The sequence below is a fragment of the Populus trichocarpa genome, chromosome 7, assembly GCF_000002775.5.
Source record: "Populus trichocarpa isolate Nisqually-1 chromosome 7, P.trichocarpa_v4.1, whole genome shotgun sequence".
Taxonomy (NCBI): domain Eukaryota; kingdom Viridiplantae; phylum Streptophyta; class Magnoliopsida; order Malpighiales; family Salicaceae; genus Populus; species Populus trichocarpa.
The window spans coordinates 10,049,896-10,121,984 of NC_037291.2; the positions used below are offsets into that span (position 1 = coordinate 10,049,896).

General features: G+C 31.4%; 5 protein-coding genes and 1 long non-coding RNA gene across 10 annotated transcripts in view; 5 read left to right on the plus strand and 1 right to left on the minus strand.

The window, feature by feature from the left end:
- Window positions 1–455, plus strand: part of LOC112328162 (uncharacterized) — a 2,958-nt gene extending 2,503 nt beyond the window's left edge. For 2 of the 3 annotated variants that reach the window (XR_002982806.2, XR_002982805.2), the window contains 2 exons: window positions 70–165; window positions 286–432. This is a non-coding gene — a long non-coding RNA (uncharacterized LOC112328162). Of the gene's footprint in view, window positions 1–69; window positions 166–285 lie in introns of all 3 variants that reach the window. The other variant, XR_002982804.2, reaches the window with a different exon arrangement.
- A 20,987-nt stretch (window positions 456–21,442) lies between these two features.
- On the plus strand, window positions 21,443–28,758 carry LOC7457156 (cellulose synthase A catalytic subunit 2 [UDP-forming]). 2 transcript variants are annotated; one of them, XM_002310592.3, is made up of 14 exons: window positions 21,443–21,807; window positions 22,650–22,845; window positions 22,935–23,170; window positions 23,267–23,363; window positions 23,454–23,643; window positions 24,298–24,564; window positions 24,720–25,065; window positions 25,232–25,369; window positions 25,853–25,978; window positions 26,119–26,331; window positions 26,419–26,689; window positions 26,784–26,980; window positions 27,078–27,428; window positions 27,865–28,758. In XM_002310592.3, exons 1-14 carry the CDS (start codon window positions 21,727–21,729, stop codon window positions 28,444–28,446), a joined length of 3,291 nt encoding a protein of 1,096 aa, XP_002310628.1. In that variant the 5' UTR covers window positions 21,443–21,726; the 3' UTR covers window positions 28,447–28,758. The 2 variants fall into 2 exon arrangements, with proteins under 2 accessions (XP_002310628.1, XP_002310629.1); XM_002310593.4 differs by having other exon boundaries at window positions 23,457–23,643.
- A 13,734-nt stretch (window positions 28,759–42,492) lies between these two features.
- On the plus strand, window positions 42,493–43,897 carry LOC7457155 (uncharacterized). Its single transcript, XM_006380421.3, has one exon. The coding sequence runs from the start codon at window positions 42,622–42,624 to the stop codon at window positions 43,039–43,041; it is 420 nt and encodes a 139-aa protein (XP_006380483.1). The 5' UTR covers window positions 42,493–42,621; the 3' UTR covers window positions 43,042–43,897.
- Window positions 43,898–50,175: 6,278 nt separating this feature from the next.
- On the plus strand, window positions 50,176–56,157 carry LOC7457154 (ribonucleoside-diphosphate reductase large subunit). 2 transcript variants are annotated; one of them, XM_002310590.4, is made up of 17 exons: window positions 50,178–50,665; window positions 51,302–51,363; window positions 51,455–51,542; window positions 51,988–52,251; window positions 52,376–52,616; window positions 52,704–52,780; window positions 52,911–53,081; window positions 53,181–53,273; window positions 53,363–53,512; window positions 53,603–53,689; window positions 53,820–53,984; window positions 54,072–54,191; window positions 54,586–54,788; window positions 54,867–55,016; window positions 55,105–55,252; window positions 55,600–55,683; window positions 55,769–56,122. In XM_002310590.4, the coding sequence occupies exons 1-17, from the start codon at window positions 50,438–50,440 to the stop codon at window positions 55,874–55,876; spliced, it is 2,439 nt and encodes an 812-aa protein (XP_002310626.1). In that variant the 5' UTR covers window positions 50,178–50,437; the 3' UTR covers window positions 55,877–56,122. The 2 variants fall into 2 exon arrangements, with proteins under 2 accessions (XP_052310740.1, XP_002310626.1); XM_052454780.1 differs by having other exon boundaries at window positions 50,176–50,665; window positions 54,586–55,016; window positions 55,769–56,157.
- A 9,801-nt stretch (window positions 56,158–65,958) lies between these two features.
- On the plus strand, window positions 65,959–67,527 carry LOC7456286 (ethylene-responsive transcription factor ABR1). Its single transcript, XM_002310589.4, has 2 exons — window positions 65,959–66,476; window positions 66,623–67,527. Exons 1-2 carry the CDS (start codon window positions 66,218–66,220, stop codon window positions 67,330–67,332), a joined length of 969 nt encoding a protein of 322 aa, XP_002310625.2. The 5' UTR covers window positions 65,959–66,217; the 3' UTR covers window positions 67,333–67,527.
- Window positions 67,528–68,779: 1,252 nt separating this feature from the next.
- LOC7457153 (26S proteasome non-ATPase regulatory subunit 12 homolog A) overlaps window positions 68,780–72,089 on the minus strand; it is a 5,842-nt gene continuing 2,532 nt past the window's right edge. The window contains exons 7-12 of the mRNA XM_002310015.4: window positions 71,369–71,468; window positions 71,176–71,288; window positions 70,926–71,079; window positions 70,742–70,819; window positions 69,191–69,437; window positions 68,780–69,071 (exon numbers count right to left, since the gene is read on the minus strand). Of these exons, the coding sequence (XP_002310051.3) occupies window positions 69,219–69,437; window positions 70,742–70,819; window positions 70,926–71,079; window positions 71,176–71,288; window positions 71,369–71,468 (664 nt within the window). The 3' untranslated portion in view covers window positions 68,780–69,071; window positions 69,191–69,218. The remainder of the gene's footprint in view (window positions 69,072–69,190; window positions 69,438–70,741; window positions 70,820–70,925; window positions 71,080–71,175; window positions 71,289–71,368; window positions 71,469–72,089) is intronic.

Consider the following 72,089-nt stretch of genomic DNA (forward strand, 5'->3'; position numbering starts at 1 on the left):
GCCTCCTCCTTTAGGAAAATTTCAATATTTCTAATTAATTTAACTTCATTGTTCTTTGTTTTTATGCAGGAATTCAACTTTTCAGATTAAACTTGATTTCAGCAGCTCATTTTCTCTTGCTATTTTCATTGCTCAGTCATGAATTTGAGCAGCATACAAGAACAGGTAAGTTGAATCTCAAATCGCTCTCTATCCATCTGTCTCCTCTGCTCACTTTTCCCTCTGTCCATACTTTACTTATTTTCTCCCTCGATAATTTACTTTTGTTGTTCTTGTTTTCATCAGACGTACAAGGCTGGCAATTACAAACAAACATTAGAGCATAACAATGTTGTTTATCTATGTGAGAAGTCTGCACCGCGCCTACTGATCGTATTTTTCTTCTTTTGGGATTCTGTTTACTATCATGTTTGTCTTGTTATTGTTTGGTTCTTCATAAATTATAAATTGCATAATATAAAGCCTTTATATATATATATATATATATATATATATATATATATATATATATATATATATATATATATATATATATTATGAACATTGCAGAAATGAGGAAGCTAGCTCTTAGACTTAAGCAATGTTTTGATGAACCTAAATCGATTTCAGAATTGATTCTGATTCTTTCCTTTTAATATACGAAACCGAAGGCTGTGAATAGAACTTAAAAGAAGCACACTTCTGAAATCCAACTTGTTCTTGAGAATATTGGGTTTCGAAACGACAAATTTAATAATTTTTATTTTTGAGAGTTTTAAGATCCGTTGGATAAATTTAGAATTATTTAGAATTTATATAAAAATTACTTGAAAATCATATGTTTTTTTTCAGTTTTAAATACTTGAAGGATAGTTCTTTGCAAACCATAAATCATCTAAGTTTTCGGTTTCTAACAATAATCCACACAAACCACCAATAAAAAATCTCTTAAACTCTTTTAGGAGAAAGAAATTGTTATACCTTTGAATGCTAGCTCTTTTCTTTTGTTTTTCAAGTATTCTATAACTTAAATAGCTTTTTTTCTTTTTTCAAAAATATAAAAAATAAGAGACATAACATTCTATTGAAAAAAAAAAACTTGAAAACTATATAAATAACAAAATACCAATTTTCCCCCTAAATAATATCACATATATTATTTCAGGATAATTTTATAAATTTATTCAATCAAATCTCTACTTAATTTTTCTAAGTCTAGAATTGTAATTCACTGTACAAATTACACTATAGTCCTCAATTTCTAAAACTTGTTTACAATCAAGCCACACTTGATTAATCATTCCATTTAAATTTCTGACCAATTGTTTTTATATGTGTGACCCATTAGGTTCTCTAATAAATTGGCCAAATATAAATAATAATCTTAAATAAAATAGAATTAAATAAATCAAACAAATTAATTTATTATCAATTCAGCAATTGATTGATTTATATTTGAAGATCAAGTACAATGTCTAACAACTTATCATGATCCCTCAAATATTAAAATATAAAGTCATAAGTGGTTTGACTTAATCTTTTAAGTGATCAATTTATTAATGTAATTATTATTCCTTATCAACAATGTCCCAATTTAGTTATTATAGCATGAAGAGTGTCTAACATATTAAATCATGTTTGTTCTCAATACCATAATCATTAATTCTTTGAATAAAATTTGAAACTCTTTTCAAATTTCATTCCATTTTACGCAAGGATTTACAATCAATAATATTTGAGAATAGATAAAATATTTTTTAAAATTTACCTAGGATAATGACTTATAACGACCCCAACTTTCTATACAATTTACAAATAATTACCTTCTTTGATAATGTTAGAAACGTGGTAATTTTTTTTATGGTAATAATGGTCGACCAGATCAATTTTTTAATCAACTGGTTTATTCCTACAATCTAACATTTCCCTTTACGGTTTATAATAATGGTCGACCAGTTTAATTTTATCCATAATTTTATCAACCAATTCACTCCATAATTTTAATATTTCCCTTACTGATTGATCAATCGGTTGACTGATTCCATTGACCAATTAAAATAGTAGCGAATTTAATTGTTCAATTCATCAAATGGTCGACCGTTTAAGCAAATTCAAACATTTTTGTCATTCTTCTTTTGAACTTTTACCAAGTTATCAATAACTCTCATCATGCTATATTTTTGCATCGTATAGTCTAATCATTCTGAACTCATCTCATACCATCATAACTTATTATTCAACTTCACAATTAATATACAAATGCAAGATATTACACAAATTCATAAGAAAACATCATAAGTATGAATTATATATTTAAAATCCAAATGCAAAAAATAAGGAACATAAGATGTACTAAGAAAATCTTATCTAAAGTGATAAAATACTAAAATCTTGATATTAATTATATATCAAATTTTACATTGCAAAAGAATTAGTTACACAAAATTACAACATCATTAATTACAAAAATAAACACTCTATTCATCTATTCATTCTATATGAGGATACGAAGTACCTGAAATTAAATTAATATTAAGTATGAGTCAAACTAAGTAATTAAAATATAAACAATTCAGTAATCTCATGGTAAGTTATAAACTTAATTTATTTGTTTAATCATTTATATGATCTTATTATATCATCTTTCTAAGTCACACTCTTCAAATCATTCTTGCATCATTACAACCAACCAATTCCGAGCATAATTTCACAATGACCAGTTAACTAATTTCACTGTTCTTTTTACCGGGCATTCATTTCCATCATTTGGCAATCGATTTTACAACCCATAATCGACACTAGTTTTATCACAGAACAACTATTTCCACAACCCATTACTGGACACACTAGTTCTATCATGGGTTAGCTAGTTCCATCGTCCATAACCGGCACTAGTTCCATCACAGACTAACTAGTTTCCCATCCTATTACCGGGAAATAAATCCATTATAGGATGGCTAGTTTCTCAACCCATTACCGAGCACTAGCTCCATTACAAGATGGCTAGTTCCTCACATATCAAACATTAAAAAAAAAACTTAACACATTTAATAAAAATGTAATGACTTGATTCGTCATAAGGATATCAAGGTGTCAGGCTCTTATCTGGGGTTTGGGCGTGTGGTGTTATTCTCTGTTGTTGTCTTAAACTGCCAGCCTCTCCTGTTTCAATAGGAAACATTATCATCGTAAATACATCAACCATAAATTAAATCCCTTTTCATAATACTCATTCGTTTGCATGACTTTTTAAATAATATGTATGTTTCTATTTTATCATTCAATATAAACATATTATTCCATATCTTAAGTTTAATTATTTCACAATAAATCTTACATCATAACCAAATTAACATGAATAATTCCATATATAAAGCTTAATCCATATTACACCAAAAGTACCATCACAATAACTATGGCATCATTTCATGCACAACATCATCTAAATAATAATCCATATTAATTCTACATAATTATAAGACATTAAATAGATCCAAACACTTCTTTAATTGTCTACCAATTGGTCGACCCCTTTTTATCTCATTCCACCATTATTACTTGTTCCCTTTATCATGATTTATCATCAAATAAAACCTTATCTACCTCAATTTCTTTAATTTGATCAATTTTGACATTCCTTATAAATCTTTACTAAGAACCCTAATTGATTTTTCTTGGATTTTAATCATAATCAATTAACTTTTGTTCAAATTGATATGAATGGGTTTTAAACACCTTACCTGGTAATAATTTGAACTTTAAAAGCTAACCAATTGAAGTTTGTCGTTCCTCTCTTCTTTCCTCCCTTTTATCGTAAGTTTCTCTCTCTCTCTTTTAATTCTAGTTTCAAGATTGTTTAGTTTCTCAACCCCTTCATTATCTTGTCTAATTCTTTAGTTTTTCTCAAAGAATTTCCCTAAATTATCTTTTTCTTTTTCTTTTTCCTCTCCATTCTCAGTTCTAACTAGTTGTTTATAAAGGAAGAACTTAAATTTTTGGTTTTTCCCTTATTTATTCATGATCAATTGGTCGACTAGTTCCTTACTTAGTCTCTAGTAAATTTTAATTTAAATTTTTGGTTTTTCCCTTATTTATTCATGATCAATTGGTCGACTGGTTCCTTACTTAGTCTCCAGTAACTTTTAATTTAATTTTTCATCTTTATTCAAATCTGCCCTTATTTATAAAAAATTTCAAGGTCTTCTACTTTAATTATCTTAGTTGGGGTTTATATAAATCCTCTTTTGATTACTTAAATACATTCATATAGTTCATGTTATACTTAATACTTGCCTATTTGTTACCCTTGATTAGAACAACGTATAGTAGGATCAAAACATAACACTCCTTATATAAGATAACTTGTGATCTAAATTTTAAGGATCACTTACACAAATGTCACGTAAGTCTTTCCATAGACATAAGTAATCTCTTTATATGAGATTCTCATTCGTGTCAGTTCGGTGTACATTTCATCTAACAAGTACCTATATATTAGTTCTAGGTATCTCTCATACCTCAACTTATAAGAACAATTGTTTTATTTTATATAGAAAAGAACATAATATGTATCAATCTCAACAACTCTAATTAATATCCAGTGTTAATAGAGCATTAACTATGAACATTTTAGGAACAATGCTTTGATGTACTAAGAATCTCATAATTATAATAACTTTATAATCTCTTTTGCAAAGCATTTTTGTCCAAATGACTTTAATTTTACTCTATATATATTAATCAAATATTAAATTCATTAATCAAGTATTTGATGAATATTAAAGATAAAAAAGTCTTTATTAATAAATTAAATATATTTAAATGAATAAAGTTAATGTCATACGTAACCAACTGATTTGTTATAGGGCATATACACAAACATTTTTTCATTTGCACTAAAGTCAATCACTGATGTATTAAATATCATATCGCTCTACTTGACAATAATATTTTTACTAGGATAATGACTTAATAAGAGGATCTACAAGATGCTCTTCAGTAGAGACTCAGTTTATCTTTACATCTTCTTTTTATATGATTCTCTAATCAAATGGAATTGTTTAAGTATATTTTTGGATCATTAATGAGACCTTGGTTCCTTTTTTATGCAATGACTCCATTGTTATCACAGTACAAGGCTATTGGATCAATAATGCTAGGAACCATACCTAGTTTAATGATGAATTTCTTAATCCAACCAACCTCTTTTGTCTTCTCAGATATAGAGGTGTGCTTAACTTTAGTTGTAAAATCTATTTTGGTCTCTTATTTGGAACTCTTCCAACTCATAGGACTATTATTTAGAGTAAAATATAACTAGATTGGGTTTTTTTATTTTCAATATCTAATTAAGAACTAGCATCCAAATAACCATGAACTTTTATTTCATCTCCTCCATAGACCAAAAAAGTATTCTTAGTTCTTCTCAAGTACTTAAGAATATTTTTATCTTTAGTAACCATCATCGGATTAGATTGGTATCTATTTATTATGCTCAAAGCATAAGATATATATGATCTTGTACATAATATCGTATATATTATGAATCCTATATTCAAAGTATATGGAATCATTTTCATCTTATCTCTATTAATTTTTGTTTTAGGGCACATATAAATGGAGAGACATATCATATGCAAAATAAGTAAGTATCCTATTTTGGATTCTTCCATGCTAAATATTCTTAGCATCTTGTCTATGTACATAGATTAGGACAATCCAAGTAAGCTTTTAGATCTATCTTTATAGATCTTTATTCCTAATATATAGGTTGTTTATGTCATATCTTTCACGATGAAATTATTGGACAACTAGATATTTACTAACTATAGTAAATTTCATTTTCTATTAATAATATATTGTATATATAAAATATTAAAAAAAATAACTTCACTCCCATTAACCTTTTTATCAATACAAGTCTCATTTATATTTTTGATAAATTCAAAAATTTTATTGTCTCATCAAAATAGATATTTCATCTCCTTGAATCTTACTTATGTTCATAAATAGATTTTTATAGCTTGCATATTTATTGACAATTTTTTTTAGATTCAAAACTTTCAAGTTGTGTCATATACACATCTTCTTAAAGATTCTCATTCAGGAATATATTTTTAACATTCATTTACTAAATCTCATAATCATGGTATATAATTATAACAAGTAAAATCATTATGGATTTTAACATAGTTACTGACAATAAGTTTTATCAAAGTCAACCTATTTATCTTTGTTTACAACCTTTGACAACTAGTTAGTCTTGTATGTTTGTGCAATGCCTTCCAGGTTAGCCTTTCTCTTAAAGACCCATTTATATCCAAAATGTTTTATCCATATAGGTGGATCAACTAAGGTACATACCTGGTTGATGTATATGGAATCCATTTAGGTTTTATGGCCTTAAGTTATTTCTTAGAATCAATGTCAGATATTGGTTCCATGTAATTGGTAGGCTCATCAAGTATGAGCAACTCCTCATTTTCAGTTTCCAGAAGTTCATATCTTATTGGTGGATAGTGTGTCCTATCAGATCTACAGAGTTCTTATGTTTCTTGAGTTTCAGGCTAAATATTCAATATTATAGCCTCAAGCTCAGGTTCAATTTGGATGTAAGTTTGTGATTCTTGAACTTCTTCAAGTTCTGTTTTCCTCTCACTTCTCCTTTTAAGAACATAATCTTTTTTTATAAAGGTAGTATGTTTTGAGACAAATATTTTTGCTCAATAGGTTGATATAAATAATATCCAATTTTTTTTTTTTTTTTGGATATCCCACAAAATTATATTTATCTAACTTAACTTTTTAGATACAATATGTTTCATATAAACATCACATCTCAAATCTTTAAGTATGATAAGATTGGTCTCCTACCATTCCATATCTCTTACCATTCTCTTTTAGATAATCTTGAAAATCTTGGTTGAAATATTTACTATCCCGATCCGATCGAAGTATATTAATACTCTTTTCAATTTATTTTTTAATTTTATTTTTGAATTCTTTAAACTTTTTAAATGATTCAGACTTTTATCAAATACATATGAACATATCCAATATGATCATCAATGATGAAACATGTATATCTAACTATGACATTAATTGTTATTGGTCCATATACATCTGCATGTATTATATGGTCATCAATGATGAAACATGTATATCCATCTATGACATATATTGTTATTGGTACAAATACATCTACATGTATTAGACATAACAATTTATTAGATCTTTCACTTTTTTAGTAAATAGTGTTTTAGTCATCTTACCCAATATACAAGCTTTACAAATTTCATATGGTTCATAATCAAAATGATCAAATATTCTTCTTTATGCAATTTAGTGATTCTTATTTTATTGATATGACCTAGTCTATAATGCCATAAATAATATGAGAATTTGTTCTTTTAGAAATTTATATTAAACCTGAGCCTTTTAAGATCAAGTATATACAAACCATTTGTATAAGTATAAGATCCATAATAAACATCATTATTGTTGCCTGCATATAGGTTTATTTTGCTTTTATTCAATAAATTTAACACAATTAAAATAAAAGCTTCAATAAGCTTCTTAGCTTTCATGGTTGTAAGATAATATTTACAATTCCTCTTATAGTGGCCTTCCTTTCCACAATGATGACAAGTTCCTTTGTTATTTTTTATTCCCTAAGTAAGATTCTATACTTGAATTGCAAGACCAAGTTAGCATTTAATGGTCATGACAAAGCCCAATTGACCAAATTTCTTAAAATAGTCGATCATCCTCAACACAAAGGTGTTGAACGAAGAACCATATGTCATCTTACAACGAAATAATTTATTCGAGGTCTCATACCTCTTAGTCCTACTAGCCGCATCAAACAACTCTTTGAGATGCATAATTATTATATGGGCATCCATATTATTTTGAAGTTCAAGTGACATGCAGGGTAACATCACACATTTAGCTTGCTCATTGTCATTAATATGATATTGATATTCAGTTCTTTTTTTTGTTATCAGTGTCCTCATTAATGATAGGAGGAATCAGATTTTTAAGAACATATAACTTTTTTTATTTGAAAACAATTCACACATTTCGATATCGGTTCAAAAAGTTTGGTTCAGTCAATTGATTAGTATCAAATATATTAAGCAGGGATATATATATTTTTACTCATGGTAATCTATTAACCTATTCATGTAAAGATAGGGAGTATTGGTTTCATGCATAAATATTTATAATTGAATTCAGATAAGGTCTTTAATCATAATTTGGTCTACCATTATCTTCCTGCAAACTAATAGCTCTCACTATTAATTCAAGAAATCTCGCTTAAATCTCCTAATGGGCTAGGATCCTATTTAATTTATATGACCTAGCTGAAGTAACTCAATAAATCAAAATATATTAAATTAGATAGATAAAATAACTTATCAATCATATTTTTATGTGATTCCTAGATCAATTAAGTGATAACTCTTTGTATAAATATATCATATATGTTTCACCTAACTATTACCTTTAATCTTATTTGATCATAAGTATCTCCTCCAAATCTTATAAATTAGTTAAGTAAGACCCAATTTTATAACATTAAACATATTCGATTAACAGTAACCTTGAGCAGCTCAATAAGTTATCCATAAATAGAACTTTGGTTTTATACATATAAAATTGAAAGGCAATATATCATGTTCTCATCATGTACTTAATGTATTAATAAGGTATTTATTATTTTAATTAAGTCTCATTCTATGAAATTAGTGGTAACAATTATATATAAGCATACACTCCTAGCATGTCATTCTATTTTGATGATGATGGACATATCTAAACTAACTCCCTTGAGCCATTAAAAGAAATTAGGTGGTCAAAACCTAGGTAGCCGCTGTAAATATTCATGAGTCTTTTACGAGCATCATGGTTGTAGCCTTTTCCGTCGTTCTTTCTTCATCATGGATTAGAAAATAGATTATCCTATCTAAATTCCTACCTTTCTAAATTACATAAAATTTATATAATTGCATAAGAAACCTCGTGTTATATTCAAGGGGAATTGGATGAGAAAAAATTTTACAACCAAGAAGAAAAATAGAAAAAAGGCAGGACACGCAAACCCTATTTAATATTACAATCATTCAACCATTAAAAACACAATCACATTAGTCTTTAAATGTTCATAATCATCCATCATGCATAATAACAAATTAATATGCATAAATAAATATATTGCATGCTTCATTTCTAATATTGGCTTTATATGAAATTTTAAAATAATATGCTTACACTTAAAAATGTTAAATCAAATCCAATTTGATAATTTCCCAAACATAATAAATTTTATTTAATAAAAATTTCTTGAAAAACTATTTTTCAAATTTTAATAAGAAAAATAATCATATTAAAATTCTTACTAAATTCCTAAATTATTTGAGGAAAAATTAAATAAAAATTTTTTTCTTAGAAAACTCTCTTTATTTGAGAAAAACCATTTTTCTAAGCATTATATAATTAAATATTTTAATTAAATCATAATCCTATTAGGATATCACAAAAGTTAAATTCATGAATTAAACACTTTAATTCAATCCTAATCCAAATAGAAAAATAATTATACAATAAATTTAATTTGGATTTCAACTTTAAAATATAAAATCAATATTTGATATATGAAGAGGCAAAATTGTAATTCTTCCTAAATATATTGTAATAAATATAAGTTACAGGTAAATTACACCTCAGAAACCCTACTGTAATTAGGCCAAAGATGTAAAGATAAATTCGAAATTTAACACACTAACACTCTAATGTAACTAGGTATAAAGTGTAATGGTAGAATTGAAGTTATACCCACGAACCATAAAGAAGGCTCTAAGGGTAGAATCGTAATCCTCTCCCCTATCTCTTCTTTCTCCTTTGAGATGTTCTTGGTAGTGAGAACATTGCTCATTGCCAAAGCAAGCCCAGCAGTGACAACAATGGTTGCCGCTATACTGCCCAACAATGCTCATGGGTTCTACACGCGGGAGTGCCCATTACAATTCTTTTTTTTCAATGAGTATTCTGGCCAAATCTTGAAAAATCCAGCCAGATCTAACCAAAACAATAACCAAAGAACTTTTTTTTTTTTTGCTGAAGAGATTCATGAGAGAAAATATTTTTTAGGAAAATTACTTTGAACATAAATTAATTCACAACTAATGCCAATAACAATTAAAACATGCAATCAACAACCATAATTGTTTAACAATGGCTCCATTACCATGGTTGGATTTCTTAAAACACATACATGCAGCAGAAACAATAAATTTAATAATTGTTTAGGAGTCCCAAGATTCTGTTTGATAGATTTAGGGTTGTTTAGGGTTTATACGAACATTACCTGAAGATAAGATTTGTTTTACGGCTTTAAGTAATTGCTTCAAGGATGGGTTGTTATAAGTTACAAGTCATCTAAGTGTCCAACTTCTAATGGTAATCCACACAAACCACCAATGAGAAATCTTTTGAACTCTCTTAGGAGAGGGGGATTACTATGCCTTTGAGTTATAACTCTTTTTTTTTGTGTGTTTTATGTGTTCTATAACTTACATAGTTTTTCTTTTTGTTCAAGAGTATAAAAAATAAAAGACATAACATTCTATTTATAAGAAAACTCGAAAACCCTATAAATAACAAAATATCAATCTGCCCCCAGAATAATTTTACATATATTATTTTAGAATAATTTTAAAAATTTATTCAATCAAGTCCATATTTGATTTTTCTAGGTCTAGAATTGTAATTCCTTATAAAAATTGCATTCTAATCCTTCATTTCTAAAACTTATTTACAATCAAATCACACTTCATTAATCATTCTATTTTAATTTCTAACCAATGCTTTTTATTTGTGTGATCCATTAGGTTCCCTAATAAGTTGGCTCAAATATAAATCACAATCTTAAATAAAATAGGATTAAATAAATTAATTTATTATTAATCAAACAATGTTTAGCAACATGCCATAATACCTCAAATATTATGAAAGTTATAAGTGGTTTGATTTAATTTTTTTCACTCCCAATTTAATTCTTTCATATTAAGTTGAATTGAGATTGAGTTTGATGTTTTATTTCGGTTGACTTTATATGGGGCTCTCGTAATTTTTATCTATGTTTCCCGACTCAATATTTGGTTGGAATCAATAAATTTATTATCATTTATTAGCACATGTAATTAAAAATAAATTTTGTAAATAAGAAATAAAAAAATTATCAAGTAAAAAAAGGAATTTAAATTAAAAAAAAGCTCATACAAATGGTCATGTTAATAAACCATAACCACAATAATAATAATAATAATAATAATAATAATAATAATAATAATTACTCCATATGAATATAATAAAGCAACAAATGCCAATTAATTGGCTACGAAGCAAATGCATAAAGTTTTCTCTACTTCTCCTTTTATGTTCCAAATTTTATCTCTTAGATCTATTCCTGATATTTCAACTACAATAGCCAATATGAATATCCCATCCTAATCCTAAGATATAAGGTAAAATGGTGGAACTCCTTCGCAATAGAAGATAAAAGTTCCAAACTTGTTGTCATAGGATGGTTACAACAACACCAAAATATTCCGATCAGAGACTTAAATCCTCAATCCAAATTCCTAGCAAGAAGATCTCATGCTTATGCTCTTTTTTGCTCAACTTAATCAGAGAAAGAGCATTTTCAAATCATGAAGCAACCCTTACAAAGCATTAAAGACAATGATTCCTCTTTATCTTCATAATCCTCAGTTTCTACAATCGGCCTAACAGATGATAATGAAAATGATTGTTATGGTATCGTCCCTCCTATACAAAAATATTAGGCAGTCAATACCTCTATAAAATAAAATAAAAGGTATTTTCAAAGGCCCAAAATATTTTGGCCCATTTTATTTCTTAGTCAAGATCCTCTAAACCACTAAGCCCAAACTATCAGGCTCATCTCTTCTTGTCGACACAAATGATTAAAATGGCTAGCTACCACTTTAACTTTTCAAAAATTGATCCCCTACTTGTATAAATGACAAACAACTTTTAGTGGTAATTGACAGATATATTTTTTAACTTTTCAAAAATCAAATTATTTACTTTACAAAATTTTCAAAGAAGACAGTCTTGTTATGTTTTATATAAAAGGACTCCTCTTAGGCTTTGAAGGCAAAACTACACAGAAGACTTCCTCCATAGAAGGCATCAAATACTTATCCCCTTGTAACATATTCAAATTTCCTCGTAACATTTTGTATTACTATCTCATATCCTGTAACAAGATCTATACTTCTTGGATCCGAACCTCTACAACCAATATCTTATGTATTAGTTTCAATATAAATTTAAGTTAGGTTCCTTTAAATATATCTCCTATTTAAATTTTTAAACATTTATCTTTTGCAAACTTAAGTATGCTCTATATTTGTCAGAAGATCTTGTCATTATTAGACTTGACTCTTCATTCACATTAGAAATTTATATGTTCTGTTTTAAAATCAAGTATATCAACTGGAAACTTGTGATCAGATCTTAAGATCATTTTCACGTGTAATAACACTATGTATTTGTTTCCAAAATCTTTTGTTTCCATTGGTTATTGTTTATATATATATATATATATATTAAATCACGATCTATTTGATAAATCGAATATGAAAGATTATACATACATACATACATATACATACATATGTATGTATATGTATGTATGTATGTATATGTATGTATGTATGTATAATCTTTCATATTCGATTTATCAAATAGATCGTGATTTAATAAATTTTGGTATTTATTGATGATTTTTTCAAATCCTGGTGAGATGATACTGAACTCATTCATTTTTTTACTTGTTATGATTCATGCACTTGTGATTTTGACTAATAAATACATAATTAATCAACCTCAAACACTATTCTTCAACCTTTTTTTAGAGAATTTTAAGAACTAAAAGTTGATGGACTTCCCCACTTATAGCTATGATTATTCACCATAAAACCAATATTAAACATGAATATTTTTGGATTTAAGTCATGTGACTTTTAAGCCGAAAAATATGTTTGTGTACTGTTGAAAGAGTTATGAAAAATCTTATTAGATTCTTCCTTCCATGTGTTAAAATCTTATCAGTTATGGACTGGACAAACTAATATGTTAGAATAAATAATTCTTCATGAACCAAATCCAAGTCCAAATTTCAATTGGTAAAAAATAATCTTTTATAACCAAAAATATTAATTTAAAATAAACTCAAACACATGCTCAAGCCAAGCCCGAGTCAAGCCAAGCCAACACGCGTATGGGTTTAAACTCAAAGCTCACTTTATATATGATATTTTTCCTCTAAAAGCTTGATTTTTTTATATTTAATTTTAATTAAGTTCTTTTAAAGATTTTTAAGTTTTACTAAAACATATCGACTAGAATTTTTTTAAAATTAATTTTTTATTCACTATAATTTTCTAATATAATGTTAAATAATTTATATTAAAAATAAAATTTTACTCACATAGTGAGTATTCTTAATTTTCTTATAGATTTATGGTCGGTAAGATCACGTCATTTCATCCATGTCATTTTTGAGTTGGACAAACACTTGCCAGTAAAAAGGGAAAACAAGACAGAGAGGAATGACTAGTCATTCTCTCGCCCTTCAAAGTCTTGTCTTGGGTTAAACCCATCTTCATCATCATCAATAATCCAATATTTTTTATTTTTTTTTATTTTTTATAATCCAATATTTTTACTGCATGATTTAGATCCGTCCTAAAGTCAATGATAAATTATGAATGAGTTAGTAGATCGTTAATTAAATTACTCAATTGATTTTTATGAATAAATTTAAGTATATACAGACACATTTATTTTTATTACAACTACCGTACATTACGACCGACAACCCAGGAAAAAATCTTCGACCGACAAGTTGGCCCATGAATTTTTGGGCCCCTCCCCTTCTCGCTTTGGGAGATTCGGTGGTTCACTTTTCACCAAAGCAATCGCTATCGCCAGCTGTCTACAGAACCATTGCGACCTGGAAACAACACCGAATCAAATCAAGCCCGGCCCCACTTGGGTCCACGCTGAAATGTGAAAGCAGGTTCCTCACCCCCACCGTCACATGCATCACCACGTGGCACGCTTCGATTTGAGAAATCATGGTGATCATGATAGCGTCTTCTATGGTGAAAATCATTCATTAACCACATGGTTACACGTGTTTTTTCTTGCGTTATCCGTTGTTTGTGTACTAACCACAGCGTTCGGCATCGAGTCAATAAGATAAAATATATCATAGCACCTTCTAGGCCTATTCAATTAAAATAAAATAGGTTATTTAATTAAAATAAAATCTACACTGGGCTTGTTGTGTTATTTAATTAAACTAAAATAGGATATGCAATAAGTATAAAAATAACTTTTTTAAAAGGTGAGTAAAAAACCTGAAAAATAATTAAATTGAGAAAATTAAAAAAAATAACCGAAAAACTGAACCATGAAAAAAAATCGATTAAACTGATTAACATTTTAAAAAAACCGACCGGTTCAGTTTTATAAACCTGAAACCGAAAAAATCAAACTCAAACCGAAAAAACTGAGTCAAGCTAAAAAAACCGAGTCAAATCAAAAAAACCGAGTCAAACCGGTTTAAACTGGTTTGTGTCCAAAAAAACCGAACCGAAACCGGTCGGTTTGAACCGGTTTCAATTTCGTTTTTTTTTTTTAATTCGGTTTGGTTATTTTTTTTAATAAAAACCGAACCGAACTAAAAATAATCACCCCTACTTGAGTGATATTTTTATCTTCTCTAAGATAACAATTTCTTCTTCTTCTTTTGTTATCGTGCCTATCATAATCATAGAACAATTAGCTAGATTATGAGAAATTAAGATGATTTTTTACTATATATTATGTGAATATATTTAATAACTCATAATCACTTGCTTATTACAAAAACGAATTGTATTTGTTGATTTATTTTTTAAGCAGCAATGTGCTTTTTTAGGCATGATTGTATAAATAACATCGGTAACTAGAATAGTTATAGGGAAATTATTTATCTTATGGTTGGCGATTTTGAAAGGTGAGAAGAAGAAGAAGAAGAAGTTACGTAGCTTTTTCCATGATGTAATCATTCAAGTCGTAAAATCAATAAAAGTCGTGTTTTGTGAAAGCGAAGTCTTCTTTAAAGTCTAGCACTAAAATTAGCCACCCATAGCCCATGTGTGTCATGGTGTTATAAAAATAAAATAAAATTCAATACCACGCTAACCATGCAGGGTGCCAGCCAGCTGGCGCATCTTGAACATGTGTCGGTTTGTTTTTCTTTAAAAAGTTATTTTTAAAAATATTAATTTTTTTATTTTAAATTATATTATTTTAATGTGCTGATATTAAAAAATTAAAAAATATATTATTTTAATATATTTCTAACTGAAAAATATTTTGAAAAACAATCAATACCACAATATCAAATATGTTATTAAATTGCTTATACACTACAAAATTAATATTATATAAATAGTTCAAAAACATAATTGTTGTTTTTAGAAAATTAGAGTTAGTAAATAAAAACATGGAATGCTTTTATTAAAATATAATATTTCTCCATCCATAAAACTCAAAAATCAGTTTTTAGTCTTTCAATTTATAATACATTTTATAGATTTTCCACTATTTTCTTAATAAAAATCTTCAATGTTTTTCACGTGAAAAAATTATATGAACAGCATAATTATTTTCTCTTATTTACAAGTACCTTTTAGCAATGTAAACAGTGAAGAATAACTTTTTTCTTTATATTTTTATATTTAATTAGTGTTATTAATTTAATATATACTATAAATATAATATAATATAATATTTTTTGGTTGACAATATAGATCTTTTATTGTAATTTGTAATTTGAAAAAAATAAAAATAATATTTTATAATTAGATTATCACAAATAATTATGCTATGAATGACATGCTATTGATCAATCTAGGAGTCAAGGTCTATAGAATAAAGTTAATTATCTGGGATTTTTAAAAATTAAGAAATGCTATATCTTTAAAGAAAATAAATATAAAGTACTGGACTCTCATTCTGTTGTCTGCTCTGTTTTTTTTTTTTAATGGGAAGAAAAACTCGTGTTTTTTGAAAAACTCATACAACTTAGTATTAATTTATTTATTTTTTGAATAAAAGCTTCTGATTTTTTTATAAAAAATAAACTCATATTATATTTGTCTTTTTTTACAAAATAAATCTTATTAAGTAACTTATAAGATTGTCTTTTTTTTCAAAATAGATATCATTAAATAATTTACATGATCCTACTAGTTAATACCATAAATGTTTTCATCAATATTTTTTTATAATGAATCATAAAATAAATACCAATATTATCAACAAAATCATTATTAAACAACAACAATAATAATAACATGTATACTGAAGCTATATATATGTGTGTGTATTACTTTTCAGACATAAATTCTTTTAATACTAAAATAAATATTTTACTTGTTTATTTCAGACATTAATTATTTTTATCATTGCAATTTGATTGTTCATCAATGATATACCCACTAAATAAATGTGATTAAATAAGAAAACACGAGTCATCCTTGTAATGAAGTTCATTATATATAAAACTAGAAAAAATAAGAAAGAAAAATATATTAAAATAATATTTTTTTATTTTTAAAATTATTTTTAATATTAGCACATCAAAATAATCTAAAATTATTAAAAATATTAATTTAAAATAAAAAAAATAAAAACAAACCCATATTGATTAAAGAAAAAAACCACAGGCAGAAACAAAAAGACACTTACAGGCTTTAAAAACACATGATTGTAAAAGCAGAAGGTAGCATGGGAACACGTGTTTTGCTTAATAAATCATTCATGGTTAAGCTTTGGATAATTATTGTTCAAATGCATCTAATCACCATCCCATCCTACACCAATTTAATGCTTTTCGAAAGTCCCAAAAGAAAACGAAGGTAGCCCTCCGCAATGATGTAATCGTTAAACTCGTCCAATCAATATAATATATATATATATATATATATATATATATATAAAAAAAAAAAAAAACAAAATTATGTTATGTGAAAGCGAAGTCTTCTCTGAAGTCCAACATAAAAATTAGTGGCATGATCATGTAGTTGTGTCTGCAAATCAAGTCCACCGACACTTGATGCACTCGTGGCATAAAAGGACAAACCATCTAGAACAATAAAAATAATAACTGTGAGGCCTAGAAGGAATATTGCAAAACACACGACGTGGCGCGCTACAAATAAGATTTGGACTGGATCAAACATGTGAGCCTTCTTTGGTTAATTAAATATTTTTTATTTTTTATATAATTCTATTTTAAATTTTAAATTTTAATTTTATAAAAATTAAAATCATTAGAGAATAATGTGTTAGAGAATAATATAAATGTACTGGGATCTCATTTAATAACATATAATTTTTTTAAAAAAAACTTATTTTTCATTTATTTTACATACTAAAACTTATTTTGCAATAATTTTAATTAGACACGTATTTTTTAATATATTTTAAAAAATAACTAATTTTTAAAAAACTACAGTACAAAAAATACTTCTGTAACAACCTTTGGTATTGCGTTTGTACCTGCGTTTCGTTCAAATTTGAATTTTTTTTTTTGCTAAAATTGAGTGCGGTTTGTACTTTTTGGATCGTTTTGATGTGCTGATGTCAAAAATGATTTTTAAAAAATAAAAAAACATCATTGGCATGCATTTCGGCACGAAAAGCTATTTGAAAAGCACCCGCAACCACACTGCCAAACACGCGCTAAATATTTAGTGGTGGCTAAATACACCTTGTCGTGTAAGAAATGACTAAAGATGGTTGTTAGGAATTGCCCACCCTCTTTTATATTTTTATATGTTTTTTTGTCACGGAGTTTTGTCATTATATCTGCATTTTTTTTCTATTTTTTAAAAAAATAAAGAAAAACAAACGAAGAAAAGAATATGAAATGATGAAAGAATTAATTTATAACCTAATTTAAAAATGTGATAGCTAAATATTTAAAACCATGGGAATTAATTAATTGGTTTAGTGAAATTGCAGGAACTAATTCATGATTATCTTTTCTTTTTTTTTTCAAAACAGAGCTAAAAAAGGATGGTGAAAAAATTGCTACTGTTAGAAAGTTTTGTTTGTTTTTGTATTTTAAAAGTGTTTTTAAAAAAAAATTGAAATTTTTTATTTTTTTAAAATTAATATTTTTTAGTATTTTTAGATCATTTTGATGTGTTAATATCAAAAATAATTTTTTTAAAAAAAATATTTTAATATATTTTTAAAAAGATTGCTACTGCTCAAAAAAAAACAAAAAAAAAAAGAAGCAATGTTCATCGCATCTATGTCCTTATCGTATTTCGGCATGTCTGAAGAACACATAATAATTGCTTTTCATGAGTTGTCCAGTTCCAGTAAACGGCATCATTGCTAATCAATGGCCGAAGAGAGAATGTCTCTAGATTTTTTGGGAAATTTTCTGGAAGAATAATATAAGACAGAAAAGTATATAAAAAATAGCACACAAATATTATTTTTAATAACAGTTATTTAATTAAAATTAGTATAATGTGAATTAATTAGCCAATAAAAATCAATCTAAAATTTTATAAAAATTCAAATAATTAGAAAAAAAGAAGTTATAAGTTAATATGACAGAAGAGGTTATGACAGAAAAAAATGAAAACAAATAATAAATCACTGAAAACTCATTGGAGCTTTTTTTTAAAACACTTGATATCGTTAAAAAGATCTCGATAAAACAATCATAACTACATGTTAGAAGCCCACGAAACAAGGTTATAATTGATTAAGAGTTTTATTCCGAGATTAATTTATGGTTAATTATGATTTTATTTAATGGTCTTTCAAAATATAATTAGAATTATTGCGTCAAGATCAATTTTTATTTAAAAATAAAAAATAAAAAAGTAAGCATTTGTAGCATGTGCCATGAAAACAATGAATGACTCCATATTCAATAATTCCCTTCAAATAAAATATCAATACTAAAGTCTTCCTTATTTTTTAGCTAAATAAAATCTCTATCTTTTTTAAAAAATCGATTAATTGTCTCAATAATTCCAGACATATAATAATTATATCATATTTTTTTTTATCCTAACAGCAAATAGATCACTAGACTAGTTGACATTAATAAAAAAAATCACGGTGCCTTAAGCATGTTACTACACTTAAATCGTGGTTTAACACACAATTTTCCGTGGTCTTTTTTAAGATCCCAACGCAAACATTAACAATGATAAATATATTATCCCACCTTTATTAAAAAACTCAATTCCATTAAATCCCATCTTAATTAGAGATCTCGTGAACATGACAAGTGCTGCATAAAAAAAGAAGAAGAACATCACAAGCATAGTTTTTAGACCTAACCTGGTGGGCGGTCTGGTTCAAGACCCAGGTTTTAGGTTTTTATCGGATCATCGAATGATCCAGGTCAATTTTTTTAAATTAAAACGATGTCGTTTTAGTAAAAAAAACAAAAGTCAACGGGTTGCAACCAAGTTTTTTACCGTGTCTTACCGGGTCACCCCGTCGGGTCACACCGAGTTTTTCCTTTCCCTGTTTTTTCTTCAACTTGAACCTATTTCAGCCCCGAATCGACTTATTGGGTTGAGTTTTAAAACTATAATTACAAGGATGCCACCAAGTTATCAATCACTAAAAAAACAAAAAATGTTACAGCGAATAAAGATTAATTTCATGTTTGTAATGCTTGTGGTTGGTAATGTGGTGGTAGGTAATGTTTTTAAAAGTATTTTTTTAATTGAAAATATTTATTTTTATATCTTTTATATTAGCATATAGAATCATTAAAAAAAATAAAAAATTTAATTTAATAAGTAAAAAGTAATTTAAAAAATATTTTAAAAAGTAAAAACTAAGCTCCAAATAAGCAATTCAAAAAGTAATGTAATTTAGTATTATTTGCATTTTCATTTTTTGTTTTTATCTTCCGGATTTTTTGATATAAAAGCAAAAAACAAATATTTTTTTTTCAAACTAAAAAAAAAACTAACAATTCCTATCACATTTGTTTTAAACCATTTTCGTTTTTTATTTTAAATAATGATTTGAAAGCAGAAAAGAAAAATACCAAACTACCCCTAAACTTACTTAAGAATCATCGATCAAGTATCTTAAAAGCCATCACGTTAACCAACACACTAAAAGTCAATGTTGATGAACAGTGAAAGTCAAACACAGTCCGTACACGGAAAAGTTTTTTTAAAACAAGAAGAAGCTCAAGAGCCACGGCATTTATTGTACTGGTTTTCCCGTGATAAAATAAAATAAAGAAAGGCAAACTATTATTTAATATTTGAATCGGTAAAAACTTGATGAGATCAGTTGGATTTGGACATACTAACATCCCATGCATCTAATTAATAATAGAAACTCTTTGTTTTAATATTTTAATATTTTTATTTTTTATTTAAAATCATTTTAATATATTGATGTCAAAAATAATTTTTAAAAATTAAAAATATTATTTTAATATATTTTCAATTAAAAAATATTTAAAAAACTGCTATTATACTTTTAAATAACCTGAAAAAGAAAAATTTAAACGTATAAATTTAAGCTATAAGCCTGTTTGAGAGTGTGATTGCTTTTCATTTAGAAATGTATTAAGATAATGTTTTTTTATTTTTTAAAATGATCTAAAAACACAAAAAAATATTAATTTAAAGTAAGAAAAAATATAAAAAAATAAATAAGTATAAATTTAAAGAATTGAAACGTAAATTAAAAAAAAAAAAAGTTGACCGCAGAAATAAGGTAAGAAAAAAGCTATGAATTAGGATCTGCTCACGCAGCGTAGATCCCGTTTCATATCAATTTTTGATATTATAGAAATGTGATTTTTAATTTTTTTTTATTTAAAAATATATTAAAATAATATATTTTTATTTTTTAAAATTTATTTTTAATAAAAAAATCCCTTTAAAACACTGACTATTACATTATTCGCCTTTACTGCACTGCACTGCACTGCACTGCTCTGCTACGCGCTTTCCTTTACCTAAAAAAAAAAGCCAGTCTGCATCCTCATTTTAATTTTCTGTCAAAAAATACGTTTTTTAAGTTGCCTCCACAAAATACATTAATACAGATTTAGTCCTTGTAATTATATAATATTGTCGTCGTCTTCGTCGACCCAAATAAAAGAAAAGAAAAATACAAATTAGGTAGACACAGCTAAATGCTAATATACGAAAAAGATGGAGAGAGTGGGTGGGGGCGGCAAGAGACATCGCACCATCACATCTGGTCCCCACCTTTTTTTTTTTTGATCTTTTATTCTAATTTTTTCAATCGATTAATATTTTTATTATTGTAAAATCAGCATAACAAGTGGTAGTACCATCATCAGCTTTTCTTGATCTGTCTGGCTGTCAGTCCCCACTCTCTCCATCTCTCTCTGCCACAGATTGAAACCAGCTAACATACAGAGAACAAAGCGACTTGGCTTCTCCAACAATCTTATACATTCAAAGAATAGAACCCTGCAATAAAAAAAAGAAGCAGCCAGCCCTTCTCCTTCTTTAAGAACAAAAAACAGCGAGTGGTTTTTCTTGGGAGAAGCAGTTTGGAATGAATGAGCTGACTCGGTTCTGAGCTGGGGTTTTGCTCTTATTTTTAGATTTGAAGAAAATGAACACCGGGGGTCGACTCATTGCTGGTTCTCACAACAGGAACGAGTTTGTCCTCATAAATGCCGATGAAAATGCAAGAGTAAGTAACCCATTTGCTCGTTTTGCTGATTTCTGATCTGGGCTGGTTGTTTTTTTTTTTTTTTCTAACTTATATTTAGTGATTTCACTTTCTGATTTTTTTCTAAAGCTGGGTTAAGCTTGCTTTTTGCTTATTTGCTTGAATTTTGGGATTTGCTAGAACAAATCAATGCACCTCAAGTTTCATTTTTTTCATTCTGTTAATATAAAAGGATGGTATTTTGATATTTGGAGAATTAGATTATGTTTTTGATGTAAATGCTGGAGTCAATCTCCAATGTTTTTGGAAACTGGTAAGGAAATGAAAGTTGCAGGGCAGATTTGTATATGTTTAGTCTTTTGTTCTTCCAGATCCATATGCATTATGTTGATCTGAAGTTCATGACATGAGAAAAAAAAAGAAGGGGACTTGGGTTATTCGACAATTTTGTTGACGCTGTACGGGAACAAAAAAGTGCACTTGTTTGTTTGCAGTTTAGTATTTGGATAGCTTTCCAGTATTTTTTTAAATTATTATTGGAAGTTAATGTTTTATTTGGATTTTTATTTCTTATTTAGTTTATATTATTAGGTTTCGTTTCAACCTATCACTTTATATCTGCCAAAAAAGAGTTAAATTCAATTTCTTGGTGTTTTGCTCGGTGAGCTAATGAAATTCGGGCATGCGAAAAAGGAGATAGTACATTAGCGTATCAATGAATTGTGATGATAAATCAACAGGAGTTGCTAGATTCAGTTAACTTAAATACTAATCTTCCATGCATTTCTTGTATTTGTTGAAGTTATCATGTTTCATGATCAGTTGTTGAGATAACTCATTTTGGGGTATTTGGGTCTGTACAGATTAAGTCGGTTCAAGAATTGAGCGGACAAGTGTGTCATATATGCGGGGATGAGATTGAGATTACAGTGGATGGAGAGCCATTTGTTGCCTGCAATGAATGTGCTTTCCCTGTGTGCCGGCCCTGCTATGAATATGAGAGAAGAGAGGGAAATCAAGCTTGCCCTCAATGCAAAACCAGATACAAGCGCCTCAAAGGTTAGGTTTTTCCTGTACTCTTGTGTGTCTGTACTCGTTTTAATTTTGTGCACCATTCTGAGTGTCCTTAACTGCGAAATATACTGCAGGTAGTCCCAGGGTTGAGGGTGATGAGGAAGAAGATGATATTGATGATTTGGAACATGAGTTTGATTATGGAAATTTTGATGGTTTAAGCCCAGAACAAGTTGCAGAGGCAATGCTCTCTTCACGCATGAACACTGGCCGTGCTTCTCACTCTAATATATCTGGAATCCCCACACATGGGGAGCTTGATTCCTCTCCCCTTAACTCTAAAATTCCTCTTTTAACTTATGGAGAGGAGGTAATTCAGTTTGCCATTGATATGTGCACGCAAACAAATACCAACACAAGTGGTTAAATAATGAATTGAACTTATTTTCCTCTTCTTTTGTTTTAGGATACAGAGATTTCTTCTGACCGACATGCACTTATTGTTCCACCGAGTCATGGAAATAGATTTCATCCGATTTCTTTTCCTGATCCTTCTATACCTTGTAAGTCATGGTCCATTTTCTGCTTGCATTTCCTTCTGTTGATTGTTCAATTTATCCAGTCATTTTTTTGAACTTAATGTTTCCATGTAGTAGCTCAACCAAGACCAATGGTTCCAAAGAAAGACATTGCAGTGTATGGGTATGGGAGTGTGGCATGGAAGGACAGAATGGAGGATTGGAAGAAAAGGCAGAATGACAAACTTCAGGTTGTTAAGCATGAAGGAGGACATGACAATGGAAACTTTGAAGGGGATGAATTGGATGATCCTGATTTGCCCATGTGAGCAACTCCTGCAATTTTTTTTTATATCAGTTTTACGTCATATATATACTTGAATTAACAACTGCAGATGTTTGGTGAGATAACATGCAACAACAAAGTTTTAGAAAATCTTAAAATATTTACTAATCACCTGTAATGCCCTGTTGGACTTCATACTCTGTAATATACACAACCTTGGCAAATCATCACTTTGGAAAGAAATACATCACATGAGATGCTTGACAGCAAGATTGCTTATACTGCACATCTAGGCTCTGGCCATTTGAAGGGGAGAAGGAGAAGTCATTTATTGAAATCTTAACTTCTTCTATCACTAAACCTGCTGCCTAGCAAACAAGTGAAATGGGAAGGGCATGTGATCCTGTATTGAATGCTGGCATTTCCTACTTGCACAACCTAATGTGTTCTTTTGTCTTGAACCTGACCTTTCAGAGAGGGATTTATCTTTTGCATGTTACATTTCCTATGTGATACTCTTGGCTGGACTCAGTAATCTGTTAATTGATACAGTTGTAGAATATAGACAATTATGTGAATTCTAATTCAAAAAGTCTACAGTATTGATCCTTTTTCCTTCTATCTATGCTGTTTGTTGGTTTATCCATTCATTTGTTTGGGCTATTTATATACTTTCATGATGTACTTTGTCAGGATGGATGAGGGCAGGCAGCCACTTTCAAGGAAGTTACCCATTCCCTCAAGCAAGATAAACCCGTACAGAATGATAATCATTCTACGTCTTGTAGTTGTTGGCTTATTTTTTCACTATAGAATTCTCCACCCAGTCAATGATGCGTATGGTTTGTGGTTGACATCAGTAATATGTGAAATATGGTTTGCAGTATCATGGATTCTAGACCAGTTTCCAAAATGGTATCCTATAGAACGGGAAACATACCTTGATCGGCTGTCACTGAGGTATATGGAACTTACCCATTTAGTTTTATGAGTAATGATTTCTTGACTTATTGAAATTATTGGGCTTCTTGTCATTCTCTTTCCCCTGAATTAACTTTCTTCTTTATCGATCTGTGCATGAAGTTTGATAGCTTAACATTGTGTGTGCTTCTCAGGTATGAAAAAGAAGGGAAACCATCTGAGTTAGCCAGTGTAGATGTTTTCGTAAGTACAGTAGACCCTATGAAAGAACCTCCACTGATCACTGCGAACACTGTCCTCTCTATTCTCGCGGTTGATTATCCTGTGGATAAAGTTGCATGCTACGTGTCAGATGATGGTGCTGCCATGCTCACATTTGAAGCTCTCTCTGAGACATCTGAATTTGCTAGGAAATGGGTTCCGTTCTGTAAAAAATTTAATATTGAGCCCCGAGCCCCTGAGTGGTATTTTTCTCAGAAAATGGACTATTTGAAAAATAAAGTTCATCCAGCATTTGTCAGGGAAAGGCGTGCCATGAAGGTTAGTGACTTCTCATCATTCAGATTCATGTTGATCTAAGTTTTGCTGGAGTATAACCCCAAATTTGATATATATTCTCAAAACTGATGTAAGATCTAGTTCAGTGATGTGATGATTATCCTCCCCGTAGTAGCTCATAATTGTTTTTGGCTGTATTTTTGTACAGAGAGAATATGAAGAATTCAAAGTGAAGATAAATGGGCTGGTTGCCACCGCGCAAAAGGTTCCAGAAGATGGTTGGACAATGCAAGATGGAACTCCATGGCCTGGAAACAATGTACGAGACCATCCTGGCATGATTCAGGTAATATTGCAATTCTTTCTAAAATGTATCGATAGTCTCTGGATTCATCTATTGCAAGAGTAATGCATGTTCTGGAAGTAAAAATTAGTAGTTTGTCCTCAATAAGTGCACAGTATGTTTTTGGCAAATCATGATATCGAACTTGATGATCCTAATTTTTACTAATTTTTTTATTCGCTTGGTTTGTTATTTGTCGATTGCATTGGCAAAAGAAGCACTTATGATTCATTGAGGTGCTACTCTTACCAGTAATCTGTCATGTTCAATGAAATCCTGTCATCCAAACTGGTTCTGAAATGCCTTGTTGATTTGACAAATTCTATAGTTCTTACCTCCACAGACTGTTGTCAAGTGACGAATCAGTCTATTAGTACTAGAGTCCCTTCCTAATTATGGGGTTTAAGCTACTCAAGTAGATGATTAGCACTGTAAATTTTAGTGATGTACTCATGTGCCATATAAAGAGTATTCTTTTCTTTGCAGGTGTTCCTTGGACAAAGTGGTGTTCGTGACGTGGAAGGAAACGAGTTACCTCGTTTGGTCTATGTTTCTCGTGAGAAGAGACCAGGATTTGAACACCATAAAAAGGCTGGGGCCATGAATGCACTGGTAAGCGTGGGACGTTGGATGACTTGTATATTTATAACGTTTGTAGATGACTTTTTTTGGTTCTGTTATGTGCCTTATCTAACAATTTACATGTGGCCAAGGACTAACAAGCTTTGCCTACATTTCTATGACTGTGATAGATGCGGGTCACTGCAGTTCTGTCAAATGCCCCCTATCTTCTGAATGTTGACTGTGACCATTATATTAACAATAGCAGAGCACTTAGAGAAGCAATGTGTTTCTTGATGGATCCAACATCAGGAAAAAAAGTCTGTTATGTGCAGTTTCCTCAACGATTTGATGGCATTGATCGTCATGATAGATACTCGAATCGGAATGTTGTATTCTTTGATGTACGTGCAATTTGCTTTCCTGCTTTTCTTTTTCACTGATCATTTTATTGACTATGATGAAAAAGCTAATTTCCTAACTGAAAACAGATCAATATGAAAGGATTAGATGGCTTACAAGGACCAATATATGTTGGAACTGGGTGTGTTTTCCGGAGGCAAGCTCTTTATGGTTATGATGCACCTGTAAAGAAGAGGCCCCCTGGCAAGACCTGCAACTGCTGGCCTAAATGGTGTTGTCTATTCTGTGGGTCCAGAAAAAACAAGAAATCGAAGCAAAAGAAGGAGAAGAAGAAGTCAAAGAACAGGGAAGCATCAAAGCAGATACATGCTCTTGAAAATATCGAAGAAGGAATTGAAGGTTTTACCAAGCTATTTCACCTATTGTATATTATTAATTTGTGTTTAATTTTTAGAAAATCTCTTAACCGGTAAAGAGTGGGCTGATATTGCAGAATCAACTTCTGAAAAATCTTCCGAAACATCCCAAATGAAGTTGGAAAAGAAGTTTGGGCAATCTCCAGTGTTTGTAGCTTCCACTCTTCTGGAGAATGGTGGAGTTCCTCGAGATGCGAGTCCTGCATCACTGTTGAGAGAGGCCATTCAAGTTATCAGCTGTGGTTATGAAGATAAGACAGAATGGGGCAAGGAAGTAAGTGAGAGCAAGAGACTTGAACTGTTTGAGCCTACCATAAGCAAGTTGTACTTTTATCACCCACATATCATCTAAAATTATTGTGCTGTACCAGGTTGGCTGGATATATGGTTCTGTAACAGAAGATATCCTGACAGGATTCAAGATGCACTGCCATGGGTGGCGGTCTGTGTACTGCATACCTAAGCGGCCTGCATTTAAGGGGTCGGCTCCTATTAACCTCTCAGATCGTCTACACCAGGTTCTTCGATGGGCCCTTGGTTCTGTCGAGATTTTCTTTAGTAGACACTGTCCAATTTGGTATGGTTATGGGGGTGGATTGAAGTGGCTGGAACGATTTTCTTACATAAACTCTGTTGTGTATCCTTGGACATCCATCCCCTTGCTTGTTTACTGTACACTACCAGCTATATGCCTTCTCACTGGGAAATTCATTGTTCCTGAGGTAACACCCCACTTTGTCTTATTGTCATGTTCACTTTAAAAAGTGAAACATAGTTATTCTTTATAGCAAGTACTTACTTTTAATGAAATCTTCTTATCTCATTGTTGATTTAAAAATTGTTTTTCAACTCGAGGCATGTGTTTTCAAGTAACATGATTGAAACCATGTTTCTGTCCTGATTTGTTGTGGCTCTATTATGTTTATCAGTCATCCCTTATTTCTACAAGACTTGTTCTGTTTAACTAGATTTATTGCATATGGTTCATCAGTTTAACTAGGTTGATTGCATATACTTGTTCTGTTGTCATATGAAAAGCTTGTTTTCATGCAGTAGTATTTGTGTAGAGTGGAAAAATACAGTTTTTTTCTCGTGGTTGATCTCGCCGCTTCTAATCATCTAGGTTTTGATCTAAATTGGGCCTTTTATGTTATTCAGATCAGTAATTATGCCAGTATTGTGTTCATGGCCCTCTTCATATCTATAGCTGCAACTGGTATCCTCGAGATGCAGTGGGGTGGTGTTGGAATAGATGACTGGTGGAGAAATGAGCAATTTTGGGTGATTGGAGGTGCTTCGGCACACCTTTTTGCTCTCTTCCAGGGTTTGCTCAAGGTTTTGGCAGGTGTCAGCACAAACTTCACTGTGACATCAAAAGCAGCGGATGACGGAGAATTCTCAGAGCTTTACCTATTCAAGTGGACATCACTGTTGATCCCTCCTACAACGTTGTTGATCATGAACATAGTGGGTGTTGTGGTTGGGGTCTCAGACGCCATCAATAATGGGTATGATTCATGGGGTCCATTGTTTGGGAGGCTGTTTTTCGCCTTGTGGGTCATCATCCACCTCTACCCATTCCTCAAGGGGCTTCTTGGGAAACAAGATCGCATGCCCACCATCATTTTGGTATGGTCAATTCTGCTGGCTTCAATCCTAACTCTTTTGTGGGTTCGCATAAACCCATTTGTGTCCAAAGGTGGTCCTGTTCTGGAACTGTGCGGATTGAATTGTGATTAGGTGTATTTGGCCATACATGAAAAATGATTCTGGAGCCAAGAGGCATTCCACGGACAGGGCGCAAAATGCGTTGCCCAATGTGACATGCCATGGCCAAGATAAGAGAGATTTTTGTGATAAGAAAGCTGTAATTTGGGGGTGTAGATACTTTTGGGTGTGGGGAAGACACCTTTTTCTTCTTCTTTACAGGGTTTTCATTAATTCTTTAATTAAATTCTTATGGGTTCTAGAGGGTTTTGTTCTTCAGGAGTTTCTGTATGTTCAAGGGCATTGAATAATAAATTATCCCGGTCAATGTGGGGATTCATGTAAGTGTCTTTAACCACATCCTATTGTTTTTGTTGTCTCCCTGCTTGTGACTTGCACATTTATGTTGCGTGCAAATATTATGGCATTTTGTGGTCTCACATTTTCCTTGAAATTGCTCGAGATTCATACGTCTTTTGTTGTCTGTCATTGTAATGTTTCTGACAATAACGTCTGTTCTGGGATTGGATTTGAGATCTATCAACAAATGCAAAGACTGCTTTTATTGAATAACATAAGAATTCCAAGCCTGCAAGGACTCGATGCTTAATCAGAGAAAAGAAGCCTAAACTAGTTTTTTGGGCAGAAAAGTTGGTCCCGGACCTAACTGAAAACTGCCGGTTTGGTTTGGTTTGTGTCGGTGTTTTTCCTTTGAAAACCGGAAAAACCAACAACTTCTATGAAGTTATACCGGTACAAGGAAAGGATAACTATGCAGAGGGAGAAGGTACTGATAAGAAGACAAATTACAGATAACTAGAGCAGATCGAACAAACATCAACACCAGGCATTGGATTACTTGAAAGTTCCCATTATTGATAGAAGCAAAAAATCAACACTTTGTACTCTTAAATCCAACAATAAATATTAAATAATCACAAGCAAGACTAATTCATTAGAAACAAAAACACTTTTACAAAGAACAAAACAACAAATCTAATCAAATAGCTTATTACTTTGAAGTTTTAAAATGGAGATGCAGGCCCTTGAAATATAAATCGTCCAGCTCCTTTGTTTTCTATGGTGGTGATTCAAGACCTGCTCCAACTTGTTTTGTTATTAAAACACAAAAAGGTAAATTATTGAATCCACATTTTTTAACTTTGTAACGTAGAAGCACAATATTTAACTTCACAGGAGAATGTGAAGTCTGTCAGAGAGCTTTACCTTTTCAATTCAAATCGGTTTTAGCTTTATGTAATCAAAACCGAATTAAACCGAATAATTTTTATAGTTTTTAAATTGAATTTTTTGGTATTTTTTCTCGGGTTTTTTTACAGTTTCTTCAATTTAATCAGTTGACTTCTAATAAACACTCTTCTTCAAAGCAAAAATGGCAGAAAATTCAGTAACTATCAGTACCTCTAGCAGGACCATAACAATTCTCTCCCCCTTAAAAAACCTTGCCTTCAAGGTGAGGGCAGGTGGTTTTCAACCAAGATTCCTACACCCATCCAGTGTTTTCCTTGGTATGTCCCTCCCATCGTAACAATACCTTGTTCTCGGTCTTTCTTCTCGAGGTTTAGCTCCTTCTATATGAAACATGGAAGTTGTTGTGGATGTGTGCTTCTTCGAGAATATCCAAATAATATGCCACCTCTCCCATTTTCATAAGAATCTAGAATGGCTAATAATGTTTAAAACTTCTGGTTTTTATTTTTGTCCATGGTGGACTGTCGAAACGGCTGGAGTCTCAGGTACACCCACTTATCCTCTTCGAATTTGAGCTCTTTTCTCCCTTTGTATGCTTGCTTTTTTTTTTGGGGGGGCTTGTCTTGTGCTTTTTATAAGTTCTATTTGAGAATCTCTAGTTGTTCCTTCCTTTTTCTAACAGTAAATCTGATGCTTCATTAATGGTTGAACCTGGTATGTTGTTTGTAATGCTTGGGGGTGGGTAACCATAAACTGATTTGAATGGGGTGGTCTTGATTGAGGTATGATAACTGGTGTTGTCACTGTATTATGCCATGGTCAAACAATTCAACCAGCCCTTTGGGTTATCTCTAGCAGAGCACATTAGGTAGCTTTCGAGAGTCTTGTCAGTGGCTTTGGTTTGGCCATTGTTTGGATGGTAAGCCGTATACGTCAACAATTTTACTCGAATCTGAAATAAGATCTATATGTATGGAAAAAGATCATGAACTATTAAGCTACTTTGACCTTTTCTTGGTAGTTTACGATGTCGTTCCTCCTTGTTGATATTGCTCCGGTGTAACTGATACCACGTCGTTTGAGGAGATCCAAATATCTTCGCCACATGTCAGCCTTTCATGGTGGAAACCTCCTCATCTGTCCATGTAAGCACCTCTCCCCTTGATAATCCTATTCGTACACTTGCTAACCCAAATTAATTATTTGCAGGTGCTTTGTCTCCCACTGCCTTCTTCGTCATCCACAAATCAAGACATCCAGACCCTTCTTCTTCTTCTACTAACCCAGAAAATGAACACTCTTCTTCAAAGTAAAAATGGCAGAAAGTCCGGTAACTGTCAAGACCTCTCACATAACCACTATAGTCATAATGTTTATCTACAACAACTTGTTTGCTAGTGAATGTGGACCAGCAATATATGAAAATGGAATTTTTAAAGGGTTGAGAAGACATATGCTAGTGATCAGGTACATGCCAAGATTCTTGTGCCATATTTGTTTTGGTAGCTGTCCTTATAGTGGACAGAGGGCATGCACCTAACGTTTTGAAGCTGTCATGCAATGAAGCACAAATAAGAGCCGGGAGATATCAATATGGCAACAACCCTAGAGTTTGGGAATGACCAGTGCCTTCAATGCCTAATACGAGAGCACGTATTCATACGTGTATCTCTGTTTCAGCTATTTGATCAATGTTTCAAAACTGAAAACCGGTGTATAAAGAAAAAAACGAAAAAGAAGAAGGAGAAGAAGTAGATTTTAAACATAATCAAGGACGAAAACGCAAGTTCCCATATATATGATCTATGATTATTACGGGTGTTTAAAAAAACCAAAAAACTGATTATACCGAGAAAACCGGGAAAAAAATAACCGAAAAAATCGAACCGTGAAAAAAAACCAATTAAAATTTTGAAAAAACCGACCGGTTCAGTTCGGTTCGGTTTTGGTTTTTAAGCCTGAAACCGAAAAACCTAGCCAAATCGAGTCAAAACCGAGTCAAACCAAGCCAAACCGGAAAAAACTGAGCCAAACCGGTTTGAACCGGTTTTTGTTCTAAAAAACCGAACCGAAACTGGTCGTTTTGAACTGGTTTCGGTTTTTTTTAAGGAAAAAAAATTCAGTTTGGTTACTTTTTTTTTATAAAAACCAAACCGAAACCGAAAATACACCCCCCCTAAATATTATTACAGAAAACACTAAAAGTTGTATGTTTTTTACTGTATACGTGCATTGTTAACTCATATTTTACTTTGTATTCAGTGTCCTTTTTTTCTAAGGCATAGACCCTTCTTCTTTTTTTCACATGTCCACATTTTAACATGTAAGGTTGATTCCCTTTTTTTTTTTTTTTATTATTATTATTATTATTATTACTTTTTTCAGTCCAGGGAGTGTGGAAAACTGATTGTTCTGATTTTTTTTCCATGCTAGCATTTTCTTTAGCAAATTGAAAGACTAAATCTATAGGTTTTTTTTTGTAGCACGCCAATGAACTTTTTTATATGGAACACTGCTAGATAAACAATTGGTTTTAGCTAGGGATGGACAACACTAAAAAAAAATAGTGGTTTTAGTTAATGGAGGGGCAAAAACAAATTATTAACGAGGGCAAAAGGTCCAGAAAACATATGCGTTGCCTCGTGTACATGGGGCAATAATAGGTTTTCCTCTTGCTCGACCCAACCTTATGCACGCGAGCCTACCACCCTTTCTTGTTGGTTATTAACCCATATCAAAATTCACTATATAAACACTAGAAGAAAGTTTTATTTTTTCTAATAAGGGATTGAAAACCTATTAATATATATGGGTAGCATTTAAGAATACGATTGAAACCGTGTTTTCTAAAAATTTGATTTTTTTGCTTAAAATTATTATATATATATATTTTTGGATCGTTTTGATGTGCTGATGTTAAAATGATTTTGTTTTAAAAAAACATTATTTTGATGCATTTTCAAGTGAAAAATACTTTGAAAAGCAATTGTTACCACACTTCTAAACACCCTCATACTCTATATTCACAAGAAGAAAGTTGTCTTTTTTTCAATGTCTAGAAATAATCTCTTAAACTTAATTATTTACAACATGTATAGCCTACATCCACATAGTTGTTTCTTAATTTTTTCATGGGAGATATTAAAACCTCAAAAAATTAATTGGAGAAAATAGTTCTTAGTTAATGGGACTAGTGCCCTAGTTAATGGGCAATTGGAGAAACTAGTTACATGGTTAATGAGATTAGTGCTCTGGTTAATAGACAATATTCATACATGGGTTTGAAATGAAGAGCTTATAATTGTTATCAAAATTGATCTAACAAGTTGAACAGTCATGAATACATTTTAATTCTCATAGAGTTGTACTACGTTCTAATATAGCAAAATGACTTATTTGTTAGATTTCACTTGCACTAGAGTTCACGAACCGATATTTATATTACTATTTTGTGATATAAATATAAATGTTGTAAATTGTTGATATTACCATTATTGAGCTTTGTTGACATAGGATAAGATCCAAGATGATTGGATCATGATTGAAGTATTGGATTAAGATATGATGAAAATGCCAATATAGTTCAAGTATAAGGAAAGCTCCGTTGGAATTTCGGTAGAGTATATTAAATTATTTTAAAAGACAATTATGTGAAATTGTATCCCAATAGTTGTGGCTGTCATATAAAGTGATTAATAAGTTATTTGGATGACTAATTGAAAATAATAATAACATGTTATGGAGCAAGGTGTATATGAGTTTGATTGTATTGACAGGTTAATGATTAAGTATTAAATTAGCCTTACCGACAAAGTTTTACGGAAAAGAAAAATGATTTGAGCATGTCTTGCAAGTATAAAAGTGATGGAAACTTATGTGATAAATTATAAATAATAGAAATTGACATGAAATAACTAAAATGAATAATGAATATATGAGATTTCTCAATATAAAAAGGTGTTATACGGACTAAAGTATGATATATCATAGATGTAATCAATGCTACCAAAGTAAAAAGACGACATGAATTAAGGATGTTGTGAATGAAATAATGATGTGAATTAGACATGATTATGCATTGAATTATGATATGTATTAAAAGTGGTTGAGAGATGAAAAGATCATATGATTTATGTGTTAAGAAAATAAATTATGGGGTAAATTCCATGAGTTGATCTATATGTATTAGGGAAATAATAATATTAATATAAATTGAATATATTCATGGAGTGGAAAAGTTATGAAATAATCTCGATGTAAAAAAGAAACACTGTATGAAAGTGTTTAAATAAGACTAATCAATTTTAAAGTTGTAAGGAATAAGTTGTATACTAACAAGTTAAACTAGATTATGGATGAAACAATTATCATGATGTAAGGATGATAATGTGATGAATAAAATGAAGGGAAGAATATTATTGAGGAATAATGAAAAATGTAAAATGTTGAAAATTGATATAAAATCAACGCTCTTAAAGAAACAAATTATATAATTGTTTTTGATTATATAATTGTTAAACGTTAGTAACTGGGATGATACAAATGTTTAATATGATTTATTTTGTAATTTTGTGTATGTCACATGTCAATTCCTTTGAGGGCCTCTATTTTTTAGGGTCACTGAGCTTCCTAATATTATACATAAAGAAAATTTATATTTTTAGAAAAAGGAAAAAGCTTTTAAATAGTTAATGAGAAAGTAATTTTAACAAGAGTTGCAATAAATTGTGTTCATCTATCAAATAGTTGAAAGGTTGTTGAGACTTTCCTTGTATATTATATATAATTGCCCGAATCTTTACGTGCTCAATCATTAAAATTAAGTAAAAACACATGAGAAAGTGAGGGGTGTTACTAAAATTGCTATACACTTAAAGAAAAGGGGCTGAAGAGTTTTTATTGGACATCAAGAGATCAAGGCAAAAGCAATTTTAAATAGAGGATGAGTTCTCTCCAATTCGAAGAGACTCATGCATAAGGTTTTTTAAGGAAGATTATTTTTCCTTAATTAGTTTTATTTTTTCTTGTTTAGTTTAAAAAATTAAATATTATGCTTAATAATTTTATTTTTCATAGTTTGTGTTAGATTAGTATTTTGGTTTATTTATGGAGTTGTAAGCCTCTTAGATAAGCAGACTACTTAAACATAAAATATTTAGTAATACAATTTTGAATTAGGATTATAGTGTGATCCCCTTTTCAACATAATTTTGTGTTCTTATTTTTTTTTTGTCTTTCTTGTGTTATTTTTCTCTGCGTTAAATGGATGCATGAGGTTTTTTAAAAGAAAAATCACTTTTCCTTAATTATTTTTATTTTTTTCTATTTAGTTTAGAAAATTAAATATTATACTTAATAATTTTATTTTTCCTAGTTTTTTTAGGGTTTTATTATTTTTCTTTCATTTTCAGGTTTCTTAGTTTGTTTATGATAGTTTTTGGATTTATTTATGAAGTAGTAAACCTCTCAGAGAGGCACTAGTTTTTTTTACCTACGCTACGTCACAAGTCAGATCATTTTTTTTTTAATCTTAAAAAAATATAAAGATGTTAGGAAGTAAAAACTTCGATGCATATCGGCCAAAACACATTCAAAATACTTAAATGGTGACATATTAGATAATATATTTTTTAAAAAAAATATTAAGACGATACATTGGATCGACTTGGGCTAACCATGGCTAACATGCAAAACCCGTGATTTGGGGTATAAGATAATGATAAAATCATAGAACCCATACCGAAATAAATTATTGAGCCTAATTATAATGAACCAAATATTGAAAGCTAAAAGCAGGAAAAAAAATTTAAAAAGGAACTTCTAAAAAGTGACTCAAGTAAACCTATATCGACGACTGGCGCAACACCACAAGTCAAGTCATATTTTTTGAATGTAAGAAGAAAAAAGTCTAGATGATACTAGGATTTCTATAAAAGTTAAAAACAATCTAAGTCTCAGGTTACAACCCTAATTTAATAACGTGAAAAATCAAGCAAACTTGAGAAAATTTTCTAAACCCTGATTAACTTTTAAAATCACAACCCATAAAATCTCTGACTCGGGCTCAATGAAGAAGCTCAATTCCTAATTAATTTAATATTGAAGGATAAAATCATAAAAAAAAACTTGTCAAAAGAAAAAAAATACAAATCAAATCTGAAAGAAAAAAAAATAATGGAGGGTGAAATTGAAAAAAACTGAAATTTAAAAACCACTTAAAATAAATAGCAATCAAAAGAATGAAGACCAAATCTAACAAATTAAAAAACTGAAGGAGGATAAAATTGAGAAAAAGTCCTATTTTAGAAATTAGTTAAAATAAAACAAATAGGAATAGAAAAAGGAGGGACTAAATCCAAAGAAAAAAACCCTAAAAGGTTGATCTGCAAATTTGAAGGGCCAAACAGGGATTTCTAGGAGGAAAGAGAAAAAAAAATAAAAGGCTACCAGCACTGAGTCGGAGGTTCATGGGCCATACATGTTACCTAGGGAGGAAAATAATGCCAAGACAAATCGAATGACATGGCAAAACAATGGTTTTGATCGTCGTAGTAGGTCGTAATGCCTCTTGAAGGTGGTAGATTAACTGAAACGTGCAACACATACTTCAATAACTTTTTTTATTTATTGAAATACCACATTGCCCCTATAACAAAATAATTACTATGAAAAAAGCATTGTGAAATGACAGATAAGCCCTTGTAATCAAGCCTTGACAATTTTTATTTTAAGAGCAATAGAGTCATTACAATGTGATTGAAAAAGTGAAATATAAAAAAATTCCCTAAACCATTGTTAAGTGTGTTTTTTGCTTTTAAGAGCAATAAAGTAATTTAATTGTGCAAAAAGTTGCAAAAAGACAATGTTGCCCCCAAACAATTCAAGAATGATAAATGGACCTCGTGAAAACTCTCATTTACCTTCCAAGGTCAATTTACTCGATTTTTTTTGTGAAGGGAAAAATCATCATTTTACTACTTCGATCCATAGTCAAACTTAATATTTATACAGTGGTTTGGCCACGCCTCTTAGGTTTTTGTAATACTACCTGAACATAAAATATTCAACAATAAAATTTTAAATTAGGATTTTTATGTGATCCTTTTTTCAGTATAATTATGTGCTAATGTGCTTGCTGTTTTTTTTTTATATTGTTTCCATATGGTTAGTTGGTATCAGAGTCCAAGGATTCTTGATGGTTAGTTATTGAATAATTATGACTGAAAGAGGTCGCGAAATATGACCTGCTTTTGTAGGAGGGGATGAAGAAGTTTTTTTTTCTCAGTATAGAGATGATCAGGAACTAGTGATAGAAAACATGTAAAGACAACCCCTTAAATAAATCTAAAAACATATCGAAACCAACAAGAAAACTCAAAAATAAAAGAAAAGTAATAAAAGTCTTAAATAAGCTAGGAAGAAACATCCTAAGTAAAGCTAGAAAAAAAAAAGAATTCTAATCCAAAACAAGAAAAGAATCCAAAATCAACTAGAAAAATATAAAAATCCCGAACAATAACTTATATACCTTATTTGAAGGCTTTACTAAACTTGATGGGTAAATGATGGTGTTATGAATGCATTTTTTAGCATCATAAAAAGCTATAATTGTGAAACGAAAAATTAATGTGTTTGTTTGATAAAATAAACCAAAATCATATGAATAAATAAATGATAAATAATAGTTATTGACACTGGCCAAATACTAAAATGGAAAGCGAAAAGATAAATATACATGAAAATATTTGATCTCGTGGTAGAGGAACTATGAAATTTTAATTTTTATTTAATTATACAACAATGGATTTTGTTAATAAAAGTAACAATTTAATTCATGTTTTAAAAAATTAATAGTATAACTTTTTTTGTAGCTATCTTGTCTATTAGATAAAAATGAAAGCATTTAAAATACATGCAAAAAAAAAACTTGGATGATTTGAAATAAAGATTAAAAAGCTCTCTTTAATTAAAACCACTTTATCTTATTAATGTAATGTTTTAAGATTATTATAATCCAATTTTTTACTCTATATATAATTTGTATATATTTCAAAACTAAGTAAAAATTCTAAAAAAATGGTATTCCCATAAAACTGGTGAAGTTTAACCTTTTTGTTACTTTTAATTATTTTTATGTGTCAAATTAAGTTAAAAAAAAGTGTCATTTTATAGCATAAATTGAAAAGAAGCACAAGGATGTCGTTTTATTCTTGCAAGGAACACCAGTTTTGCAGAAGCAAGTGTTCCTAAAAAATCATCAATTTTAATTCTTCAGCAGAAATTACTGTAGCAATCACTTCGGGCGTGAATCACTCAAAACAGATCTCCAAGAGCCAGTCTAACGTCAAAGTATCCAAATTCATATGGTCAACTTTTGCAGAATCATTTCCATGCACCAACCAAGCATGCATGATCTCGGCCTTCCATTTTCCCACAAAAAAACAACAACCGACCGCCATTCTCACAAAAAGACCCGCCGTTTTATATCCCCCCCTCCACGGACAAGAGAAAACAAAAATCCTCCGCCGACCATCAACACTCTCTCAAAGACATATATACAGAGAAGGAGAGTAAGATAGGAGGGTTGGAACCAATCTCTCTTATTTTTACACAGACCATCCATCTTTTTTTTAAAAAAAAAAAAGGACTATGTCCATAGCCACCACACACACCACCTTCCTCTCCATTGTCCACTATAGCATCACTTTCCCTTAACAACACCACCAATAGCGAGCACAACCAAACCAACAATAACAAAGGAAACCCATGGAAACTCTCACGGTGACGGCAACCAGATTTAGCTACATCAACCTAACAACAGCCTCACTCATCTCCACTGTCACCACCACCATACACCCTGCCACCATTGATCGCCATCAACGCTAGAAGCTCCCTCATCCTCTCTCCTCGACACCCGAACTCTAAACCAATAGCCTATTTTCTTTCTTCCAATTCGTTCGACAATAGACAGCTCCACCAACCACCTAGACAGAATCCAATAGCATCCGTAGGTGACGACGACACCACAACAACAAACCATATAGTGAGAAGATCAGATGAGAGAAGGAAATGAGAAGCCTGAAACTTTAGACGCCCCGATCTCTCTCCTGGGGCAACAACAACTCCAACTATAGGCCCAAGCATGAAGAGGGAGAAAAAGACTACCCGCACTGTTCTTCTGATATTCAGGTCACCAAAGTGTGATTCCATGCACCACTAATCATAGCCAAAACTTTTTTGTTTGATTCCAGTAGCTCCAAACCACTACTAACATCCCGGAAGCTCAATTGCAAACAATGAGTTAATTTTCAACAATTTTTAATGGTAATTTGTGTGTTTTTGTTAATTTGTTTGTTAAATTAGTTTGTTGATTTAGTTTGATGATTTTTTTTTAGGATATTGACTTATTGAGGGTTTTCATGTGTTTGTACATGATTTGTATGTTATGCTTGAATTCGTAAGCATGGATAAATATTTGAATGTTATTGGATATAAATATTTTTTAGGTGTGTAAGATTAATGGATGTGATATGTTGTGCACGACGATTATTTCATGCGAGTATGATTTTTGCGTGATGAAGATTTAGTTTGGATGCATATTTTTAATTTTTAGGTAAGCTTGATTTATCAACATAATTGTGATTTAGGTGTCAGGCTTGCATTTAATGATATGCTTCAAAAATAATCTAAAGTTTATTTTTCTCATAATCATGCGGGTCCAACATTTATTTTTAAAACCTAATAAAAAGAAATTATTTGCTATTCACTTTTTATATTTTAGTTACATGGATTCACAACGAGCAAGTCCTCTGTATATTAAGATGAGCAGTGAATCCTAATGATTCTTCAAATAATAAAAATTTAGTTTAATATTTATTTATAACAAAATTGAAAGTATTAAGTTTTCAATGTAATATTCATCATTGATAGGATAGGAGTATTAATAATTAGTCCAATATTCACTGATCACATCAAAGTATGAATTAGAAATATTAAATCTTTCATTCAATAGATATTGTGAGTAAAACTCCGCAGCTATAAGACAAGTAAACCTCATCAAGACACCTTTCATGACCTTCCTAAAGATTTGGATTGGGTTTCATGAACCTAACATAAGCCAATTGGTATGTTTGTAAACATAACTTGAGTTGTGATCAGGGATGATCACCTTAAATTTGTCAATTCACCAAACAATTAGGAGTGATAAAAACTAACCAGACTTTTAGAATGAATAAGTGCTGAAATTTTGACCAAGGTTTAACTCATCGCAGCAAATGCACATTCACCTAATAGATAAACCACTAATAATTTAAACACAACAATAACTTAGCAATTAAGGATAAGACATATAATACAGCTTACCTTAAGTAAAATGTTTTAGGGGTGATAATATTTTTCTTTTAGCATAATAAGTCCTTTACCACAAATTTCTAAAGACCAGTTATGATATGAAATTGTCTCTTAGATTGCTAATTTGATGTTTGAAGAAAAGTTTGCAACTTGACCCAACAAAAACCTTGCCTTGGAGAACCGAAATTATATGCAATTAATCACCTCAACCCTATGCCTATAACAAGATGCGAACAAGAAGTATAAATCACAACAAAGTTAATCAATTCTTCAAAAAGTTTAAAAGTTCAATTAAGAACTTAGTATGTGAATCACTCAATCAAACAAAAAAACAAAGCACACAATATGTGGCAACTTTAAAGAAAATTTCATAAACTAAAAAATAATATTAATAATTGATTTATATAGTAGAAAGCTAACTCTAGTTTGACTTAATGAACTCAAACTTGATAAATACGTATTAACACATTAAAAGCCCAAAATTAATAAAATAAAACATAACCAAAAAAAAATCTTAAATGTCACGTCCCTAAAATAAACTAATAAATAAACAAATAATAGCTAAACTAATTAAAATAAAATCAAAGTTGAATTTTATAATTTACCTAACTTTAAATAAATAGTTCTTCATCGTCTTGATGAATTAAAAGTCTACCATATATTAATATAAAGTTATAGATGTTTACTTTCCAACACAATTAGCATCACATCAAAATTAATTCTATAGCTCGAGTTATAGAACCTAAACTGATTAGTGTTTGAAACTCAGATTACGACTCGATAGAATGTTTAGAGTGTGTTAATGTCAATTTGAATAAAAAAAAATTTATTTTCATTATAATTCTTGCAAAATTGAATTAGGGTTATAGATAGAAATTTAGGGGAAAAGTAAATTATCTTGAGTTTGGATTTCTAAGTCATGTGTAGAGTAATGAATAGTAATTTTTCTTGACAGTTTTTATAAATTGTGTTGTAATTATAAATAAAATAAACTTTTGGACCACAATGAGAACTTTCATGAATTTAGAAGTGGCCATTTATTTTCTTTGTGTTTTACATATCAGTCCTTTTTCTTTTTCTTTTTTTTCTTTCTAACACAATTTCTCACTTAATCCCATCTAATTGGACCATAAAATGATTCAATAAAAAAAATAAACAACAAAAGGACAATTTAGAAGGAAAAAAAAGAAGAAGATGGAAATTGAAAGAAAAGGAAGAGAAATTAAGTTCATTGTTTATATCAACAATGAAGCTTCACAAAGAAGGCCAAATCTTTTAGTATAGAAGGTAAATAACTAATTAATATTAATATTTTTTCTTTTTATTGAAAAATCTTAATTTCAAACCTTAAAAAAAATAAGCTGTTGTCTAATGTGTAGTGTCAAAATTATTGAACTAAATAACAATAACATTTGTTTGTCAGTCATAACACCATTCAAATTAAAAATGTGTACCTGAAAAGGTTTGGTTAGTAATATATATTACATGGCACCGTGCAATTAATTAACACATGTAGTAATATAGTATTAATTATTTTATTTGCATTTGTTCATTGCCAAATAAAATATATACTCCCCCAAATCCCATTGTGGAAATGGGAAAAGAAAATTTTTAAGAAAAATAAAAAATATAATAATTATTTTGTCACTGATTTCATATTCTATTTTTTTTTTATGAATTTATGACTAGAAGAAGCCTCAAACTAGTTTTAGCACATCAAGAGTAAGTCTATTTCTTCATATGTTGAGAGCAAACAATCCATGTAAATACTAGAAAATTCATAAAAAAATCTACTTTTCTTAACTTGAGATTAATTGGATCCTAATCAGCTAATTAGAAGAGAACAGTCATACTTAACTATCAATTGAATTTGGTTTTGCTAAGAGAATGCGAGGCGATATTTCTATTTTTAAAAACTAATCCAAGATTAAGGCATATTAATTGTAACTCTTATTTTCGTTTAGTGCTTCCATTTAGATTTTGCACCGAAGGAAACGGATCCAAGATCGATTATTCTTAAATCATGCTGAACAGCACAGAAGTCAAGCAAAACCCCAAACATAGCAAGACTTGTTGAGAGGGAAAAGAAGAGCTCCATTGAAAAGCAGGTCAACATTCTCCATTGCTCTTTTTCCATATATAATCCAAATAGCGACAAAGTAAGAAAGACAAGAAAGCACCATAAAAAATGTTCCTTGGTTTGAAAATCTCATGGAGCTAGCTAGGGCTCAAATTCAAGGAAATTAAACAGATCAGGACGTGTAAACCCAATGACTCGAAAATCTTGTGAATGTTACTGGGACCTGATCTTCAGGTACTAATTTGCATTAATTGATGACTTGGGTCAATCTTGTGGAGCCCAAAGAAGCAAGAAGTTAGAAGAAGTCTTACATATGATGTGGGTTTCAAGTCTTAAAATAATCCTAAATTATCTATCCTACACATCTTCCTGCCATCTTCAAAGAATCAACCTTGCAGTTTCTTTCATACGACACACGTATATACCCTCAAAACGCGCTATCTCTGCGCCCATGTCAAACCCATAAACCGAAATCAATAAAACCGTCTAAAATATGGAAGAAATAGATGACTGAAACAACAAGCTTAATTACTCTCTCTCTCTCTCTCTCTCTCTCTTGAATCCTGATGGCGGCCATGGCAATGGCAGAATTGAAAGCCTTGTGTGCAATCCATCCCAAGACCTTCACAGACTCGGACGTGGCTGCAGCACAACAACTCGTCCAGCTAAGCGGTGAAGACAACAGCAGTAGCAGCAACAAGAAGGGGAGGAAGAACGAGAATGAGAGTGGTTTTGAAGATGATCAGGAGTCCGATCGAAGCAGCCAAAACGAGATCACTTCGAGGATGATTGAAGAGATTTTCGGGATAGAAGAGGAGGTTGCTCGACCAAGAAAGAAAAGATACAGGTCTCTTGTGTCTATTTACCAGGCGATGGATATGCCACTCAGGAATAATGTTAGGTATGGGAAGAAGGTGAGCACTGAAGAAAACCCCAAGAGAGTTTCAGCCAGCGCAGAAGAGGGTAATCAAAGTAGTAAAACATAGGCAATTAAGTGATTATTTTAGGGAAAACTGGAGATTAATTTTGCACTCTACGGATAACAATTAAGTTAAATGTTTACTCTTGATGATTATGTGCTGCATTGGTGTGGACAGGATGATCACGAAAATTCAATTTTTGCTGGGGGGATTTTTATTTTATTTGTTTTCTCCTTGTTTCGTTTTAGTATCGTTGTGCCTGCTTGTTGCGTAAGCCCTATCCCTAACTCAGAACGTTGAACGTATGGTGCACAAGCTTCTACTCGTTTCATACAGTACTATGCTTGAAAATCCCAGCAACAATATGAAATATTCTAAACTTCAGGGAATTAATTTTCTCATTGGAATCGATTTGAAGTGAAAATTCCGACTTGAAAATCAATTGAGAAAAGAAATTGATCATGGACTAGAACCTTGTGATTCAAAGGAACACATAATCAAGCAGGTTATCATGGAATCACAAAAAACTATAGGCACATTGCGATATTATATATTGCTGTGAAGATTAACAAGGATGAAAGAAACTCAACGTTCAAGGCTATGCAATCTTCTTGTAGGACTTCAGAACTCACTCCTCAACTCTAGTTTTGATGAGTTTTTGATTCATTGCTAGAGCAGCACTCTTTCGCTCCAGGCATGTTGCCAGTGTTGCAGGAAGATGGGTCAGAGCTTCTTAAAGGTCAAAGCCTTGTGTGGAATGGTGGAGGGATGATCGCTAAAGTTTCAGGAATATTTTGACGTGTTCATGTAGGTGTTCTAGTGGCTTGTAGTTATTGGATTCAAGGGGACAGTGTTTGTATTTGTCTTGTATTTTTGTTGACGTGTCTCTGAAGAGTTGAGAAAAAGAAGTCCTTCTTTCAAACATCTCTCAAATTCGTCTTAAAACGAGTGAAAGGAATATTTTTGTTGACGTGTCTTGTATTTGCTTGTATTTATCTAGTTCCACGTAGATAAAATTAAAATTTACCGCTGCCTGTTGGTAAAAAGTAGCAATGGAATCAATAAAAAAAAATGATTAATTAAATATAGATTTGTGATTATTGATTTATCGGTAACGGAATTCTTTTTATAAATAATAAGTGACACATGCGCATTAATTACTTGTTAGCATCAACAAATTTTATATTGATTTTTTAATCGGTTGCTATGGATTTTTTTTGTAATTCTATGGATACCAATCGTATAACACATAGTTATTATATATCCCTATTATGATCTTTTTGTAACTATCTTCCTCTCTAATAATTACTAGCTAGTTATAATATAATGAAAACAATATTTTTAATAGATTTTTTTTTATGGAAATAAGGAAGAGGGAGAAATTTTAATTTTAATAAAAAGAAAAAAAATCAAAATAAAAAGCCTAACATAAGAATGTTGAGGATTCAAGTTGTAACATATTCATGTGAGTCTGTAACTTCGAAATTATCCTACATGTGCTTACTTTTTCTTTTTCTTTTTCTTTTTTGTTAAGCTAATAGATTAGATTATATAGGTGTTTGAAAGTGTGATAATAATTGCGGTATAAAATATTTTTCGTTTAAAAATATATTAAAATAATATTTTATTTATTTTTTAAAAATTATTTTTTATATCAGCAAATCAAAACAATTTAAAAATATTAATTTTTAAAAAAAAATATTAATTTTTTTAAAAAAAACACAATTTTATCTATATTTCTAAACAATATCATAACAAGGAAGGAAAAAAAGACAAAAGCCAAAAGCAAAAGAGAAACAAAGCTACCGCAAAAAGGCAGCAGCAAAAGCAAGAGTGAATAAAAAACAAGGTAGAGGGAGGATAAAAGTAGAATCTCTTCCCAACAATACAAAAACCATTGATCGTGACAGAGCCAGCAGGAAACTAAGTAGAAGACCGTTGATTGACACAAAACCCCAACCGCCAGAAAAGCCATGGAAGGTAGATAGAAAAACCAGAAGAGCCATTGTATGCCTACGTTTTTGTTATAAATTTATATACGTTGCTTGAGAATCCGTTATAAGGGAACTCGAAATCCCTTCAGAATAATGTAATTGAACTAATTTGATTTGATTTTGATAAGGTATAAACAAAAAAAATTTGCTGTTCAAAACCAGCCTGAATGACCTCTCCTTCACTCACTCTCGACTTATCTTGGGTTGTCTAATACTATTCTAGACATATACCTCAAAGTATATATATATATTTTTTTTAACTCTCAAGAGTCGTGCACAACTAATTAATGCGCGCGCACCTTGCGCATATAAATTCTATGCAGAGCCATCAGAGGGAGCAAAAAAAACCAAGAAAACTGGAAAAAAAATAACTAAAAAAACTGAACCGTCAAAAAAAACCATTTGAAATTTTGAAAAAACTGGCCGGTTCGGTTCGGTTTTAATTTTATAAGCCTAAAACCAAAAAAACAGAACCGAACCGAACCCAAACCCAAAAAAAAAAACGAGCCAAACCAGTTTGAACAGGTTTTTGTCCTAAAAAACCGAACCGAACCAAAACCGGTCGGTTTGGACTAGTTTCGGTTTTAAAAAAAAATCGGTTTGGTTATTTTTTTTATATAAAAACCGAATCGAACCGAAAATAATCACTCCTAATAGGCATAACGAGCACCCCTATGCTCACACAAATTCTTTATGTAGAGCAGTAAGCATGAATTTCTTCACTAGTGATATGGTGATTACTTATTACCACAAATTAATGATGAGAACTATTCTCTTCCCCAATTATTTTTATTTTTTCTCTATTCCCTACAAGATTACTCTTCATCGGTGTTGTCGTAACTCTTTTTTTATCTCTATTTTTTAAACATGTTTACAAAAAAAAATGAAAAATTACAAAACTTTCTAAAAAAATACATTTTAGATGTAATTTAACCAATTTACGGTCATTTTATGATTTTTACCTTTATGCTTCTTGTATTTATGTTAATGAATTTTAAAAAATTAAAATATTTTAAAAAAATCATAAAAGAAAAGAGAAAAGAAAAGAGAAAAAATATATAAAAATAAATTAGTGAGCAGAATGATAATCAATGAATGAAAGAAGGACCAAAATAAATACAAAGTCTTGGCCCCCTCTCTATGCAACTAAGAGACAAGGAGAAAAGGGTAAAGAAAAAGAAAAAAAAAGTGAGCAAAGATGATTGAAAAGAAGATAAAAAGAAATAAAAAAAAAAAAGTAAGAATGGTATAAACAGACCTTAACCCACACCATGGAGAGGGGGTGGAGTGAAAAAATAAAAAAGAAAGAGAGAAAAAAAATACATGCTTACATGATCGTTAACTTCAGGACCCGTGGGATTAGTCGAGGTGCGTGCAAACTGGCCCGGACATCCACGTTAAACTAAAAAAAAAAAATCTTAAACAAGTTAAAAAATACATGCTTTTTGTGTGGATCCTAAAAAAAAAAAAAAAAAAACTAAAGTCACCTACAAACCGAACACTTTCTTAATGTTAAACTTGCCATTTCCTTAAATTATGATACTAATCGTATGAGATTTTAAATTGTTTTTTTTTTTTCCATTATTGTTCCAGATTTGAAAGTAAGCTTGATGAAGAATTGAATATATCATATAATTATGATATGCTGATAGTCTTAGGTAAGACAGATAACATTGAAAAATTTTGATTTTTTTGATTTTAATTTTTTTATGTGTGTTTTTAAATAATTTTAATGTATTAATGTAAAAAATAAATTTTTAAAAATAAAAAAAAATTATTTTAATATATTTTTTAAAAAAATATTTTAAAAAACAACTGTTAGGACAAAACCAACGAAACCTAGCAAAACTTTTTTCATCCATCGTAGTTTAACTTCATTATAGTATTGTAAAAAGACTATGCTGGAAAAAAAGGGGCTTTCTTTAATGTTTTTTCTTTAAAAAAAAAAATTAAAACGTTGATTCATAAAAAATGATAGTGAGACATTCCATAAATGTTTGTAATCAAGACCAAAATGTTAAAAGATTGTTAGAGCATCAATTATCATTTTTGTTTTTTAAAATCTAATCTTTTAATCAAATCATCAAAACATTACTTAAATGTCTAACTAAGCTTATAAATAAATAAATTAGCACAAATACATATTTCAAAGTAATTAAAATTTGTTTTTATATTTTAAAAATTATACAAACTAATCTTATCATAAACCGTTCAAACTTTACATAAAATTATTCAAGTTTAAAAGATTTATCATTTAATTTAATAAAAATCCAAACCTATTCATTTATTTATATAAAAATTCAAAACATTCTATTATATTTGAGAAAAAGACTGAAGTAGAGGAGTAGTTGAGTAATAATCTTTTGATCGTGGAAAAATAAAGTGACAAACATTTTGCACCATTAAAAAAATACACATACATGCCAAGAAAATTAGGTTGAAAAATAAAATAAAATAAAAAAATAACACCCTAAAATCCGGAAGAATTAACTTTATTACAACATTGTATAGTTATCCAGCTAAAAAGCAGCTTAAAAAATAGAAAGAAAATGAATCATTCACGGGAGCCACCATCAACCCCACCACCACGTCTCCGCCCACTTCAAAACCGCGCCAACTCTTGCAAGGATTCCCTCTCCCTTTGTCTTCCCCTTCCTTCCGTCTTCCAACCCCTTTTTTCCCATCTTTCTTCCTTTCCATTTTGATTTTTATTTCTTTTATATTCAATCTAGGTAGTATTTATGTTTATGATATATATTTTTATTTTTTAAAATTTATTAATAACATCATTATATCAAAATAATCAAAACTCATAAAATAAATAATTTTTTTTAAAAAATTCAAACATTTTTAAAAATAATTTTTAAATAAAAAAACAAACACAAATACTTTTAGTTACCTTTCTAAACCGATTATACATGAATTAAAATAATTCATTTTATGAAAAAAAATTACTTTTTATAGCTGGATATAAATTTGAAACAGTAGTGGTTTGGAAAGAAATATTTTTGGATTAATTTTTTTATTTTCCTGTGATTATTTTTATTCAATTATTTATATCAAAATTAAAAAAATTATATGAAAATTTTATTTTTTATAATACAATAAAATTGGTTTTAACTACGGTGGTTTTAGGTGAAATTTTAAAGTTTTTTAGGAAATAAAAAATATTTTAAATCTAAAAGAAAACATTTTTATAACTTTTTAATGAGTTCAAATGTGATTTTTTTCATTACCTATTTATTTTTTAAATAAACTCATTAAATAAATATTAACGAGATGCCCTGCACGCGTGCTGCCGCGGGTTTATAAAATAAATGTACTTGATAATGTTATAATTATGAATCAGCGCTAGATAGTAATGGAAAATAAAGGTATAATGGAGCTAATATTTCATGATGGAAAAAAAAAGTTGTGTTGGTTATCAAAAACTTAGAGACTGGACAAAATGACTTGTAGCAACCCACAGTGTTTTGTGAGGAAAGATACAGTGTTTTCGCCAGATGATTTAGCTTTTTTGTTAATAAAAAATAAAAAAAATTACAAAGCTAAATTCTCTACCAATTTAATATTAAAAAAAACCAACAAAAATAATTTTGGAAGGAAAAAAACCCATAAGAAAAAACATTGTAGCAATTGACAATGTTTTGTGAGGAAAATTACAGTGCTTTTCCCAATAAAATCGACAAAGACAATTTTAGAAAAAATCATAAAAAAACCCATTTAGAGAAATACTGTAGCAATCCACAATGTTTTGTGAGAAAAACTACAACGCTTTCCTCTTATGATTTAGCTTTATTATAATTATAATTCTTAACTAGCTCAATATTAAAAAAAAAAATCGACAAAGATAATTTTGGAAAAAATAATAAAAAATCATATGGGAAAACATTGCAACAATTCACAGTGTTTTAAAGAAAAAACATTACAAAGTTAAATTCTTAATCAGTTCAATATTAAAAAAATAAAATCGACAGAGATAATTTTAGAAAAAAACAAAAAAACAGGGAAAAACACCATGTTGGAAACACTGTAGAAATACACAGTGTTTTGTGATGAAAACTACAATGCTTCCCCACATGATTTAACCTTATTTGTAATGACTTGTAATTGTAATTCTCAACCAACTCAATATTAAAAAAATAAAACTGACAAAGATAATTTTGAAAAAATCACAAGGAAAAAAAACCACGTGGAAAGACACTGCGGCAATCCACAGTGTTTTGTGAGGAAAGCAACATTGCTTTCCCCACATGATTAAGCTTTATTACAAAGCTAAATTCTAACCAGTTCAATATTAAAAAAATAAAATCGATAAATATAATTTTGAAAAAAAATATTGCAAAAAAAGAAAACACAAAAGAAACTGGAAAAAAACCATGTGAGGAAAAACTGTATCAATCCATAATGTTTTGTGAGGAAAATTATAATGTTTTCTCCACATGATTTAGCCTTACTTGTATTTACAATTCTTAACCAGCTCAATATTTAAAAAATAAAATTGACAAAGACAATTTTAAGGAAAAACATAACAAAATAGAAAAAAATCATGTGGGAAAAAAACACTGTAGCAAGCCACAATAATTTGCGATGAAAGTTACAGTGCTTTCCTCATATATTGTAACTGTAATTTTTAATTAGTTCAATATTAAAAAATAAAATAAAAAAAATAATTTCAGAGAAAATTATGAAAAACAAAAACAAAAAAAATTACCTAGAGAAACACTGTAGCAATCAACAATGTTAAAGAAAAAAAATTAAAAAACTAAATTCTCAATCAGCTTAATATTAAAAAATAAAATCGATAAATATAATTTTGAAAAATAAAAAAATAAAATAGAAAAATCATGTGGAAAAATACTGTAGCAATTCATAGTATTTTAAAGAAAAAAATTACAAACTTTTAACAAACTAAATATTAAAAAAGTAAAATCAGCAAATATAATTTTGAAAAAAATAAATGAAAAAAAGGGGAAAGTTATAAAAAATTATGAAAAAGTGCAAAAAGAAAAACAAAAAAACAAAGAAAAATACATTATAAATTATTATTATAATCCAATACATTAGGTGTGAATTAACAGGAAATTCACTTCATCTTTTAGCTTATTACTTAATAATTACTATGTGAGAGTTGAAGGGAATATACCTGCATATTAAAAAAACAAAAGGAGAAAAAAAGTACAACAAATAGCATGGGCCCATTGCGTCCACCTACCTCATAGCCATTCCGGCTCCAAAAGATTTTCCCGCCATAGCAACCCTCTGAATCCGAAAACACAACTATTTGGCGCCTTGCTCATATTTCAAAATTGGTGTTTAGAGGAGGGAAGAAAACTCAACATCCCTAAAAATGAAACCTACCCACCCTCTTCGTCTCTCTTTCTCTCTTCCTATATAAGAATTCCTTCTCTCTCCCATTTCTTTCTGTGCTAAGAACCTGTTTGATAAAAGTCTCGAAAGAAGCAAATATGTATGTGGTCAAGAGAGACGGGAAGCAAGAGGCTGTCCACTTTGATAAGATCACTGCTAGATTGAAGAAACTTAGCTATGGCCTTAGCACTGACCACTGTGACCCTGTCCTTGTGTCTCAGAAGGTGTGTGCTGGTGTCTACAAAGGTGTCACCACTAGCCAGCTTGATGAATTGGCTGCCGAGACTGCTGCTGCTATGACTGCTAATCATCCTGATTACGCCTCTGTGAGTTTTTTCTGCTCATGAATTGGTCCTTTTCTTTTGCTTTGATTTCCGGGCACGCTCTAGATCTTGCCATTGTGCGTTCCACGCCCGCATATCGATGTGGATTTACTGACTGTTCAGTGGGGTCTAGAGAATCTTCTTTCAGACTTAGACACACACATGTTGAATCTCTTTGGTTTGTTTGATTGTGGGGGGGGGGGTGTTTGAGATGTTTGATTTTAAAGGTGCTGGGATCTGGGTTTGATCTTCTTTTATTTACTGTGGTGTTTTGCTTTGTTTCTTCTTGTTTGGGTTAAATGGCTATAAAGTTTTTGGATAGTCTGATTGAATATCGAAGAAATATGTAAAGTTTTTGTTTGTGTGGATTATAGTCAATTGTTTGCGAGTTGTTAAATGTGTTTTGTGAAATGTTTTTGTTTTCTTTAATTTTCATTTGGAAGTCATAGAATTTCTCCTGCAACTATTAGCTGATTCATCTTGATTGAGCCATGTTGTTTCTAATTCTTGGACTTGGTACTATTTTTGTGTTGTAACATTAACACCTAACAGTCTGTTCCTTACTTGACAAAATTGGAGACTGGACAGTAAATGATCTGTTTCTTGATTTTTTCTTTGAATATTATTGTGCTGATGCAGTTGGCTGCGAGGATTGTTGTTTCAAATCTGCATAAGAACACTCATAAATCATTTTCTGAGACGTAAGTTACATTTATATTACCCTGTTTCTACTGAACCAGTTGGCTTCATTCTTGGAAAATGTTGTTTGATCTGGGTTGGTGGTTGCTGCAGGATCAAAATTATGTACAACCATTTTAATGAGAAATCTGGACTGAAGGCTCCTTTGATTGCTGATGATGTTTATGAAATAATTATGAAGGTATTTACTCAATTCAAATACTATCCATTCTAATGGTTGTTAGATTTAATTGTTTCTTTTGTTGAAATTAAAAGGGGACAAAGAAAACGTGTAGTTCTTGTTATTAACATTGTTGTGGAGCGGTCATGTTAGCAAAATTGTTGCCATGTTATTATGAAACTCATTTTACTGGAAACTTTTTTTTTTGTGCATGGCGCACAATTGAGCAATATTATGCAAGAAGCTGACTGTGTAGTTAATGTGGTTGCAGAGGTTGCAATGCTTGATTACAAATGAAAAGGGTAATGTTAATTCTTTAATGAAAAGGAGTTTCTAGATGGTACTTGTCAACATGACTGAAGTAACAATTTTAATGTAATGGTTTGTTTTGTTTGTTGTAGAGATATATATATCCACCTAATGTCATGAGCTATGGATGGTCAGTAACATTTTCCTTTTGCTTCAGAATGCTGCTCGCCTGGACTCTGAGATCATCTATGATCGGGACTTTGACTATGATTACTTTGGCTTCAAGACCCTTGAAAGATCCTACCTGCTGAAGGTCCAAGGGAAGGTTGTGGAAAGGCCCCAGCACATGCTAATGAGGGTTGCTGTTGGAATTCACAAAGATGATATTGATTCGGCACTCAAAACATACCATTTGATGTCTCAGCGATGGTTCACACATGCTTCTCCCACCCTTTTCAATGCTGGAACACCTAGACCCCAAGTATGTGTTATGTTATGTGCATATCTGTTTGTGGGAGTACAAATTAGTTTATGAATATGGTGTTTAGGAAAGAGTTTTTCTTTTTTGCTGAAAATGAACACAGTTATTTGCTGTATCTTGGCAGTTGAGCAGCTGCTTCTTGGTGTGCATGAAAGATGATAGTATTGAAGGAATATATGATACATTGAAGGAGTGTGCTGTTATCAGTAAATCAGCTGGAGGAATTGGTGTATCTGTTCACAACATCCGTGCCACTGGAAGTTATATTCGTGGAACAAATGGGACATCTAATGGCATTGTTCCAATGTTGCGGGTGTTCAATGATACTGCCCGCTATGTTGATCAAGGTGGAGGCAAGAGGAAAGGTATGTTCATAATGTTGTGCTTGTATTGACATTTTAAATCTATTGCCTGATGTTACTCTATTAAATCATTGCTAATCATGTTTGTAGGTGCTTTTGCTGTGTATTTGGAGCCATGGCATGCAGATGTATTTGAGTTTCTTGATCTTAGGAAAAATCACGGAAAGGTATGGCTGAAAAGTAGCAAAATTTTCCACTTCCAAATTGTCTTGGCCTGCTTTATCTGCTAGCACCTTTTGTTCACTGCACCAATGTGCCTTGCTGTTTAAATTTGAGTTGTAATTTTCATTTTTATAGGAAGAACACCGTGCTCGGGATTTATTCTATGCTCTGTGGGTTCCTGATCTCTTTATGGAGAGAGTTCAAAGCAATGGGCAATGGTCATTATTTTGCCCTAGTGAGGCTCCGGGCTTGGCAGATTGTTGGGGCAAAGAATTTGAGGAACTATACACCCGCTATGAAAGAGATGTAATTTCCTTCTTCTTTATCTTGTTTTAAGTTTGTATTTTTTGAAAGATGGTTTTTTACTGGATTTTGGATGTTAATAATACTCATGCATATATCTAGGGCAAGGCCAAGAAGGTTGTCCAGGCACAAAACCTCTGGTTTGAGATTTTGAAATCTCAGATAGAGACTGGGACCCCTTACATGCTTTTTAAGGTGATTTGTGTGAATCTGTTGGATTTTTAAATGCTTTTCTATTATGGCATAGTATTTTCTTGTTTACTTATTCCTCTTCTGTGTTCCAGGATACTTGCAACAGAAAAAGCAACCAACAGAACCTGGGTACCATAAAATCTTCAAACTTGTGCACTGAGATAATTGAATACACAAGTCCAACAGAAACTGCTGTGTGCAATCTGGCTTCGATTGCTCTACCACGATTTGTTAGAGAGATGGTGGGGGCATACTTGCAAAGCAAGCCTATTTGAAAATTGTCTTTTAGGTCCTGTTTGTTTTGTGACCCAGTGGCATGCCATTTGTTGCAGGGAGTCCCTATAGAGTCTCATCCATCTAAAGTTGTTGGCAGTAGAGGTTCCAACAGAAGATATTTTGATTTTGAGAAACTAGCAGAGGTTTGTATTCCATTCATTGCATCACAGCATTTCCTATCATATGCACCTACATGCATCTTCTGCTTTGTGGAGCTATTTTGTTTCATATGCTCAGCCTGCAATTTCTGTTTTCCTCCTGCTTTTGGGACAGGTTACAGGAGTGGTTACAGTCAATCTTAACAAAATAATTGATGTTAATTACTACCCTGTTGAAACTGCTAGAAGGTCAAATTTCCGACATAGACCCATTGGCATTGGAGTTCAAGGTCTCGCAGATGCCTTCATGTTGCTTGGAATGGCATTTGACTCACCCGAGGTAAATTGTACTCCCAACAGCTATTCTTCTTGAACATTAACTTTGATTAATTGGTTGGTCTGATTGTTTAGTGGCAATCAATTTCAGGCACAAAAGCTGAATAAGGACATATTTGAAACCATTTATTATCATGCTCTGAAAGCTTCTTCTGAGATTGCTGCAAGAGAAGGTCCCTATGAAACATACGTTGGAAGTCCTGTGAGCAAGGTATGCTGGGTTTCTTCAAATGCAAGCACCTCAAGTGCAATTTGTATAATGTGTTATTCTTTTCAGATATTTTACTTTCCATTTCATTATATAAAGAAGTCACAAAGGAGCTGCTGTTATCCTTTTATTGCTTAGATATTTGTTATGCACAGCAGTATATTTTTCACCGATAATGTTTTGCATTAATTTGCTTGAATTGATTAAAGATTTCCTTGTGTCCCCTGTGCAAGTGAATATTTAGTAGCTTGTGTTCATCAGTTGTTGGTTGATGTAATTCTTTGTAAAGTTTTAGCTCCCATATCAAAGAATTTTCAAGACCTGCTGGTCCAATAACTAGCAGAACAGATTACTTTCACTAGCTTCTGATTAGTAAATTATCCATTGAATTGTGCAGGGGATTCTGCAGCCTGACATGTGGGGTGTAACTCCTTCCAGTCTGTGGAACTGGGATGCCCTAAGAGAAATGATATCTAAGAATGGGGTGAGAAATTCACTTCTTTTGGCACCAATGCCAACTGCTTCAACCAGCCAGATTCTTGGAAACAATGAGTGCTTTGAGCCATATACTTCAAACATCTATAGTCGTAGAGTTTTAAGGTTTGCTATGCCAACCTATTCTATTCAGTTTATTTTAAGATCAATTGCCTTATGTTTGCTCTCTAATTCTCTCTTCAGTGGTGAATTTGTTGTGGTCAACAAACATCTTCTTCATGACTTAACTGAGATGGGCCTTTGGTCTCCTGCTCTGAAGAACAAAATAATCTATGAAGATGGCTCTGTCCAGAAAATCCCAGAAATCTCAGATGATCTCAAGTGTATATACAAGTATGGATAAGTAAATTTCTTCATAGCCATTGCTCCGTTCTCTTTGTATTTTTAACCCTTGAACTAATGTAACTTTTATGACAAATAGGACTGTTTGGGAGATCAAGCAAAAGACATTAGTTGATATGGCAGTTGATCGTGGATGCTTCATAGATCAGAGTCAAAGTCTTAATATACATATGGACCAACCCAATTTTGGAAAACTAACTTCTCTACACTTCTATGCATGGTCAAAGGTAGGCGCATCGAAATGACAACAAAGAACGTAAACATGAAAGACAAATATAAACATGCTATATCTATAATGGATTATATGCAGCCTGCTTACAGTAGGTTTATCCAATATTTTTGCCACTGGCATATAACCAATTTTATTCTTTTTTCTTTGAACAAGTGATTTTATTGTTATTGTAGATAATTTACAGGATAATGGCATGATGCTGTGCAATGATGATTCATTTTTTTATCCATCTTTTGATTGCCATGTCAATTCTGATGAAACCCTGCCCTCCCCTTTCATGCAATTAATAGTATTGTGTTGCAATATATTCACTGTCTAACCATTTCTTTTCCTGTTTTGAAGGGTCTAAAGACAGGGATGTATTATCTAAGATCACAAGCGGCAGCTGATGCCATCAAGTTCACTGTTGATACTTCTGTTTTTAAAGTAATTACCAGTCATAATCACTAGTTTTCTACCATTTCAGTTTATTTATTCCATTGAAAGAAAGTCTCATTTATGGGTAATGCAGGAAAAAAAGCCAGAATTGGATGATGATGCTGCTGCTGACGATACTAAAATAGCTCAAATGGTTTGCTCCCTTACCAACCGTGAGGAGTGCATGGCTTGTGGAAGTTGAGGGTTAGATTTAGGAGCCAGAAAAGACGTGACTTTGGTTCAGGTTCTTGCATGCAGGAGGGCACAAAAATGATCTGGTGTGGCCAAGCACCTCTGTTAGGTGTTGCTTTTGGGGGATTTTTGTGTATGGGTCAAGTCCAATCCAGTGAAATTATATAGGTATATGTTATTTTTAATGTCTGTAAAGCTTAATCCTGCTACTGCTGATTAAATCCATTAAGCCCTTGAATTGGTGGCTTAAACTCAACTTCAAACTGCAACTGGAAATGCCTTGTTTCCAAATTCCAATGTTTGAGTGTTCATCTGCGGTTTTACCGACTCCGGGTTGCATTTTTCGGACCGGAGACTCACAAACAAGAAGTGTGTTTTTTAGCGCAAAAAAGAAGTAATAATCAAAGACATGAACTTGAAATTTGGTAACTTTTTTTAAAAAACAAACACTGATAAATCACAAGACAATTTGTAAGATTAATTTAGATTCGTAAAATCATGATAATTTTATAAAAAATAAATACAAATCGAATGAAAAAAATGATATTGCATTAAAAAAACAAAAATAAAAATAGCTTGAGTTAACTAATTAAATTCATGACAATGACAAGAGTAAAGCAAGTTGAAAAAATTAACTTATTATTAAAGTGAAATTTTAAAAAAAAATTCTAAAGAAAATAATAAAAAAAAAAACATAATCTAAATTAACTAGGTGTAACCTAATAAACTTATGACTTGAATCATAAATAAAAAGAAAACTAGAAAAAAACATGAAGTCTAATTAATAACCAACTAAATGTTTAAAGTTGAAAAAGGAAAGAATGAAAAAAAAAAAATATCCGGGTTAATTCGGGTTAACCTTTAATATTCTTGACTCGGGTCATAAAAACATGATTACCTCAAATTAAAAACAAATAACAAAATTCAATTCTTAACTAAATTATTGTTGAAGAACGAGGTTGGAGAAGAAAAATTTCTAAAGAAAATGAAAAAAAAACCTCTAGTCAACCAGGGTTACCCTGATAACTCGTGACCTGAGTCATGAAACTGAGATAACTTAATAGAAAACAAATCATGAAACTTAATTTACAACCAATTAAATATTTAAGGTCAATATATATATATAAAAGACATAAAAAGACCTGAGTTAACTCGAGCTAATCCTCTAAAATTGTGACTTGGGTTATGAGACCAAGACTACCTTATAGAAAATAAATAAAAAAAAATCACAAGAGACCAATCCTTAAGGATTGAAATTGATACAAGGGGAAAATTGATAAAGCATGACACAAACCCCAAGGGAAAGAGAGAAAAAAAGAGGTGGCCACTAGCGACACACCACCCATTATTGTTGACCATATGTCGCACCCTCGTGTAACCCTTGCCTTGACATTTCAACTGACATGGTGAAACGTCATTTTCGGTGGTGGAAGGAGGTCGCACACGCCGTCTAATCTTGGCAACTCTCCCCATTATCTAGTGTGCTAGACATTTTGTTTTTTATTTTTTTATATATTAAAATACCAAATTGTCCCAGCACCACATGATAACAACAAAAACAAATCCAAGATGAAAGTACAAATAAACCTTTGGAGGCAACCAAAAGAAATTTTGATGGAAAGGGCAATATAGTCATTACATTAAAAGCAATTTAGTAAATTTACTGTGCAAAAATTATGAAATGGTTGAGCTGACCCTGATCAATTTTACAATTACTAATGAACCTTGTGAAAAGACTCTTTTTTGAGGGAGCGTACTTTTTGTTTTGTCTAAAAAGAAAAATCCATAATTTTACTTTTTCAATCCAAAGTAACTCACAACTTGTCTATGATACTTTTGCCACACCAATTAGATTATGCTAATAAGATTATTGGCCTGTATAGCGCTGAAGGTCAGATCAAGTTTCTTTAATGCAAAAAAAATATTTAAATGTTGCTAACATGTTTTACAATAAAATAAATTTAATTATGAACTCAAAATATGATGTATATTAGATGATATATTTTTTTAAAAAATATTGATACGATGATATATTGGATGATATTTGTTTTTAAATATTGAGACGACGGCATATTAGATCGACTCGGGTAAACCTATCAAATTTTTAACCTTGGTCATGAGACCGTTATAATCCTATAGAAAACAAATCAAAATAAATTATGAAGGTTAATTCCTAATCAATATATTGTTGAAAGATGAAATTGAAAAAAAAATTTAAATTAAAAAAGGACAAAAATACCTACACGAGTCAACCTGCTAAATAAACAACTCGGGTAATGAGATTGGGATATCCCCATGGAAAGTAAAAAAAATATGATCAATTTTCAACCAACCCAATGTTGAATGATGAAGTTAAAAAAATTAAATTAAAAAAAGAACAAAAAACCCAAGTCAATCTGGGTTAACCTATTAAACTCGCGACCTGAGTCATGAGACCTGGATAATTTCATAAAAAAATTACAGAGCTCAAATTCCAACATATCCAATGTTGAAAGTTGAAATTGAGAAAAAAAAACTAAATTCATGAGATCGGGAAACTCCATAGAAAGAAAAATTGAAAAAACTACGAAGTCTAATTCCCAAACAACCTATTGTCAAATGATAAAATTAAAAAAAAATTAATATAAAAAAGATTGAGTTATTGGAGGGTGAAACTAAAAAAAAATTTAATTAAAAAATGACCCAAGAAAATAAATCGAGTTAACTCGGGTTAACTTGACAAACCTGCAACTCAGGTCATGAAATCAAGATAACTCTATAAAAAAAAATAATAATAAAAAATAAGTAGAGTCAACTTAGGAAATCTGCAAAACACGTGACCCATGTCATGACGTCGAGATAACTTTATAGAAATAAAATAAAATAAAAATTATGAAGCCTGATTTTCAACCAACCTAATATTGAAGGATAAAAAAAATGAATTAAAAAAACAAGCAAAAAAGTAACCCGAGTCAACTGAGGTTGTCCTGTTAAAATTACGACCTAGATCATGAGATCGAGATAAATTCATAGAAAAAAATAAAAAAAAAATACCACTTCCAATAGATCTAATATTGAATGTTGAAATCGAGAAAAAAACAAATTCATGAGATCAGTATATAACCTAACAGAAAGGAAACACAAAAAAATTACAAAGCACAATTCTCAAAACAACCTAATATTTAAAAGATAAAATTAAAAAAAATAGATTAGTAAAGAGTAAAATTAAAAAAAATCAAAGAAAAAAAAACACAAAATACTAATTTACCCACAACTTTTAATGTTTTGTTAATAAGAGGGCAGTTCTCCTTGTTCAAAGCTGTGCTTATTCAAAATGTTGAATTAATGGACTGCCTAGGAACTAAAAAATGGTGGGAAGCAAGTGGATTAAGCCGGAATTTAAGATTGTACACATTTGTGGTTACTCAATTCCTCTTATAATAAAAATTGTATGGACAATAGTCAACGTTTTCCATTTGAAGATTCAAACATGCTTTCAAATTCTACAATCAACAATAATTTGAGGTTTAGTTTTTCACAATTCGTCAAATCGATTACAGGACAAACGAACAGGACGTCGATTTCCATTGATTACAGGACACTGCAAACCAGCTTGCAGGGCTGAACTTCTCATGTAGCTCTGGTAGGGGTGGTTTCCAGTAGCTGCAGGGCATTGAATTATTCGAGGAGTTGCCTCGAGAAAGTTATGCCCACACTACGAAAAGGACTATTTGCTTTAAGGCGAGCTAGCAGAAGAGCTTGTCCTGTAAATTCTGCCGGCCCCTACAGAGCCAGCCTAGGTCTTCTCTCTGCTTTGATTTTGTTTATATTTAAAATTATGAAATTACTTTCTCGGGGATGGATCTTGACAATCTGCTTCTTTTGACCCTGAACCATTTACATTCCTCTGCTTTACTGAAAATCCCCATCCTTTTTTACAAGTAAACCAGAAAAAAAAACAAAGAAAAAAGAATTCTGAGCTAGGATAGCAGAGTGGTGCCCTTCCACTTTACAACATGGCTTTGAGCGTCTGGATTCCATTCTGACTATAGAGTTCTTAGGGAATGTTCTTCCAGAAACAAATTAGTTCAAGAAATTATTATCATTTGTACAATTTATATGTCAAATGCCCCATTGGATCTGGTGTTTATGATGGATCATCAAAGGTTTTGACCGATACTGATCAGCAAAATACAAAATGCAGAGAAGACAGAATAAAGGTGGTCCAAAGCTATATTCAAATGCTGATGCTTTCTAATAGTATAGACCTAAAGACTCAGATTTCTTATGACTCGGGCAAAGCATATGCGTGTACTGTTATTAAAGGAGAAAAATATCTGACCAATATATATATATATATATATATATATGACCAGTCAAAAAGCTAGGAATTAACAATAATTTCTTGCATTCTCTCGATCGGAATTTCGAAGTTTGAACGTGACTTCTTGGTCCATGGTTTGAGTGAAGGCTATCGGTTGTGTTTGAAATAGTAATAATAATTTTTTTAAAATGTTTTTTATTTAAAAATACTTTAAAATAATATTTTTTTTATTTTTAAATTTTATTTATTAATCCAAAAACATCCAATTTGAGTTTTTAGCCATGATTTAAGTTTTTCTTTTAAAAACTTTTTGAAGCATCTTGAACTCAGGATTTGCAGGTGACACAATGATCGTCATTCAGGAAAGTTTTGTTGTGGAGTATGGGTAAGAATCGAAATTCGTGTTTCATCATATAAAAGTTATGACTATGTGTCACTCCTTGAAGAGCGAGTTTATTATATAAAAACATGTTCATACATTTAACATGCATGCTTTCAAGTTGAAACGCAGGTTCCCTACCTAAGGCCTACTATACTTGAATGAGAGAAAAGATGGAAAATAAAGAAAGTGCTCAAATAAAGACTCATTATCAAAAGAAAATTAAAAGCATCAAAGGTGAAGTAGCTAGGCTCACAAATATACTCGAACGACTATTGAGTTTCAAGAATGGAAAGGGAACATCTGCATAACCTTTCGTGGAAGTACCGTGAGCCCACGTCCCTCACACATCTCATAACTTAAGGGCAAACTCAGTAAATAGGCAACATTTTGTCCATTTTCCCTTCATCCAGCCAATTCAAGCTTACGTCATCGTGGATCCAACAATAGAAAGAACTTTTAACAATAGGTTTACCAGGCCTATAGACCATGATAAATGGGTTACTCTATAAGAAAGATTGAGAGTAGTTGAAGGAGTTTAGAGTTCTGGACTTCGTCAAGTATACCGGACTAGAATGCCTAAACATTCATCTCTTGTCATACTACAACAAGATGAATGAAATGATCCATAACAATAAGATGTTGATATATTTTTTCCAAAATAGTCTCACCAGATTCACCTTGAGTTGGTTTATGAGACTAGACATTACATGAATCAAGAAATGGAAAAACTTGATAGGCACCTTCTTAAAACAGTATAAATTCAATTTGAAAATTGCTCTTGACAGAACCAGCTTAATGGCCATAGATATAGACAACACATGTCTAACGAGATGAGGCATATACGCAAAAATAACGAGATGAGGCAACACATGTCTAATCTCCACTGATATAGACATAAATGATGATGTTGTTCGCCAACACCTTCCAATCTCCTTATTATGAGCATCCGATGAGAAACTCAGCTTAATATTTTTATGATATAGTGAAGATTGCTAAAAGAATTGAACAAGCTATCAACAAAGAAAAAATTGGATGTCCTACCATGGATTCCAGAACAACGATGAGAAATCAATAATAAGAAGGCTTTCAAGTGAGAAATCTTAGTTGTGTGGTCTAGCCAGGTCTCTCTGTAGCATCAACTGTTTAAATGCCTTTGTCAAAGATTGACATATCTCTGCCACTCTAGTTTGTCTTCCAGCATCTGTTAGATTTCAGACTTATTGTCTTGGCTCTATCAAATCTCATGTAACCATCATTTTCTATGTGATATAATCTAGACGAGAGATGTGAATATCAAGGTGGGGTCTTGGGCCATTTGGTTGGTGAGTAAATTTTGGAAGTTGCGAAGAGAATGAGCATTGTATTTTACTTCAATATGTTTTCATAAATCATGAATGCATCATATATTTTCAATGAATTGTACTTTGTTCTTTGTCTTGAAATAAAGAGATGTTTCTTTCAAATGGTATTTTGACAAAATATTTTGATCAAACTCTAACGTGCAAAATTAAAGCTAATCAATCCTGAAAGATTAAAGGTGTTTTGATTGCAGAAATGACTCAGTGTTTGTTAAAATGACATGATAAACAATGTGGGGTGACCAAACAAATTTTAGGCTCACATACAAAATTGAACCACACATCATAGAGCTAAGTTTTAGTAGTATACATGGACACATAGTGGATTATGTAGTTATGGACTCGAGAATCATGATTCTTTACAAGTTCAAATCATTACATTAGACGAGGTTAAAATTTATCAGTTTTAGTTGACCCTGCTTGAAATGAAAAAAAGGTCATCTTTGTTTATTCCCTTCACTATTCTTAAAGTATGTATCCCTTGCAAATCCTTATTTGAGCTTAATGGAATCTTTCATTTTTTTTTTAAAAAAAAAACATTAACATGGATCACACCCCATACTAGGGGCAAACGAGGGGTTTTCAGTTGAAAAATGAAGACAATAGTAGAATCAATGGTAAAAAAAAATGCTAAGAATAAAACTTTAACAATTGAGAAAAGGGTTAAAAGTAAAAAAACCCTAGACCGGGGGGCTTCCAAGAAAACTTTAATGAAGGTTGTGTGAAAGCCAAAAAGTATACATCACTTGCATTTAAAGACAAGCCAAGGTTAATGGTAGGAAAAATCCTATCAAGTCTGAAAGGGCAAAAGAGGTTTGTTTTTTAGGAAAGGCACAACAAATTTCAGAAGTCAATGTTGAGGGAGAGAGTTCAAGAAAAAAAAGGATATTGAACCATGAACATGTCTTTTGGTATCTACTATAAAGCCTCTAGTGTCTTTAAATGATTAGATTGGTTATCCATCAAAGAAAAAATTTGCTTTGCATTACAACCTCTATCAAGAGAATATTGATCTTTTAGGTGAACATGGAATGAGTGGCATTGTTATATGTCATTCTTTTACATAGATAGCGAAATAGAAATAAGAAAATAACGAGGCTAATGATTGGCAGAAAACCTTGACTTTTTTTTTAATTGGAATTTGAAATAAAAGAGTATCAGGAAATAAATGGACAATGATTTTTTTAATACTCTCTTTAAGTTTGAGATTGATAATGAAATGAGTGACATAGTTATATGCTAATGTTTAACCTTGATTGATAGCATTAAAAGTTTTTGACTGATAAAAAAATCTTGTTAAGAGTGAGGCATAATTATATGTCATTATGATGGAGTTTCTTGTTAAATTTTAGGAAACAAGATTTATTGATGAAAAATATGGCATGCCATTTTCTTCCACAAAGACAGTGAGAGAAAGAGAGTTAATGAATAATTGATGGTGATCCTAGGTCTTTAAAACCCTCAAACACTTTTGAGCCTATAAATTTCTCTTTCTTTCATAGTCATGAACCATAGTCTGCATTACATACTTTTAAAAGCTCTTTTTAATCAAGTAGGTAATTTGAACCGATAAATAACGCTCTTAAAAATTGAAGAGCTTTTTCAAAAGGGTCATGATTTCACAAACTAAGTAGCTGGTTATTATGCATGTTGATAAAGTAAGTGCTGAAAATGAGACAAATTTTCAATGGAACCTCGATTCTTTGCTCAAACCTCTTGTTGTTGAAATCCATAGAAGGTCATCTCGTCATGTACGATCAAATGACATGCCTAAATCAGAAAATAAAATTGACACAAAGAACCATATGAAAACTATTTTAATCTTATAATAGGTCAATTTCTGTTTTTAAAATACAAGACAATCAAATGATTGCATGTGTTGAATTGTGTATGTTGGGTCTCTGACCAAAGAAGCTTAATTTTTAAAAAATAGTTTTAACACTGACATCATTTTTTTATTTCATTTCAACATTTAGATTTGAAAAGACATGATCTTTAAAAGGTACGAGTTGATTCTAGAATAAGAAAAAAATTCTTGAACAAAAAACCATGGACCGAGTTTGTAAAATCCTTGATGAAAATGACATAAATACTTCTCAACACTCCTTGAACAGTTGAGCAGTCGGGGGCAATGCAGTGGACCCTAAGAGGGAATGCAAACAATATTCAAATTAGCTGGGTGGCAAAGAAACATAATCAAATGATGATCCAATGAAATCCATCGATGATATGTTTAACATCTGACAATAACATAATCAAACCATAAAGGTAGGGTGAGGGTGTTAATACCTTCTCTATCCACAACCAGTCTCTTACATTTGAATCTCTCATAAAACTAGTATGCTCGGGTTCCTAGCAACCTTGAACCAAACAACTAGGTAGCGACTCTCACGACCCCTAGATGTCGCGCGTCCACATGCGACACACTTGTGACCTGGGTCATGAGACCAGGATCACTGCATCAAAAAAATTAACGAAGCCCAATTCTAAACAAATCAAATATTGAATAATGAAATTGAAAAAAGAAAACCAATTTCAAAAAAGGAACCAAGAAAAAATAATTAAAAGAATAATGGCCAAATAATATATAAAAATTAAATTAAATCAAATAATAAGGGATGAAATTAAGAAACAAATCTTTAAAAAATAAAAAGAATGAGGACCAAATTTGATATAAATACAAAATACAACAAAATGCTAAATGATGAAATTGAAAAAAAATAATTCAAAACAAATAAAGAGCAATCAAAAGAATAAGGTTCGCAATTAAAATAAGAAGAAAATAGAGGACAACCTTTAATTTTAGCTGGGTTGACATGTTTTTTGAGGGGAAGAGAGAGGAAATGAGTGGGGAGAAAAAATCCAACCGTTGTCTAACCACCGTGGGACGCCTTACACGCACCTCCTTTGATACCTGCATGTGCTCTGTTAGAATAGATGGCAGTTGCTTTTTTTGGTCGTCAAAGGTGTTGCATACACTATCCAAAAAGCATGGATGCCTCCTATATTCTAGTGTGTGCGCTGCATGTGCTCTGTTAGAATAGATGGCAGTTGCTTTTTTTGGTCGTCAAAGGTGTTGCATACACTATCCAAAAAGCATGGATGCCTCCTATATTCTAGTGTGTGCGCTGCATGTGCCAATAACTTTTCTTTATTTTTTTTATTTAGTTTATCAAAAAACCTAAGTGACCCTAACCCCATATAATATTAATGAAAAAATGATTAAAAAAAAAACCAAAAGACCCTTCGACCTAAGTTATAGATTTCTTGCTTCTAAATATACCTTAGTAATTAAACTATGCTAAGAAAAATAAAAAAACTAAAAACATCCTTGCCCAAATAATTAAACAAACTTAATTTTTAAGAGTTTTCTAGATATTATATTGTGCAAATATAAGTAATAATAATTGAAAGATACAATATACAATGTAATTGAAAGATACACAATACAATGTAAATAATAATAATAATAATAATAATAATAATAATAAAAAAAAAAAATAATAATAATAATAATAAAAGGATATGAGTCCGAGTAGTGAACCGACATGCTTTAGTCGGCTATTAGTGTCTACATCTCAGCACAGAATACAAGACAGAATACAAGTGGACGCGGTCGGTCCGATGCTTCACACTAAACAATAAGAAACGTGTTTTTTATTTTCAAGGTTCACACCAACGATTGGCTGTCCTTAAACTTATATGCTATGTTTTAGCCACCTGTTGCCGCTAGGAACAGGAAGTAGTATTCACACATTGATTTTTTTTTTATATTTATTATTTATTAAATATATGGTTTTATATCTTTATTTGAATATCCATTGTCTGAACACTATTAATTATTTAAGATAAAATAAAAACAATATATATATATATTGGGTTAAATTGCCATCCTACTCGCTGAAATTAATAAAAGAAAACTAAAATGGATTTTTGACAATAAATAATATTTCTTAATAATTACACCAGATTGCTTTACGGTGAAGCAAGATCTCGATACCGACTTGAATAACAAAATGTCAATATGTCATGTCAAAGATGGGGAGGCTGATATTCTGACATGTAACGTCTTTTCGGTGCCTCCAAAACCGTGTCGTTGAGGCATTATTCTTAAAAGGTTCTGGTTTCTAGAGAGTTGATTGGAACTTACAAGAATATTACTAAATTTGCATGTTTCTTCTTCTTGTGGCTAAAGCTTTTCAAGGTTCCATGTGGGAGCTCAAAAGTGGCGAACAAAGAGGAGAAAATTGATAAAATAAAGAAGGTGGTGGTGCCGGAGAGCGGCTGCAAAACCAAACTCTACTAATAATGCTTCCCGACTCGAGTAGGGAAAGAGAGATGTCAATTATGGTGACTGCTTTGACACGTGTAGTGGCTGGAAATGTACCTGCAGATGATTCGGATTCCTCAACAGCATTTTCAAATAATCAAGGAGATTGTATTCATGGTGGTTTGTCGGCGAAGAGAGAAAGGGAAGAAGAGGGTGGTTGCAGTGAAGAGAATGAAAGGCTCTGTAGAGCATTTGGTGATGGCTTCTTACATGGGGACGACTCCTCTGCCGGGAGAGGTAAGCTAGTTAGTTTTACGGTTGGCTAGGGTTACTCCCGAGCTAGCTAGTTTTAATTTGTCTAGCTTAATTTGTGCTCGTCTTATGCACTAAAATGCCCCATTAATGATGTAACACTCTGTTTCTCCCCTCCCATGTCTCTACAGCCACAGGAATTTCCGTCGTCACTACAAGCACCGTAACACCTGCATCTACACAGATGACATTTACTCCAGTATATGAACACAATGAAACCCGCAGAGACGAGCCACAGAGAAAATATAGGGGAGTGAGGCAAAGGCCATGGGGCAAGTGGGCTGCTGAAATAAGAGATCCAATCAAGGCAGCTAGAGTTTGGTTAGGCACTTTTGATACACCTGAGGCTGCAGCAAGAGCCTACGATGAAGCTGCTCTGAGATTTCGAGGCAGCAAAGCCAAGCTCAACTTCCCAGAAAACGTCAAGCTCCGACCATCTCCTCCCCCCAGTCCAACAGCAAACCAGTTGACTGTCTCTGATTCTCCAAGTTCCGGCCTTCTGTCCCTCTCTACATCCTCTGAGCTCTTGCTTCACTCCCAAGCTCTTCACCATACGCAAAACCGTGAGATTTCAAGAGAGCAAGTTAGCCAACCTCAATTGATCTTGGGTGTTGGTGGTTATCAAAAGCAACCCGTGAGTCTATACGACCAAATGTTTTTGTCATCTTCGTTTGTTTCTTCTAACTCTTCATCATCCTCCACAAAATCTTCCGGTCGTATGCTTTTTCCGGCTCAGAAACCAGGTGAGTTTAGGCCTGCCACTAGTAGTCAGAGTAGCGGAAACGATTGTCAGTTGCCGGCCTGGTCAGGTTATAGCCATCATACTTCCTCTTCCGGATAATCCGTACACCACAACGCTTATTCTTCTAAGCAGTTTTTGTTTTTTTTTTAATTTAAGTGAATTTCGGGTCAATTTATACACACCTCAACTAATTTTACGGATCTTAAAGTTAACAACTATGTAAACCTCTAGTGATTATAAAATTTGTAAGACTTGAATTGGTGATCTCTAAGGAACAAATTCAGGGTTTGACCAGTTGAGCTACACTCCTTAAGATTTTTACCATGAATTTGTCTTGATAGAACTTAGCCAGAAAATAGTTTCTTTCTAGAAAAAAATTCTTATGGAAAGTAAATTATTTTTTTTGATGGTTATCAATATCATAAAAAATAAATTTTAATACTTTTTATTATTTATGTTTCATTTATAAGTTGGAAAATAATTTATTAATATTTTAATTATTTTTTCCAAGTTTATTAAAAATTAGAGACCAAAGTTGACATATAAAAACATTGGAAGATAAAATTAAAAAAAAAACTTCTAAATTATTTTAAATAGAAAAATGACAATTAAAAAAAAATTGAAACCAAATCTAAAAAATAATGAAATTAAAAAACAATTATCAAATAAAATAAATAATAAAGAATAAGAATCAAATATAATAAATAAAAATTTTTAATTAAAAACAAATAAAAAATAAAAGAATAAAAAATAAAAATTAAAAGAATAAAAACCAAACTAGTATAAAAATTAAATTCAATCAAATTTTATTAGATGAAAATGAAAAAATAAAAATTCAAAATAAAATATATAACAATTAAAAAATTAAGAACCAAACTTAATATAATTAACAAATAACAATATTTTTGAATTTTTTACAACTTCTAGAAAATATTTTTTATTTGAAATAAAAAATATACTTTCCTGAGTGTATTTTTCTGGAAAATATTTTTTATTAATCAATTTTTTTAATACTAAACAAACGCAAGAAAATTTTAAAAAACAACTAGAAAAAAATCAGTAAAAAAAGCTTGCCGTTTTGCAGAAGCATCTTCGCCATTCCAACAATGGTGAATTGACAGGAAAATTTAGTGGTGCTTAGGGTGGGAAATAGGAATCAAGATTTGTATCTCAGACAAGGCCTCTTCCTCCCAGGCTTCCTTGGAACTTTACGACCAAGATGCGACCATGTAATCACAACCTGTAGAGAAACTTAAACAGGCAATCACAATGTGTTCCACAAGGGACCCCCATTCTCTTTCAAGATAATGAAATTCAACTTTCACAGATCAATATCAAGCAGTGACGTAGAATTGATAGATCAATGCCAAGTGGGTAAATGACAGCCGTAAATCAGGACATCAACAATAATAAAAAAAAATTTTTTGCTGATTTAAATCTCCAGAATGGGAACGACATCCAGCTGTCTCGTACACTGTCCCGGGAATGTGAACAATCAAGAACAGAAGGCGTGTTTGCTGACAAATAAATTGACATCAAGAAACCATGATAAAATGCCGCTGTAATGATGATAAATGACAGATAAACCATATTAAACAAATGAAGAATCTTAAACAAAGCTGAAATTGAGATTTCCTTCCACTGCTATAAACAAAGCCCATTTGGGTCCTGCCATTAGTCAGTGGTACAGCATGTGCCAGAAGTATACAGCAATCTTTACTCTCAATTCTAAGCAGCATCACAGCCTAACCAACAAAAGAAATATCTTCAGGATATGATTGAATGTCCAACCAAACCCACTCAGCAGAGATTTAAATGGGTTCTTAGATCACTTCCATCTGCAAACACAATTAAAACAGAAGTACTGTCACCTAAAAATGATTTTTCCCCCCTTTGTATGAGCTCGGGCGTGGAGAGGGAGAGGGAGAGGGAGAGGGAGAGGGAGAGAGAGAGAGACCTTCATGCATTCAGTGGCATCAGCCCTTTCAAACTTTTAAAGCAGCTTTGTGGACCATAGTTTCTTTGTGTATTTGGTGGCAACTCTTCTCAACAAGATCAAGCAGCTTCTCCAAGTTCATTGCCCATGAGTTGAGAATGTCATTGCTATCCTTTGCTACTTGGAAAGACACTATTCCCATTGGCCTGTCAATCTTTGCCACCAGAGCTTTGGACACAACCATATCAGAAAGATGCTTCTCAGCTTCCTATAATAAAAAAACAAAAAAAATGGTGGATTAAATGCAAAGTCCTTGATCAACGCACACACTTCTCATATTATTAACATGTTTGATAAACTAACTAGTGCACTCAAGGTACTAATTTAACTTCTATTTTTTTAAGATTTCAGCACAAGAACTAAAAAATAGCAATCATTGTTGGTCTATAAAAGCTGACCAGCTTTTTAGGGAAACCTGTAAGATGCTTTACATGGTTCAAGAGAATACAAAGCCCTGTTCCTCTGTTTTTTCAAACCCCAGTCACCAAAGCAAAAGGATGGCTGTTTGCCAAATTATGCAAATCACCATCAACCTAAATTTCGTGCAATGTGAGTGGAAAGATCTTATTCCTCTCTAAGCCAACCTGACCCTAAGCCGAATTGTCTTACTAACAACAAAATAAATTATGAAAAACATTAATTGGCAACAAGTCATTACTGATACCAAGGACCACAAGCACTAACAGAAAGGGAAAGAGATTGTTATACAAGGCAAAGATGTGTATAAGTATGAATAGGCTGGAGGGTTGCTTGGGAGTGTCAATTGCAAAGCAGAGCTCATGATTGTTTGTAAGCTTGCTCTGAATATGCTTGAAACAAGATTAAAGGAGAATGCCTCCAAGAGGATTAGAGCAATCATTCTTGAATGCAAAACCTGGTGCCATTGTCAAATTCGCACTCATGTTATTAAGTGAATTAAAGATCATTTATAATATTAACAGGCCTGCTCATCAGAAACTTAATTGGGCTTCAGACATGGATTAAACACAAATACATTAGCCACCACCATGTGATTAAATTAAGTTACAACTAATGGGATTTGTAAGATTCCAACTCCTAAACATTAGGTCAAAGAGGCTCTAAAATTACCTGTGACTCTGTTCAATAATTGAACGCGATGTCTAAATTCAGATATGAACACCAGAAGTTTCAATTAGGATGGACAATATAACTTTAATTATTATGTTGACTGAATAATTTCTGAGGCGAATCTCTAATATTTTATCCACTATTATGGAATATCCAAATAAATAGTTAAACAGAAGCACCAGGCAACCATGAAGCCTTTATTAATTTAACCATGCCTGATTAAATCCAAATCTTTGAAATGAAACACATTCATGGAGATTTGTGCGAGTTCACATGACAAAGGACAAATCAGGCATAATTACACCATGGAAACAATTGCCAAAAACAAGATTAGTGTGGGCAAACAAAAGCATGTGTGCAACACAACTACACATATACAGAAAGACGGGGGGGGGGGGGGGGGGGGGGGGGGGTGTGTGGAACCTGGATGCTGAGACACAATAACTCTGCTAGTCTCTTCACAGTAATCCTGGAGTAATACTTTGAAACAACAAGGATATTCTGAAAAGAAAACATGTTGCAAAAGGATTAACAACCACACTCAACAGTAGATTGAAGAAGAAATCTCCATAATTGTCCCCAAATATGAAAATTGAAAGTAGATTACATGTTCAATTATTCTTTGCTTTAAATCCTCTGCTGCTTTGTCACCCAAAGATCCTCCAAGTAAGTTCTTCTCATTTTCAAACTCATCCATAAATGCATTCCAAAGAGATGTCCATTGGATGACTTCCATCGTCACCAACTGTTTCAACAGCAACCTATGGAACAGCATCCAAAGAAGAGAAGCATTAAATAAAAAGATTATTAAATTAAATGACCAACAAAATGCAGGAACAAATTAAAGCAACACGTACTTAAAATTTGAAATTTCAGAAAGATTCTTATCCTCCAAGGTGGAATTCAGAAGGCTTGACTGCATTGGATCATGTGGTGCAAGTACCAAGTACCAACAGATTTTCCTCAAGACCTACATGTTATAAATATCAGGGCAGTCCAATAGAGTACATAGAAACCTCAACAGATAAAAAATTGAAGATAAGCTCTTACTGGAATCCATTGGGCAGGATTTTCCTTTACAGGGGGAATCTCATATATTGCCTTGTAGCAACGGCAAATTTCAAGATAATCATTGTCATGGGAGTAGTACCTATAACATAAGTGGAGAGCACAAAGCCAGTCATTACATGGTGCTCTTATTCAAATCTACAGTAGATATACTAGTTCACAAATACTAGAAGGCTACAAAGCATTTAGCAACCAAGAAATAAGACATGGGAATTTGCATAATAATTGGCAGAGACAAGTTGGATGCTTGGGATATTTTACTAACTTTTAAATAAAATAAAAAATCAACAAAAAGAACTTTTCAATGAAAAAATATTATCAAATTACCCCTGGCCTTTTAGAAAAAATAAGCAAAGGCGATCAGGTCATGAAAGTTTTTGGAAAAGATACCACAAAGAAAAACCATTTTTGCAGGGTTTTGTTACTGTATTTGAAAATAAAATCCCAGGTTGTTGTTCAAAAGAGGAAAAGAAGAGACCATTCTTTCAGTAGAAAATACAAACATGAAATCTCAACAGAAATGTCTCAGACTATAGAAATCCACAGTTGCACGGTCCTATCAGTTTGCATCTGAAATCACAAATATAAAATAGTATTGCAATGTTATTTGAAGTTCCAGTTCGATGACTTCTGATGTCTGGAACTTTGATTTGCCTTTCAACGGGTTATTTTAAACTCAAATATGTTGCGAAGAAGGAAGCTT

Bases quoted from the DNA above. Each gene is read 5' to 3' on its own strand.
- LOC7456286 (XM_002310589.4), top strand. From the start codon at position 66,218: ATGCTTCCCGACTCGAGTAGGGAAAGAGAGATGTCAATTATGGTGACT. The intron at 66,477-66,622 runs GTAAGCTAGTTA...ATGTCTCTACAG, and splicing joins CGACTCCTCTGCCGGGAGAG to CCACAGGAATTTCCGTCGTC.
- LOC7457155 (XM_006380421.3), top strand. From the start codon at position 42,622: ATGGCGGCCATGGCAATGGCAGAATTGAAAGCCTTGTGTGCAATCCAT.
- LOC7457154 (XM_052454780.1), top strand. From the start codon at position 50,438: ATGTATGTGGTCAAGAGAGACGGGAAGCAAGAGGCTGTCCACTTTGAT. The intron at 52,252-52,375 runs GTATGTGTTATG...GTATCTTGGCAG, and splicing joins CTGGAACACCTAGACCCCAA to TTGAGCAGCTGCTTCTTGGT. The intron at 53,690-53,819 runs GTTTGTATTCCA...CTTTTGGGACAG, and splicing joins ATTTTGAGAAACTAGCAGAG to GTTACAGGAGTGGTTACAGT.
- LOC7457156 (XM_002310592.3), top strand. From the start codon at position 21,727: ATGAACACCGGGGGTCGACTCATTGCTGGTTCTCACAACAGGAACGAG. The intron at 25,979-26,118 runs GTAAGCGTGGGA...TGACTGTGATAG, and splicing joins CTGGGGCCATGAATGCACTG to ATGCGGGTCACTGCAGTTCT. The intron at 26,332-26,418 runs GTACGTGCAATT...AACTGAAAACAG, and splicing joins GGAATGTTGTATTCTTTGAT to ATCAATATGAAAGGATTAGA.